We start from the raw sequence: 64,079 nt of genomic DNA on the forward strand, positions 1-64,079 counted from the left end.
TGGTGCTCCAGTTAGGGGGACCAGGATGGACATAGGACTATATATCTAGAGCTGGATTATAAGTCCCCAAGTTCAACCAACCCCCTCATTTTACAAATGAGAAAACTGAGGTCTGTTAAGGACAACTGATGTACGTAAGGTCTAAGGTCACACAGGTGCCTTGAGTTCATGCTTTATGAGGATTTACAGAAGGAAGTGCCTCATAATATTCAGGAAAGCTAATGACTTATACAGATTTTATGTACTGCAATTTCCTGAATTTATTATTTTGATTAATTTTTGGGTTGATTAAGGTTTTCTGACTAAATTACCATATCATATGCAAAAGTGATCATTTTATTTTTTCTTTGCCTAAGCAAAGCAATATATTCCCTCAATTTCTCTTTCTTTTCTAATTGCTATAGATAGTTTATAGATATCTTTTGCAAATAACAATAGATAGTAATATGTTAAACAGTAGTGGCGATAATGGTCACCTTTGCTTTATGCCTGACCTTGCTGGAAAAACTTCTAACTTCTAACTTCATTACATATAATGGTTGTTTTTGGTTTTAGATACATAACATTTATTATATTAAGAATAAGTCCAAGATACTATTAAGTTAGAAAAAAAGAGTAAGTCCTATGTATATTCCTGTATTTTCTAATGTTTTTAACGAGTAGGTATTAGATTTTGTCAAAAAACTTCTTGAAAGAAGGAATTGTGTTAGTTTCTAGCCAAGAAGAAATGGTTCATGTCAGGATAATTGAAAAGCTGGCATGTGGAAGAAGGAGTGCTTCTGCTTGGCTTTGGAGGGCAGAACTAGGATCAACAGGTGGGAGGTGCAAAAGGGCAAATTTTGTCTTGATGTCTGGAAAAATATCCTAATAATTCGAGCTGTCCCAAAGTGGGGTGGGCTGCCTTGGGTGGTACTAGACTCAAGGTTAGGATCCCTGAAAACCAACAAAATGTCATCATCCCTAGGAGTCCCTGAGGGGATCTGTTTTACTGCTGAACAAACTGAGGTATACAAGAAGTCTTTAGTACTGGAGTTCTCGATTCTAGACTGTGCTTTTCCCCAGTGGGATGCCCTCACATTATACGACGTCCACTCTCAGGAATTCAGAGAAGCCTCTACCTGAGGCTTCCTGAGCTGAGCCTGCTGCCTTGGAGCCTGGAGCACCTGCTGCTGCTGTTGCTGCTGCCGCTGGCTGGCCTCAGGTTCCTGGAAGCTGGGCATCTTCTGCAAGGCTTCCTTAAGCTGACGGAACTCTTCCATCTGGGACTAGAACAGGGTACAGAGTGGGGCTGATAGGGTTAATCAGCCCATGTCCTCACTACTCAAACAACCAGCCCTTCTTTCCCCTTACTGGAGAGCCAAAAGGTCAGAGATTTAGGAACCTTCAAGGGGAAGGGGGAGGGGGAGAATGGAACAAGTACCTGTTAAGCAACTACTATGTGCCAGGTCCTGGGCTTTACAAATATTATCTCATTTGGTCCTCACAATAACCTCGGGAGTAGGTGCCACTGTGATCCTCATTCTACAGCTGAGGAAACTGAGGTATGTAGAAGTTAAGTGACTTGTCTAGGGTCACACAGCTAGGAAGTGCCTGAAGCCAAATCTGAAGTCAGATCATCCTAACTGAGGCTCTCTACTGTTCCTCCAAGCTGCCTTAGAGGCTGGCAAGTCCAACTCCCTCATTTTACAGCTAAGGAAACCAAGGCAACCGAGGTTAAATGACTTGCCCAGGGATCACACAGGTAGAAGGTAACAGAAAGCGCCAGAATCTTAATCCAGGTGTTTGGCCTCCAATCCCAGACCTGTCCTCACTGGGTCACATTGCCTCCTCTGGCAGCTGGGATGGTGGGCACACCTGGCCTGCCTCTCACCTGGGCATTCCGCAGTTGCATGTGAATATCCTGGTGAGCTTTCCTCAGGAGCTTGCTCTCCTCTTGAAGTTTATACACTGTGTCTGTGAGTAGGAGAGTCAAGAGCTGAGTAGATTAGGGAAGGGAGCCCCTGCATCCATCTCTCTGCTGATTCCTGACAACCTGGCAGGCCCAAAGGAGATGAATCACAGACTCAAGACTCTCCAGAGGCTGTGGCTGCAGGCTGGCTCACTGGATGCTCTGGGAAAGACTGCTTTCCTGTATATATGTATCCTGTCCCCTTGCCTTACACCCTCCCTCATGGCTAGGACATGTTAGAACAGCAGTCTCCTGGAGACAGGGCAATCTCTGCCCTTTGTGCAGCAGCAGTTCCCTCATGGAGAAAGGCTTCCTTTCAGGCCAAGCGTTCTGTGTAAGCTGGACAATGTCACCTCCTCCTCATTCTCAGGGTTCCATAAGGGGGAAGGCCTTGCCTCCCCCTCAGACTGGGGCTTCCCAAAGCTGCAGCTTCCTGGGCCTCACCTTGCAGACTGGCCACCTCGCTGTCCTTCTCCCGCTGTAGCTGGGCATAGCGCTGCCCGTGGCTCTCCAGGGCCTTCCGATGCTCTAGCCTCAGCCCGCTGTGCTGCAGCTGCAGGTCCAGTAGTTGCTTCTTCACATCCTCATGCTGGTTCTGGGAATTGAAGGGGGTCCCCCAACCTTAGGCTCAGCACCAGATCCCCTCACTCCACTCACGACCTTTTCTTCTCCCCCAGAGCCAACTCCTTCAGGGTCCTCAAACACCAGAGAGATTCAGAGAGAGGACAGAGCACAAAAGCCTCCCCAAACCAAGGAACTGCTCCTTCCCCAGGACTTCAGTCAAGCCCCCACCTCCACCTCACCTCCACGGCTCTGCTAACCCATTGAAGAAAGTTCCACAGTGCCACGACCACACACCTCCCTGAGAGCAGTCCTGCTGGCCAGGATGAGGGCCCTTCTCAGAACTGGCCATTCAACCACCCTGGCCAATGCCCACCCCCAAGCCCTGGACCTGGCTTAGAACACTGGGGAGGGGGCAAGGCCAGGGTCCTGGAGAGCAGTGAGGAAAGGGAGTGATCCTGAGACTGGGAAAGGAATTGTTCCCACTCTAGCCCCTTCCCTTCTCCCCTGGTTTCCTTGCCTTGAGGATCCTGTGCTGGGAACTCAGGGCCCCATAGCGGTTCATCGAGTCTTGCTGTAGACCAGACCCCAGGTCCATGAGGAGAAAACAGACATTTCATTACACATAGTGGTAAGTAGGTGGGAACACCTCTCTACATCAGAGGCTTTTAACCTGGGAGTCCATGGACACCCAACAGGTCTGTGGCCAAATTTCAGAGGGTCCATGAACTTGGATGGGAAAAAAACTACATCTTCATTGCCAGCGTAATTGCTTTCCTTTGTAATTCTATATATTTTAGGATTTAAAAACATGATTCTGAGAAGGGGCTCACAGACTTCACTAGACCGCTTGAGGGGTCCAGGACACACAAAAATGGTCCAAATTGCCCGTATAGTCTATACCATGGACTCGGGGGTCTGGAGGGAGCATCAATTCACTTACTAAAGGTCCACAGACAGCTGACCAGTCCCAGGAACTCCCAGCATGCCTGCTTGTCACAATGGACCCAGTCCCATCCAAGTCTGATGGTCACCAGGACTTTCTGTATCTTCTCCAGAATTGTGGAAGCCACCATTCACATATAAACCATGATCATGCTAATCACAAATCATTCTCATCTGTTCATTAAGCCAGATCTTCTAAGGCCCACAAATTGGCCATGTTTGGTTGGCCTCAGAACAGAGATTAGTTTTAAGCATCTTAAAGATGACTGAGTCCAAATCTTCTCCACCCCTAATTCTGTGGAAGAGGTCCCCCCTCAGGACTAGGGGTAGAAGTGATTTATCCAAGGTCACACAAAAAGTTAATGGTAAAATCAAGAGTAGAACTCAGGAATTCTGATTCCCAGTCCAGAGCACTGCCCATCATCACAATGGGATTTATTTTCAAATACTGTAATCTAACAATTCTTCCTTTATGACCCCATCAATCCCAGGTTGTGAAGCCATCAGACATACTTTATATCCCCAGAAGATGCCACAACATACTTACTATGCTATGCTCTGACCCCAGAGATTCTCCACACTCCCCAGCTACAGCTCAGCAGTGGTGGGGGTCTTCTTATTCTTAGAGTATAGAATTCCGCCCCCCCCACTCAGCCCCACTGACCTTTTCCTTGTTGAGGGCCTCCTGTGCTTCCAGTTTGTACACTAGGAAATCTAGAGAGGAGAGGGCCTTGGCATGCACCCCATCTCACTGCCAAGACAGTCTCTTCCCACCCCAGCCTACTCTCTAGTTTCAAGAATTACCCTGGACAGAGTTACCATAACCCCTCCCCTGAGGGAGGTCTAGGCTCCCAGCTCCCAGCCTGGGAGTAGTCAGGAGTCCAGAAGCCATCCCTTGGAGGACACGGACAACACACCCATCCCATCCCATCCCATCCCCTCCCATCCCATCCCATCCCATCCCCTCCCATTTCATCCAATGATCATATTAGTCAGGGACCCAAGGAGACTGGAGGCAAGGCCAGGCTTGGCTCCTTACAGGATGGAGGGCATCTCTCCCTACTCTGGATGTTCAGAGTCCCTGGGGAGGGAACCCCAGTCTGGAGTCCCAGAGCCACTGTGGGTACCTTACCTTCCTTGGTCTTCTTGTGCTCCCCCCGTTCCTTCTGCAGGGACCGCTCCAGGCGGGACCGGTGCTCATATACCACTGTGGGAGAGAGGCCAGAAGGTTGGGGAGAGGATCTATTCCAACTCGCAGGGAAGAGATAAGGTCAACAGCCCAGGTGAAGGTAAATGACAGGAGAGAAATGTGTCCATCTTTTTAGATGGCCAAACTGAGGGCTTGTTCTGGCTTCCTGTTACCCATCAGATCACACTACTATGCACTTTTTCCTAGCTCACAATTTCCCAGGGGGACTTAGGGGGATGGAGGAGGTGAGGAATAAGCTAAACATTCTGAGGGAGGGAATAGACACACATACCAGAGACTTACAGGCTTCCTCCTCCTTTTCTGCCCCTTCCCACCCTTCCCACCCACTCCCCTTGGTTTCCCTCCCCATGCCAAGTCACAGGCCATAAACACATTCTGAAAACAGCTTCTGTTCTTGCTTGGAAACCTCTGAATCTGGAAAATTACAGCCCCCCCCACCAATAGGCCCGGCACTGCCTCCTAGGCTCATTGGCCAGCTTGTTCCTCTTCTCTCCAGACCCTGGCTCCCAACAGAGACAGAATGTAGCTTGTTTCTCATCATGGCTGGCCCTGTACCTACCCAGTCCCCAGCCAAGGGACTCCCTAGGGCCCCAAGAGGCAGAAACTGAATACTCCCCAAACTCCCACTGAAACTCTCAGGCCCCACCCCACTCCAACCTCCCTGAGTAGGCCCCAGGCCAAAGTTTCCTGGCCTTCAGCTGAAGGAGGAAAAGAGTTGGTCTGGAGATAGACACAGGTCTTGCCCTCTTTTCTGATGCTGCTGTCTGATTTCCGTGATGGAATCCAGTACTGGATTCCACATGGGGTCCCACGTTATGAATCTGAGCTTCTGAAGGGCAGGACATGGGAGCCGGGTCTCTCTGGTAAGCACCAGGGAAATAAGACAAGTCTGCAAATGAGGCCTCAGTCAGGAATGGAGTTGGCTGATGAAGCAGGCTGGCTCACATGGATTTTCTTCCCAAGAAAGATGGGACAGACAATTCTAGCCACTGAGGCAGCCCTCGGGAGCCAGAAGAAAGAGCTCAGTGTTTGGAGGCAGAGAACTTGCTGATTTTGAATCCCTTACTGCTTGGGTAGCCTCAGCCAAATCACTCAAGCCCTCTGGGTCTCAGTATCCTCATCGCTGCACTAGAGGAACCTCAAAGATTCCTTCTAGCTCTCAACTCTGGCTGGGACCCTGGCCAGGGGCTCCCTGCATTCTCAGAAGGCCCCATGAGTGAGGAATAAAGAGAGATCTCATCCCCAACCTGGGTCAAAGGGAGAGGTCAACAGGGAAGGCTTCCCAAGAGATAATCCCAAGGGAAACCCTGCAACTGGTGCTGGGAGAAGTGGATACAGGGCTAGAGGCCCTCCAGGAAGGACAGACAGGGCAGCTGGCCTCCCAAACAGCCTCCTTTTCAGAAGGAGGACACAATCTCTGTCATGAGTAAGTGGCTTCAGAGAATTTAGGCCAAGAAGGAGGATGTGCCCCCTCACACAGAGCTGTCTGTGGGAGCCCAGTCCTCTCCCTACAAGGACCGGGAGCCCCAGCCAAGAACCCCAGATGGCTCCGTCAGCCTGCTTGGGTCACCTGCTCTTTCCCAGATTCCCAAGGGCATGAGCAGAAAAACATTCTCCTTTGCAAGGCCTGGGGAAGAGGAAGGAACATGGGTTTTGGAATCAGGCAATCTGGGTAAAAATCCCAGCTGTGTTACTGACTGCACCTTGGGGGAATTCCTGACCTCTCTGGACCTCAGATCTCTCCTCTATAAAATGAGGCTGTTGGGCTCTATGATTCCTAAAGCTCGAAATCTTATCATTCTGCCCCCCATACACACACACACACACACACACACACACACACACACACGTACATACACTCTCTTTGTGGGGAAGTTCCTGTCCCAGCCTCCAGCCTTTCTGCTAGTCTATGCTCAGAGCCCCAGAAACAAGAAGCAACTCTATCAGGCAACCAGCCCCATTCTCCGCCCCCCCCCGAGTTCTGCTAATACATGCATACAGACATACATGTATCTCATGTGTGCTAATACATGTGGAAACATGACTATACTCATAACAAAGCACACACATGTTAATGTATAGACACAGGGCTGGATTTGGGCATTAGGCATGGTGACAATAATAGTCATTAAAGTAATGTTAATAATAGAAACGTAATGTATTTCTTGCTTGCTTTAAGTTTTGCAAAACACTTCACAAATATTCTTTTACTTGATCCACACGTCTGAACGACAAGCTAAAGTGCTATAATTATTCCCATGTTGCAGAGGAAGAAACCAAGGCCCAGAGCAGTCTGCCAAGGGTCACACAGCTAGTGAATTTCTGAGGTAACTCAGGTCTTCCTGATTTCCAGTTCAGCTCTGTTCCCTACAGGAACCTTGCCTCTCCAGCTGTGTGATGCTAGACAAGTCCTTTCCCCTTGGAACCTTGATTTCCCCATCTGTAAAATGGGGATATTTTCATACCTTCAGTGTACTCCCAGGCTTGTCGTAAAGGATCAAATGAGATCATGTTCTTAAAGCACTCTGTAAACCTTATGCATCATGGAAGCATCAGTTCTTTTCATGCTGACAAATGAACACAAGCCCCTCTTTCCTCTTCACATTTCAGTCCTCACCTCCCAGGTCATTAATTCTGGTAAGGAAAGAAGCAGGAAAACTGGATGGAGAACAGGGACAGGAGCAGTCAAAGATGGGAACTGGTTGGGACTCAGAGACCCCAAATAACTCCTCAGGAAGTCCTAACAGGCCAGGTCTGGCTACAAGGGCCAGCTGAGTGGAATTTAGCCTGTGCTAACTCAGGAGGGAGACATTTTCGAAGAGGGACTTTGACCTCCCTCTCTGGGACCTATGAAAAGGCCTTTGGAAAAATTCAATCTTTACGTCCATTGAACAAAGGGCAGAAAGGGTCTGGTGACAGTGGAAGGTCAAGGATCACACACACACACACACACACACACACACACAGACACACACACACACACACACACACAGACACACAGACACACACACACACACACACACACACACACACCCCTGGGGTTTGGGTTGATTTTTAAGATAGAGCAGAATTAGGAGTGAAGGGGGCTTGGCTGTCCCACAAGAGACAACAGGACTGAGAAGATAACCTAGCTCAAATCCCTCCTTTACAGATAAAGAACCCAAGCCTCAGAGGTCCAAGGACATAGCTGAGGAAGAGCCAGGGGTCCATCCAGACCATATGCTCTGATTCCTAATCCAAGTCTCTTCATTTCAACATGCTGTCTCCAACCTTTCTGACAGATAAGGAAACTGAGGCCCAGAGAAGAGAAAGGACTTGCCCAAGGTCTTCATATCTCAAGTACCTGGTGCAGTGACAGGTGCCTGTTGGGGCATTCAGGTCTCATCTGCAGGTCTAGCTTCCTCAGGAGTGGGGGTGGGATGACCTTACCTGCCTCCATTCATCCACCTCCTGACTACCAGATGCAGACCACCTACCCAATATCATCACCATGTGATAGAGAGCGAGTACTTACTAAATAAACTATATCTCAGATGAGTGCTCCCCTTCAAAGTAGTTCCCCAGGGCAGTGGTGCACTTATTCCAACCAGGCTGCTATGGCTGAAAACATTCCAGTTCACCTTGTTTTGAACTGTGCTCTATGCCAGCTGTGACTTCAAGGCTGGCTGGTCACAAAGGAAGCTGGAGCCAGGGCAGCCCAGTGGAAAGAACAAGACCGACACAGTCCTATCAAACAGCCAGCCCTAATGCCCCTCTCTTCTCTCTGCATGTGCAGCACTCTGGTTAAAGGGACAAGAAGCCCCAGTGAGTGGAATCTCTCTGAGGGCAGGGAATGTGTCTTTTCATTCGGTGCCTGACCCAGACCTGGGCACACAGGAGCAGCAGGGTTGACTGAAGGTCAGAGATCCCAAAACACTAACTTCAGAAAGAGCAGGAGGTTGAACAGACTCAAGTTAGGTGCCCTTGGGGATCTTCTCTATTCAGGGGTCTCAGTTTGGGGCTGGAAGAGGGAGGGTTGGTGGAGCCCTGACCAGGTGACCCTGCTCTGGGCATAGGGCCAGTAGAGAAGTTCTCTCGGATGAGTCTTTCTAGGACAAAGCTAGTGGCCTGGACCCGGAAGAATCAGCTGGGAGAGGTGGGGGAGGGCAGGAGGACTGTGGGGACACAAGGATGGAAGCCTTCCCTGGGTCCCTAGGGCCTGGCTCACTTTGTAATCTATTTCAAACACCTGGGTCACTTCCCACCTCAGTTTCTCCAGATCCTTCTTGGGCAAATTCCTTGTGGTTCCTCACTTAGAAGACTTCTATAGGATGAGTCTTTCAAGGTGAAAGTGAGTGGGATGGTGTTTACAAATCCCAACAGGCCCAGGGTGGAGAGCTGCAACACTAGTCCAGCTGGCAGTGAGCCCCTCACATGGCCTCCCTCCTCACCCCTTCCTGGTTCTCTCTGTCCTGAACTCGCTGGGCCCAAGCACAGAGACACCAATGGGTTTGGCAAGGACATTACCTTCCTATAACTCTCTGGTCCAAACTCTCCCAAACAGGCTCTGTGTTTCTGCCTCTGTACAATCAGCCACACAACTCAATGGCCAAAGAAGGGAGAGAAGGATGCTAAGAACCACTGATTCCTCCCTACATTCTCTCCCCACCCACCCACACCCATACCCACACCCACACCCACACACTAACTCTTAGACCTGAGGGCCCAAGGCCCCAGAGGAGACAGAAAGGAGAGTCTTGGAGGCGGAGGGACAGAGATAACTCTTAGGAATGGGGTCGGCACAGCTGAGTCAGAGATTAGCAAATCCTTCCCCCAGCCCATGGAGCCAGGCAGGAAAAGTTCCTTGGGACAACTATTCTCTGTTTTGTCCTTCCCCTGCAAATGCAGCCATGGGATCTGAAGCAAGACGGCTCTCTAGATCCTGCCTGACAAAACACTGAGGTTTCCAGATTCCACTCAGAAAACAAAGCTGGTGCAGGGGACACTGGAAGGCAGACTCCTCTCCTCCCCATTCACCAAATAAAGTCGTTCTGGTACTCCATCCCACACACATACATACATACATACATACCCAGTTTCTCCCTATAGCCTCCACCCTCCTGGTCCTCTACGTGTCCCTGGGCAGCTTCCACCCCCTAGTCTGCCTCCATGCAGCACTTGCTTGGCTCTCTGCAGCCCCCAGACCCCTCGTGGCTACTCCTTGCCCCAGAGGCTCGCACTGTTTATAGCCCCTATCCCCTCAAGTCCCTTCACTTCCTCCCAGTCTTCTAACTGCTTCCCTCTGCAGTCCCCAGTCCCCAGGTCCCCTAGCAGCCTACACCCCTTCCCAGTCCTCAAGGTCCCCCAGCAGCCCCGGCTGCATCCCAGTGCCCCCTCTCAGTCCCCAGACCTCCATAGTAACCCTAATCCTACTACTCATTCCTTCCCTCCCCCAGTCCTAGGTCACATGCAGCCCCTGTTTCCGTCTCAGTCCCTAGTCCCCCCCCCCCCCCCACGTAACCCCTAGCCCCGTCCCAGTGCCCAGGTCCCCCGCCAGCCTCCAGTCCCACCCCAGTGCCCAGGTCCCCCGCCAGCCTCCAGTCCCATCCCAGTCCCCGGGTCCCCCGGCAGCCCCCAGGCCCGTCCCAGTCCCCACCCCCTCACACGTAACCCCTAGCCCTGTCCCAGTGCCCAGGTCCCCCGGCAGCTCCCAGCCCCGTCCCAGTCCCCGGGTCCCCGTCCCCCCCAACCCCCTCCCCCAGCTCACCCTGCAGCTGCGCCGACAGTGCCTCCTGCTGGCCGCGGTAGGTGGCGGCCAGCGCCTGGGCGGCCCGCGCCTTCTGCTCCAGGTGGCCGTAGAGCAGGAGCCCGCCTAGCAGGCCGAGCGCGGCGGTCAGCAGGAAGCCCGTCTGCACCAGCCCCTTGTGGCGCCGCGAGCAGCCGGCCGAGCCCATGGCCCCCCGCGCCCCCAGCCTCCCGCCTAGCCGGGTCAGCTCTCAGCGCTCCCCGCGAGCCATGTCCGCGCAGCTCCGGCTCCGGCGGCCGCCCCGAGGGCTGGGGAGCACGCGGCCCCGCTCCAGCCAAACTTTGGCCGCCGCCGCTCCTAGCAGTGCTGGCCCGGTCTCGCCCCGCCGGACTCCGGGGTCCAGTCCCTCGGGGGTCCCGCCCCCTCCCGGCCGGCAGGGCCACCCCCCGGGAAACTGACACGGCGGCTGACCAATGCACCGGGGACCGCCCCGCCCTGGGCCGGGCGGGAGGACCGATGGGGCGGAGTTAGCCGAGGGTCCTAGGAGGAGCCTGGGAGAGGCTGCGCCCCGAGGGGCCTGGCCTGGGGATGGTGCCTCGGCCCCTCTCCCACCCCATTCTCCTACACCCTCGCGCTGTCACAGTCGGGCGCCCACCTTCCACTCCTAGAGTGAATGAGTAGCGGACGGGGTGGGGAGGTCAGGTTCCAGGGTCGGCCTGGCCTCAGGGTGCTCATCCAGCACCCTTTCCGGGGATCCCGGAGATTTCCTAGGTGGGCACGCGAGAAGCTCTGCGTGCTCCCCGTCTGGCTAGGCTGCTGTGCCCACCCAAGGTTACGGCTGGGTTCTCTGCCCACTCGGGTTTGGCTGCCCCTGGATTCCCACAAGCAAGCTTACTGGTTCATGGCTTTCATTCCTCCCCCTTAGGGAGTCAGGCCGGGGGTGGTTCTTTCCATTTGGTCAGAAAACGAGAAAACAGGCCCTAGGAGGCTATGGAGATATCCTTGGCTTCGGAGTTCAACCCTAGGTCGGCCAGTGACCCTCGGGCAAGTTCTGTGAGCCTCCGTTTCTTCATTGTAAAATGGGAGAGTTGACTTGGATGATTTCTGGCGTCATCCCAGAATTCTGTCTATGATCCTATGAAAATGACTGACAACCGTTGCCTTTGGAGCTGGAAGGAACCCGAAGCGTCATGGCAGGGTAGGGGGGAAAAGGGGAAACTGATCTGAGTCTTGTTCCACATGCTATCCTCTCATTCCCCATCTCTTCCTAGCACCCCTGAGTTGTTAGGGCTCTCTGATATTATGATAAAGAAAAAAATAGCTAGCATTTCTGTGAAATTTTAAGGTTTATCTCATTTGTTCCTCACAACAACCCTGAGAAGCAGATGCTGTTTTACAGATGGAAACTGAGGTAGCTGGCAGTGAAGGGATTTGCCCAGGATCACACAGCTACCAAGTGTCTGAAGCTGTATTTGAACTAAAGTCTTCCGTCCCTCCAAGTTCTGTGCTTTATCTCCTCACTTACCTAGTTCATTGGCTCCCTCATTCCAAGCTGGAAAGTCCTTTGGACATCCAGTCCCCTCATTTGCACTTGCATGGACAACCTTCAGATTTGATACATCAGAATTACATACACACATATGTATATATCTTTGTGAAAATACTGTTAATGGACTTCTGGCTTCTTCCTGAAACAAAAATTCCATTTTTTGTTTGTTTATTTTTACACCAATATTTATCTGTTTAAATGTTGCCTCCTCCCCAAAGACAGGCACTGTTTTCTCTGTTTTGTTCTCCGTGCCTGGCCCAATGCCTTGACCATAGCTGGAGCTTCATAAGTGCCTGCTTAATTGCACAGATGAGTCAAACAGAGGTCTAGCAAAGGAAGAGTGACCTCTCCAAGGTCAAACAAGGTGGTGGCAGAATCTAGACTCCATCCAAACATGTCTCTTACTTCCCATTCATAGGATCTCAGATTTAGAAGAGGAAGGGACATTTGAGGCTGTTTAGTCTAACCCTCTGATTTTACATATGTGGAAACTGAGGCCCAGAGACGTTAAGGACTTGCCCAAGGTCCCCCGGATAATCCCACAGGGGTGAGATTTGAACCCAGATCCTCTAAATCCAAAGCCAGTGCTCTTTCCCCTAAATCTCTGGCCAATTCGAGGCAGCTGCCCTGAATTCAGACTCCCTCTCCCTCTCTGAATCAACTGTTAAATGAGCAGCTGGGGGTGGGGGGAGGGGACAGACAGACTCCTGCTTCCTCGGGTCAGAAAGGTCTCTGTTTCTTCATCCTTCCACTCCAGAAGGAAGGAAGCTGCACCCCCCCCCCCCCCATCTCTTTGGGATCCTCAGAAGGGAGAGATCTTATATATCCTTTCCAGGGGTCAGCCAGATTACGCGCAGTTCAGGTCTCTGCCCAGTGGAAGACAGATGTGTTCACTCCAGAGCTCTGGAGAAAGCTCAAAACTTAAGCCCAATTTGATTTTTTCAAAGGGAAGAGGAGGGAGAATCCCCCTTTCCTCCCTCCCCTCCCCCTCCCCGCCCATGGTCACTCTGACCAGTCAAATTCCCTGCCCCTGCACTCCACCCCTCAACCCTCACCAAGGTCTGTTTTCAACTCCCTGGTGCCCCACTTGGTCTGTTTCCTTTTTCACCAGGCAAAGAGGACATCCGGTTCCCAGACCTGCTCCTGCCAACCCAGGAGCCCCAGGCTCTCCCCCCTCCTCTCCCCCTCTCTGGGTAGGAGGGAGGCTGCTTCCCCTCCCCCTCCCCCTGTACACCTTTAGCCCAAGGCCCCCTGCTCAGCAGTCTATTTCCAAGTGGCCCCCTCTTTCCCTGGCCTGGGAACAGCATGGAGCAACTCCATCCCTTCTGGGGTTTTCCTTTCCTGCCATGGATCAGTGCCAGAGACACAGGCTAGGAAGGATAAGGCAGCAGTGGCTGCTGTGGTGGGAAAGGCCCAGAGAACCTCTGAATTCCTAGACTTGTGTTTGTTTCGCTCCCTCAGAAGTGCTCTCTGGGTCTCTAGGCTCTCTCCTGGACTGGGAGCCAGGATTCCTGGCTCAGAACTGAACACAATGTGTGACCTGGGACAAGCCATCAACCAGCATGCATGAACTAAGGGCCTACTAGGTGCTGCTCGCCTCTGATAACTACAAAGTAGGCATAAACCTTGCTAGAAGTTGCTCTTTTCCAGGGCACTTTGTTGGACCCTTAGTGAAAGCCAAGTCACAGACATTAGGTCTCTGGAGGTGTTTAATGGAACACTTCCAGAGAATGGAGTGGAAGTCAGGGTTCAAACAGATGACCAAGGGGGTTTAATGACCAAGGGAACCCATCCCAGACATCCTATAACTTCAAAGGCCCTTAAACTCAACAAACACTTATTAGATGCCAAGCTCTACTCTCTCCACTGAGGGAGAGAGTAAATAATACAGGCCAACAGCATTTATTAAGCATGCAAGGCTCTGTGCTAGGTACAAAAAAAAAAAAGCAACCTCAATTTGGCTAAGAGATCCAAAATGCAAATGCACAAAAGGCTAAGGACATGCACACGAGTAGAAGAGAATTTGAGGAAGAGGAAGATAGAGTACTAATAACTGGGGGGAAATCGGGGTAGCACATGAACTGAACTTTGAAGGAAGGATGCCGAGACGGGGAGATGAGGAAGGAGGTCCTTCTAGGCATGAGGGAACAGCCTTGGAAAAGGCAAGAGTGGGAAGGCCAGGTCTGGGGAACATCACATGGGTTAGCGCACATCACTACAAAGAGTACTGCCAAAGAAGTCTACAAATATCAGGTGCAGCCGGACTAAGGAGTTTGCATTTTAACCCAGAGGTAATAGGGAGCCACAGCCACCTAAGGGTACTAAAGTTAAATGACGAAGTTTAGGAAGCTCATTCTGGTAGGTATGTCTAGGGTGGGCTAAAGGGAGGGGAAGGACTGACTCAGTTTAGACAAAACATACTGAAATTAAAATGAAATTAAACTCAATGAACATTAAACAACTGTTACATGCTAAGCACTTAGGGTTACAAAAAGAAGGGAAAAAAAGTCCCTGACCTCAAAGAGTTTACATTCTGCTGAAGGATGATAACATGGATGCAGATCATAGGATCGAAAATACAGAGCTGGAAGGGACCTTTCAGATAAGGAAACTGAGTCCAGAGAAATTAACTGCCAAGAATCACACAGTCAATCAAAAAGGATTTATTAAGCAGTAACTATATGCCAGGAAAGAGAAAACTAATTCCTGTCCTCAAGGAGCTTAAATTCTAACTGGGGAGACAACATGGATGTAAATGGCCATAGACAACTTCTCAAGTGGAAGAGAGGCTCAGGGGAAGGTGCTGGGGGGACTAGCAAAGTCCTTCTGCAAAAGGTGTGGTTTGAACTAAGCCTTGAAGAAAGTCAGAACAGAGATGAGAAGGGAGAGCATTCCAGGCATTCAGGACAGCCAGTGAAAAGGCACGAAGATGATACAAGAACAGAAAGCAGGCTAGGGTGGGTGGACCAGAGAGGGAAACAAAGGATAGGCAGGTCAAGTAAGGAAGTGGTATTCAGGACTTGAATCCAGGTCCTCAGACTCCAAATCTTGTGCTCTTTCCACTACAAGAGATTGAAATTCATATAGAGTTGAAATATCCTGAATAACTGGAGGGGTTGGGGTGGGGGATAAAGGAGAGAGAATAAGGGAAAATAAGACTGTCTATGTGGATTTGGGTGTCATCTGCAAAGATAAGATAATCAAGGCCAGGGGGGATCTTATGAGAGAGATCATCCAGAGAGGGAGCATAGAGAGAAGAGAATCCAGGACAGACAGACAGCCCTTGCTAGGAGGGGTGGTTGGAAGGGGAAGGAACCCACACTTCAAGTATGGGGGATGGATGATGATTCAGTCAAGGAGACTAAGGAGAAGTCAGCCAGGTAGGAGAGGCAGGAGACTGTTTTAAAGGGTCACAAAAGCCTGAGGAGGAATGCAAATCACATTCCCAGCTTCCCAGCCCAGAAAATCTTGGGTCCCTCCTCCCTCCCCAGTCCCTGCAGTTTAGATCAGCCTGCAGCCTTCTCCTCTTATCCTCAATCTTATCTCCTCTCCTTCCTTTCCTGTGCCCACCTTAAGAGGGGATTTCACCTTTGGGCTCACTCCCCAGCCCTCCTCTTTCCCTTTCTGACTCATTCTCAGGCCTGTGTCCAGAGCTTTTTATCTACTGTGTGGCATCCTCCCAGAAGGCATCCACGGGATAAAACTGGATATTCGCCCAAGCAATATCTCCAGTGCAAGAGCTGTCATCTCTCTGGGTAGCGCTATTCCATCGCAGATGAGACACCAGCAGAAATGGGTAGAGGCGCGTTATGCATCACAAACTAGAGGAGAAGCAGTGAGGAAATCTGTTGCCTCTTCCCTCTCTTCCTAAGGTCCTCTTCCCTGGCCTGTTCTCTCCTCCTCTGGAATGGCACATGCTCTCTTTTTCTGCTTCCTGCCCACCCCCAACCCCTTTCACTGTGAAGCCCCAGCTGTGGCCTGGAGATCAAAGGAAGGTGCTGGCAGAAACAGGGCTTGCCTGCTCAAGCCAGCCCTAACCTCCTAGCTGGGAGTTGAAAAAAAGGGAAAAAAAAATTTGGCCTTGATGAATGAATTAAAAAGGTATTTATTAAGTGAAGCTCCCATTCTAACTGGGAGAAACAACATATATAGGAGGATTCAGCAGCAGGGTGGATGGCAATGCTCAGGGCATGGAGGATAGGGCATATAATGAAGTCCAGTGATCTTCCATCTTATTGGAAGGACCATGGTTGATGACTCCTTGCTCATCTATGTAGTATGAGTGACCATGCTTGACCCAAAGGAGTGGCTGTAAGGGTCTGGCCCACAAACTGTTGTGAGGGGGTGGTAGGATGGGAAGGTTGTAGTGGGGTTGGGGCTCTGGGTTACTTCTCATGAGAATGGGGGTGGGTAGGGTCAGCAACTAGCTGGAGAAAGGTAAGGGACACTGGCAGGGAGGTTGTAGGAAAGGGCTTCCCACAATGCCTCTTCTAGTGAGGGTTTCCAGCGTTCAGTCAGGATGTAAGGGAAAAAAATGTCTTCACAACCAGAGCTACTGGTAATTGGGGAGGGCCACTAAAGGAGGTAGCACATTCCTGCTCATTGTAGGTCGCTAGCAAAAGAGACAAAGGGCAGCTAGGTGGCACAGAGTCCTGGGCCTGAAGTCAGGAAGACCTGAGTTCAAATGTGGTCTCAAACACTTACTAGTAGTGTGACCCTGGACAAGTCACTTAACCCGTTTGCCTCAGTTTCCTCATCTGCAAAATGAACTGGAGAGGGAAATGACAAACCACTCCAGTATCTTTGTCCTGAACAACAACAAGAAGCAAAGATCAGGAGACCATCTGTTGGGAATTTTGAAGTGGGGTTCTTTGTCAGGTATGGGTTGAGCCAGATGGCCACTGACATTCTGGGGTTAAGGTAGGGGTAAGAACTGACTCTCTTGGAGGGGGATTTGGAGGGCTGGAGAAGAGATGAATACTGGAGAGCATCTTACCCTGGGCTCCCTTCCAATAGGAAGGGAGGCAGCCCATGGAGCCCATGGATATGTGGCCAGGCCTGCAATCTACCTGAGCATCAAGCAGCAGGAAGGGACAGTGTCTAACCATACTGACGTTAGAGAGAACACTAAACTTGGGGGAAGAGTTTCAGTTCTGGCTCAGGGTTTAACCCCTGCTCTCATGTCTGTGACCTTCGCCAAATCTCTTAACCTAGGCCTCAGTTTCCTCATTTTTGAGAGCAGGGGTTGAACTAGATGCTGTCAAGGAAAGGTCCTTTGTAGCTCCAGGTCTATTATCCTATGAAGCAAAGTAGGAAATACTGCTTGTACCCTGGATGAGGATGAGGATTCACCTGGCTGATGCCAGCATACTACTGACCTCAGCTTGACTAGCAGGGGCCTGACAAGCCAGGGCTTGGACATCTGCCCTGCCCTGCTCTGCCTCCTCTTTCACACACAGTCCAGGAGGAAAGACCCACCAAGGCCCCTTCCCCCACCTCAAGTAGCTAGCTGTAGGCAGAGGCACCCTGGCTGAAAGGGAGCACCTCCAACATGCCTCACTCCTCTCTAAGCAGCTGGATGCTAGGACTCCCCTGATCACTCCTGCCTTTACCTTTGGGAAGGCCCAGGGACTGGACACCTGCCCTGCCCCTGCCTTTTCTCCCACTTTCTACCTCTTCCTCAGGCACTGATCATAAAGTCAACATTTCTTTTGCTTGTCAGGTTTGTGACAATCTGCTGGCCTGTGATTTGGCCTCCATTTCCTGTCCACTGTCAGCTCCAGGCCTCCTTTGTCCCTAGCCCACCCTTCCCTCTGCCCTTCACGTCTGATGAGGGTCTCCCCATTACTTTGAATTTTCTGATGTGTGTACATGTTGTTCTTCTCTCCCCCCCAATAAAATGTAAGGTGTTTTAGGGCAAGGAGGAACTGCCAGGCATCTTGCTTTGTTGAATAGATTCAGCTAATCACTAAGTGTTTATTAATCCTCTGACAGCCCATTAGACTAGGAGCTCCTTGAGGGCAGGGACTGTCTTTTGTATCCCCAGAACTTAGCGCAGTGCCTGGCACAGAGTAGGTGTTTAATAAACACTTACTGACCTGCTGATTTATATCAGACATTATGTTAGGCAGTGGAGACAAACAGGCAAAGGAAGAAAGGATCCTGGGGACTGCCTAACAACAGGTTCCTCTCTCTGAGCCCGGGGGACACAGCAGGCACTAATGGGTCTATGGGGCCAGAGGAGCCCGCACAAGAGAGAAGGCTCTGGGGTGGGCCTCGGGCCCCAAAGAGCAGTAACACCAGGTACCACATGCAGCCACCACTGCCAATGAAAGTTACTCTTTCATTCGAAAACAACATTCGTTCCATGCGTTGGGTATGGGTGGGAATCAGTCTTTGGAAGGGGAGGGAGCCCCGTGATCCAGTGCCACAGTGGGTAAAGTGGCATTCCCTCAAGGGCAGTGGGGCATGTGCCAGGCTGGCTTTGAGAAGTCCCTCATTCTGCCTGGCACAGAAGCCACAATGCCCTCCTGCCCTTTGCTGCTGCACTGCTCTCCCTCTCCTGATTCCTCACCTCCTTAAAAGCTCAGCTAAAGGGCCACTCTTCCATGAAGCTCTCCCTGATCCCTGCAGCTGCTGGGCCCACCTGCCTCCAAATTGCTTCAAACTCACTGAGTATGTATTTTGTATCTACTCTTATATGCACTAGTTGTTTGCCTCCGTGCTAGAACGTCAATTTCTCGACAACAGGGTCCATTACATTTTTCCTCTGTCTCTGCACCATCTAACCTAGTGCCTAGCATACAGGAGGGGCTTAATAAAAGCTTGTTCCTTGACTGATTGATGCCTCCCATGAACTAGGATTATCTCAGTCCCCACTTAGGTGTATACTGGAGTCAGGTCAAACTGGGTGGATTACTAAATTTTCAGTGTAGGCACTTATACCTCAGAAATCACAAATTCTAAGAATCAGGGTTTGATTTGTTAATTGTTTAGACTTAAGGCAGTGATGGAGAAAACATTAATAATTCAGGTTAACCTTAAAAGCATGTCATCCCTACCAGTTGTTAAACATTTACCAGCACATCTCTGCCCCCACCCTGTAAGTTATACTGCATACCACATCTCCTAGTGCTTTAAAACAAACTGATATTAGGCGGCATCCTAGAACCTTCTCTCTCTCTCTCTCTCTCTCTCTCTCTCTCTCTCTCTCTCTCTCTCTCTCTCTCTCTCTCTCTCACACACACACACACATACACACACTTTTCTAGGCACTTAATCCATGTCTGACCATTCTCCGAACAACAATCACTGAGGGGTATGGAGAGGGCCCCCAACTTTCCAGCAGGCGGCGCACTCCAAAGAGAAGGAAGGAGCCATCTAGAGGAACCTAAGTGATTGGTTCCGGAAGCTGAAACATTGTACCCATGCCTGGTCCTGTGTGCACCACAGGGGTCTTTGAGGTAACAGTTATGTCCTACCCAGTAACATTGTAGATATTTGGCCAGAAATAACTCTGGGACTAATGCAAATGTAGAGGCGCCCTTGGAAGCTGTCTGCTACTCCCAATCTTACACTATGATGCTGGCCAGGACGGGGCACTCGAGCAGTCCCTGCTTCCGACAAGGCTGAGTTAGGGAAGGGATCACCTGAACTTGGGGGTTCTGAGCTGTAGGAGGGCTGAAGCTTATTGGGTGTTGGCATGAGGGGGAGGGACCATGAGGGGGACAATAGACCAAAGCTCTTGGGCTGGTCAGAATCAGAACTGGTTGAAGCATCACCAGTCTGGGGAACAGGGAAGAAGCATGGGGGAAAGGAGAGAAGGAGGGAGGGTGGGAGAAAAGGAAGGAGGGAAGGAAGGAAATAGAAGGGAGGTCAAGAAGGAAAAAAGGAGGGAGGGAGGAAGGGAAGGATGGAAAGAGGAAAGGAGGGAGGAAAGAAAGAGGGAGGGAGGAGAAAGAATGAATGAAGGAAAGAAAGAAAACATGGTGCCACCATGTTGGTCTGAAAGTCTGAAAAACTCTCCTTAAAGCTTCATAATAAAATATGTAACCTGAGTCCCCAAGTCCACTGGTGTGAGTTTCTCCTAACTGGTGGAGATGAGCGTCCTGCCCTGTGTGAGGGGTGGAAGGAATAGAGGAGGCTGGGAGCCCTTCCATTCTCTTTCAGCTTCAAAGCTTCTTCAAACTGTAGGCAGGGGCAGAGTCTATTCAGACTTTGGGCGCTCCTGGCTCCTGGCCAGGAGAAGGAAGATGCCGACCTCACTCTGGGTTGCTGGGCGGATGCAGACATAAGAGGGGTGAGCAGGTTCCATCATGTCTCTATCCCCAGCTTGCTACACTAAAGGCTATGGGGAACTTCCCCTTGGCTGAGCTCTGATACTCCCATCTCTTGGTTGAGCTGTGTAACCTTGTTCCCAATGGGAAAGCTCCTTCCCTACATATTATCTCACCCATATCCTCATAAGTAAACTTTCTCTGACTTCCATTTTGCTACTGATTTGGATAAATGGGTTTTTTGGCTAAGTGCTATGTATGTTCATTACAGAACTGGTATTTGGTGGGAAAGGGGTCAAGCCTTGGGGACAAAGCTTGGGGTCCTACCTCCCCCCAATAATCAACAGTGACAACAAAGCTTGAACCTGAAAAACTTATCCCCTGGTCAACATATAGGGGAGCAGACAGATATAACTGTAGTACTCCTCTCTCTGAGGAGAGCAGAGTGGCCAATCTTCTGGCTCCAATCCTTTGCTTCCACTCCTGGCAGGAACTGAAGTCTCCCTTGGAAAAACATTGGAGGAAAAGAGGCTGGAGATGTCTCTTCTGCTCCCCCTGAGCCACACACACACACACCCATGCTACATGGAAGGGACAGCCCTCAAAACACATGGACCCTGAATCTGAGTCACTGCCTGATCCTGGGCCTCAGCTACCTCATCTGTAAAATGAAGAGGGCTGGGTTCCATGACTGGGTCAGATCTATGATCCTATACTTCTCTGGCCCATGCTTCCTCACCAGGATGTAACTGGAGAGTCTCATCGACACCTCCTGATACTGTAGTTCTCAATGGTCCCTTGGCTCCTGAGGCTACTGCTCTGCCCTTAGCCCACAAAATACTGGAGTCGGAAAACAAATGCGACTGAGAAACAGCTCCCAGAGATTCAAGTCTTGCTCTTGGGAGCCTCTAACATAGCAGAGACCAGGGGAAGACAGTGTGTCTCCTATCGCAGTGCTTGGGAAAGGTGCCAGTGTTTCTGGTTCTGGCCCTTCGCTTTTTCGGAGGACAGCAGGGAAGCCACTAGCATTTCCTAATCTGCTCTCTCTCTTCCACTCCCACTGCCCCCTTGAGACTTTCCCTGCAACACCCCTTTCTAGGAAAGAGCCGAAGGGCAGTCTGGGGTTTGTTGGACTGGTCTGCAGTTCCTCCACTGACTCCACCAGGGATGGCCTCAGCCAGGTCTGGCTAGAGGGATGGCCACGCAAGGCCCAGTCTCTGACCACAGTGGGTATGTCTTGACCACTAGTTTGATTCAATTCAGGAAACTTCTATCAAACACCCATCATGTGTAAGGAACCAAAAATGAAGCTGTCACTGCTCAATGAGCTTGTTTCACTAGCACGATACAATATGGGCATAGAGAAGGAACTATAAGGTATTCCTTTAGAGGAGGAGAGCCCTAATAACTGGAGGGATCTGGGTGGGCTACTACGAAACATCTCTTTCAAAAGCAATAAATGGTAATTGATACTTTTTGTTTTTGCATTGATGAAATTTCCCCCTTCCTCTTCCCGTGCCCCCCCCCCCCCCAATACAGCCATTTCATGTAACAAAGACTTTTTTCTCCAACATCTCTTAAAGAAAGGCCATGGAGTACCCAGATGAACAGATCTGGCAATAACTAAATAAATGAATCGATAAATTAATAAACAAAAGATATTGCTAAAGCCTTGTTTTAAAAAACCACCCAGACTACCTAGACCTTTCACAAAACTGTGAGCACCTTGAGAGCAGAGGCTGCTTTGAAAGTCTTTCTTTGTATGGTATAAGCTGTCAAATTCTTGAGAGGAAATAGAGCTCTTTTAACCACTAGGCTGTGGATTGCTTCCTTGCCTTATCTCTAAGCATGGAGGGTCAAGGATGAGCAGGATGGAATGAGGTCTTTCCCTTCTGTGAAACTGGCTCAAATGGCCACAGCACATAAAACATGGGGCATCTTTTTAGGACGTTGGAGTAAAGAGCTGACACTTCTCTAATATTTTCCTTCTGAAACTCGCCAAACCCCTGTGAAGGAGGGTGCTGCTAGCCAGCTGAGGAGGCCTCCAGATTGTTAAAGGTGAGATCTGAATCCAGGCCTGCCTGATTCCAAGCCCAGCATTCTTTCCCCCATGCCACCCAATTGACTTAATCTGGTAAAGTCTTTAGACCCCTTCTCAGAATGATGTTTTTAAATATATAAAATAAAATACATAGTACTACAAAAGAAATCAATTATATCAAAATACAGTTATTAAAATATGTCTTCAAAAAATCCATAGGTCCCAGGTTAAGAACGCCGACCTTGAAGGTTATCTAGTTCAATTTTTTCATTTTGCAGATAAGGAAACTAAGGCCCAGGAAGGTGAAATGACTTGCCCAAAGTTATACAGGCAGTAAACAGCAGAGCCAGAATTCTGGCCCTATCCTCCTGGTCCAGCCCTCCTTTCTGTAGCCTGAATAAACAATATCTCTGGAATATCATGGTATAATGATTTTTGAAATACATGGGATCACAGTTTGGATTACTAAAACACGGATTCACTCCCAAACCTCCTGGAATCTATGTTTGCTTTTTGTCATCCCATATTTCCTGTCTGCATCATTGTGAATTTAGAGAATGACAGGAAGTCTTATATGAACTGATACAAAGCAAAGGCAGCAGAACCAGGAAACAACAGACACAATCATGACAACAATGTAAATGGAAAGAAAAATCACAAAATCATTAAAACTGTATGCTGTCAAAGGGTACTGACCAAGATTAGTCCCAACAATGGCATATAAGAAGGAACCTCTCAGATTGCAGGGGAATCCAGCAGCTGAGAGTACATGCCCCATCCCCACTGGAAACAGAGATCTACCTTGACATAGAGCTCAAAAGTCAAGGAAATGGCTGGGGAAATGAGCAAAAACCAGAAAAAGAATCAGCCTATGGAATCTTACTTTGGTGACAAGGAAGACAAAAACGTGCAAACAAAAGACAATGAAGTCAAAAAAGCCTCCAAGAAAAATAAGAATTGTTCTCAGGTCATAGAAGAGCTCAAAAAGGATTTTGAAAATCAAGTAAGAGAAGGAGAGCAAAAATTTGGAAGAAAAATGAGAACGATGCAAGAAAATTATGAAAAATGAGTCAACTGCTTGCTAAAGGAGACTCAAAAAAATGCTGAAGAAAATGACACTGTAGAAAATAGACTAACCCAAATGACAAAAGAGATCCAAAAAAAACCAAGGGGGATAAGAATGCCCTAACAAGCAGAATTGACCAGATGGAAAAGGAGGTCCAAAAGCTCACTGAAGAAAATAATTCCTTAAAGATTAGAGTGGAACAGATGGAAGCTAACAACTTTATGAAAAAATCAAGATATTATAAAACAAAACCAAGGAAATGAAAGAAAAAAGCAGACAATGTGAAATATCTCAATAGAAAAACAACTGACTGGAAAATAGATACAGGAGAGACAATTTAAAAATCATGGGACTACCTGAAAGCCATGATCAAAAGAAGAGCCTAGACATCATCTTTCATGAAATTATCAAGGAAAACTGCCCTGATATTCTAGAACTAGAAGGTAAAATAAATATTGAAAGAATCCACTGGTCACCTCCTGAAAGAGGTCTGAAAAGAAAAACTCCTGGGAATATTGTAGCCAAATTCCAGAGCTCCCAGGTCAAAGAGAAAATATTGCAGGCAGCCAGAAACAATTTGAGTATTGTGGAAATACAATCAGGATGACACAAGATCTAGCAGCTTCTACATTAAGGGATCCCAAGGCTTGGAATATGATATTCCAGAAGTCAAAGGAGCTAGGATTAAAACCAAGAATCACCTACCCAGCAAAACTGAGTATAATACTTCAGGGGTAAAAATGGTCATTCAATGAAATAGAGGACTTTCTAGCATTCTTGACAAAAAGGCCAGAGCTGAATAGAAAATGTGATTTTTCAAACACAAGAATCAAGAGAATCATGAAAAGGTAAACAGGAAAGAGAAATCATAAGGGACTTACTAAAGTTGAACTGTTTATATTCCTACATAGAGAGATAAAATTTATAACTCTTGAGACTTTTCTTAGTAGTAGAGTAGTTAGAGCTGATATACATATAGATAGAGTGCACAGGGTGTGTTGAATAGGAAGGGATGGTATCTAAAAAAATAAAATTAAGAAGTGAGAGAGCAATATGTTGGGAGGAGAAAGGGGAAAATAGAATGGGGAAAATTATCTTACATAAAAGAGGCAAGAAAAAACTTTTTCAAGAGAAGAGAAGAGAGGGGAGGTGAGAGGGAAAAAGTGAACCTTACTCTCATCAGATTTGGCTTAAGGAGGGAATAACATGCACACTAAATTTGGTATGAAACTCTATCTTACCCTACAAGAAAGTAGGGGAGAAGAAGATAAACGAGAGGGTGGGGGGATGATAGAAAGGAGGGCAAATGGAAGGAGGGGTTAATTAGAAGTAAATACTTTTAAGGAGGGATAAGGTCAAAAGAGAGAATAGAATAAATGGAGGGAAATGTAGTTAGTCTTTCACACCATGACTTTTATGGAAGTCTTTTGCATAACTACACATGTATAGCCTATATCAAATTGCTTGCCTTCTCAGTGGGGATGGGTGGGTAGGAGGAAGGGAGAGAAGTTGGAACTCAATGCTTTAAAAACGAATGTTAAAAATTGTTTCTACATGCAACTGGGAAATAAGATATACAGGCAATGGGATATAGCAATCTATCTTGTCCTCTAAAAAAATAGAGGGGATGAGGATAAGAGAAGGGAGGGGTGTGACAGAAGGGAGGGAAGACTGGGGGAAGGGGTAATCAGAATGCATGGTGTCTTGGGGTGCGGGGAGGGGAGAGATGGGGAGAAAATTTGAAACTCAAAATCTTGGGGAAATGAATGTTGAAAACTAAAAATAAATAAATTATAATTTTAAAAAAGTAAAAAAAAAATCCATCCTTCATCAATAGAGCCACCTTTGGAGGATCAAGGGATATGTAGGACCTTTTCTTGGGACACATGAGCCAATAATAAGTGATAGCAAAGAGAAGACAGGGCTGCTTAGTCCTTACTTGTTTCTGTATTTCTGTGAAAAAGAATGACCTTTACCTTGGAACGGATGACACAAAAGTGAATAACAGGGAATTGCTGGGTAAGGAGATAGGCAGGGAGCACCAGCTAGCTATCCTTGGTGAGTTCCAGGCCTCTGCCCCCAATGAACTACATTCTTGGCCCAGAAAGATCTGGCATCAGTGAGGGCTGAACCATTGTCAATAATCTCCAGAAAAATTATGAAAAAATAGGAGAGGAGGAGGGCAAATGCTGTCCTGCTTTTCAAAGAAGAAAAGTGAACCAAGGTTGCCAACTATGGACTGGTGAACTCAACTTCAATGCCGAGAAAACTCAAGTCATTAAAACCAGGTCATTAAAGAGAGTTGGAGAACACCTGGAAAGATGAGCAAGCAGCAGCAGGGCCTCCTCCAGAAGCAGTCATATCAATAGGGATTTATAAGAAACTTGAAAAGCTTTGCCCAAACAAATCTTGAGCAATTTCGGAGGAAGCTGAGAAGACCTCTATGAATGAATTCCAAGTGAAGGGAGGAGCAGAACTGTGACGACAGCTTGGAAAGACTTCAGAACTCTGATGAATGAACTTTTAAACCACAAATCCAGAGGCTTTGAGAGCCCCTCCCCACCCCCCACTTCTGGCCACAGGGTGAGTTTGAAATCCAGAATGAGACAAACATTTTTTAACATGACTAACATGAGAATTGACTCTATTGGACTATGTGAGTTTGGTTTTACTGGTCAGTTGAGTAGGTAGGGGGCACAACAGAAGAGAGAGATAATTGCTTGTAAATAAACAAATAAATTTTTAAAAATAACAAGTCATCCCAGATTAACTCGCTTTCCTTTTCAGACAAGTCTACTAAGCTAATGGATGAGGGGAATGCTGTGGGTATAATTTGCCTAAATTTTACCAAAGCTTTAACTAAAGTATCTCATATTATTCTTATGGAGAAGATGGAGAGAAATGGAGTAGCCAATAAGACAATCAGATAGATTCAGGAGGGTTTGAGTGACTGGATTTGAAGAGTATATTTTAAGAGTTCAACGTCAATGCAGCCTGAAGCCAGTACAGTGCTGCAGGGCTCTGTGATTTACGTTTTGGTTAATGACTTGGATAAAGACAAAGATGGCACACTGACCAAATGTGCAGAGGACCCCAAGCTGGGAGGGGTGGGCTACATATTTGATTAAGAGCAAGGATCCAAGAGGATCTACATATACCAGAGAACTGGTTTGAATTTAACAAGATAAAATTCAGTCAGGATACATGTCAAGTCCTATACTTGGGCCCAAATACTCAACTTCACAAGCACAGGATGGGGGAGCGATGGTTAGTCAGTTGCTATTCTGAAAAAGATCTGGGTGTTTTAGTGGGCTGGAAGCTTGTTAGGAGGCAAGAGCCAAAAGATCGAATGAGCTTTGGTCTGCATTAAGAGGGACTGTGCACAGCCTTCTAGGAAGTGAAAAATGATAGCCTTGAATGTACTCTGCCCTTGTCAGACCTTCTTTCTAGTACTGTGTTCTCTTCTGGACACCACAACTGAAGAGGGAACGTGATGAGGTGAAGAATGGTCAGAGGAAGGCAGCCAGGCTGATGAAGGACCTGGGATCCTAAAATGTTAATGTTTAGCCTGGAGATGAAAGGGCTCCAGAGTCATAGCAGAGCTAGCTATCTGCAAGTCTCTGGAGGACAGGCTGTCATGTGGAGGAAAGACTGGAGATCACTTGACCTCAGAGGGCCAAAGAACCAGCAGCAATGGTGCGAAGTCGCAAAGAAGCAAATTTAGGCTCAGTATTAGGAAAAACCTCCTAACAATGAGAGCCGTTCCAAAACGGAATGGGCTATCTTTCTCAAAAGGTGGCTGCTGGGGATGCAAAAGTAGGGATTCCTTTCATCTGGTGCAAATTGGACTAGACTCTCCTATTCTGTGATATTAAGAGAACCAGACATGTATTTTTTTTTAAATATCACACTTATAAATATCATTTGTGCTGATTTCATATAGCCTCAGATTTTTGTCTGTCACCCATTGTTTTCACAGGAATCTTACCTTCAATCTTTTTTTTAACTAAACTCATATAACTTATCTAAAATGTATTAACTTAAAATTTCCTTTTGTGTTCTACCCATGGAACATCCATCCTCTGACAGAAAAGTCACCAGCTGAAGACTTGGCATTGCTTTTTTGTTGTAGATATTTCTTGATGGCAGTGCTCCTCATTCTCAGAACTGGTATTACCTTGGTTTTCTGAGAAAAAAGGTCCGTGTGTGAATCCAAGAAATGGATCTTGAATCAGATCTCAAATCTTTACAGCAGTGGCTTACTGAATGTGCATAGGACACACTTTTAAGTTGAATCTGCATTGTTAACATTTTCTCCATCACTTTTTGAAGTGTAGATAATAAAATAATAAATCAAGCCCTGATTTGTAGGCTTTGTGGACTTCCAAAGTATTAATGTTCACAGCAAAAATTTAACAACTGGGTCTCCAGTAGCTGGCTCCAGTACACCTCTTCTTTATTGGTTTTGAAAAAACCACCAACAATTTCTTGATAATTTTCCTCCTGGTAGAAAGTAGGTTTGTATATTGTATAAGCCTTGGGTTAATCCTTGATATTTTGTTAAACAAAAATAACAATCGGTTGAGTGATCTATTCTTTTCTCTCCAAATCCTGAGAATTACAATTGGCACAGGATAAGATTCGTGCATCCATCTAGTTAGTGGCCTAATACAAATCAGTACGGGTCCAAGCCTTACCCTGAGCACCTATCATACGCTCAAACTAGAATTCATCTGCTTGCTTCACCATGGCAGTAATGTTTCCTCTCTGAGACTTCAAAGGGAGCTCACCAAATACCTAGTGAAAACCACTCAGATGACAGGCACACTCAGGAGACACACTAAGACATGAGGTAAGATCCACCAGCATCTACAAAGCACCAAATACTTAACAAAACAATTAGTAACCATGGCGATGTTTGTCCGATGACATCCAGCACACAACAGATCTGAGAGTCTGGCCGTGTGACTGAACATATGTGAATGTGCCATGTGGCCTATGTGATCTCAGGTATGTCACCAAAGCTCAATGGGCCTCATCTCCCTCATCTATAAAATGAGGGGTGTGAACCAGATGGCCCCTAAGGTCCCTAACTCTTAACTGAGGATGCTTTCTCCCAGCCTACCTCCCACACAGCACATAAGCTGAGGCTTCACCCAGCACACAAGAATAAGCCAATTAGAGACTTCTTACATCTATGCCTCTTCCCTCCCCATCAACTGAAGCAAACTTTATTCATAATGCATAATTCATATAAAAATTAACAAGTCATTCAGTAGCAGTAGGTAATACAGAAATTGTTTGTATTTTTAAATTTAGCATCAAAATTGAATAGAAAACACTAAGAATCTCTGAAAGTCAGTGTGTGTGGAAGAATACAGCAAGACAACCAGAAGCGTGTGGGGAGAGTTCGCCAACATTTTTTGAGGCTATGAAGAGGCCTGTTCTCATGTGATAGAGAAACTGTCTTTGGGTTTCTGAGAGAGAACAGGATACAAGGAGAAGGAATGAGCCCCAGCCACAAGGATCTCACTTGGCTGGGAGGAAACTGAAAGCTTGGTGTATGTGTGTGTGGGGGGGGAGTTGGCCCACATGCCAGGGAAGGGTGGTCCTCGTACCTTCCTTGCTGTGGCTTTGCCACTACTCTCTGCCAGTTCCTGGGCTTTCCCAGGCCTAAGCAGGAGAGAGAGGTATGGAATGATTTGTTAAAGCCGTGACTGGAGGCCTGGGGAGACAAATGGTTAGAGCAAGAGATGTCTGAGTTCATGCTTCATGCCCAAAGGGCTATAAAAATCTACATACCCTTTGACCCAGCAATACCATTTCCACGGCTATATCCCACAGAGATCATAAACATGGGAAAAGGATCCACATGTACAAAAATATTGATAGCAGCTCTTTTTGTGGTGGCCAAAAACTGGAAATCAAGGGGCTGCCCATAAACTGGGGAATGACTGAACAAGTTGTGGTACATGAATATTGTACTATAAGAAATGATGAACAGGAGGACTTCAGAGAGGCCTGGAAAGATTTATATGAACTGATGCTGAGTTGTTGGGGGACAGCTCTGGACCGGGGTCCCCCGTGAGGACCGTGAGATGCCTGAGGGTCCGAACCTGCTTACGTGGCAGGCTAGCTGGTCTAGCAAGCCACGAGGTACTGGGATGGCCCTGGTAACAGGCTGGCTCCACCCACGGGGAGGCACTTGGGAGGAGCTCACCCGCCCATGGGAGGTACGGGGGAGGAGACAGGGGATAATAAAAGGGGATGACCATGAGAGCTGGGGAGAAGAAACGGAATAAAGCTTGCTGACTGCAACTCCTTTCGGGTGCTCTGCCTGTTTATTGCCCTCCCCCAACCGGGAGAGGGACCGGAGACATCCGAAGACCGGGGATAGGTAAGTAGAAGGCGAAGGCCTGGGAGTCGCCCCGGGCACTGAGTGAATTGAGCAGAACCAGGAGAACATTATACACAGTAAGAGCCACAGTGTGTGAGGATTGTATCTGATAAACTTAGCCCTTCACAGTAATGCAAGGACCTAAAACATTTCCAAAAGATTCATGATGCAAAATGTCACCCACATCTAGAAAAGGAACTATAGATTCAGAACACAGAATGAAGCCGATTATTTTCTCTTTTGTTACGTTTTGTTTTTTCTCATGGTTTCTCCCATTCATTTTGATTCCTCTATGTAACATGACTAACGTGAAAATGTATTTAATAATAATTAATGTATGTGTAGAACCCATAAGATTGCATGCCATCTTGGGGAGGAAGGGGAGAGGAAGGGGGAACAATTTAAAACTTATGGAAATGACTGTTGAAAAGTGAAAACAAATAAATAAATTATCTACATAAAAAAGAGATATCTGCGTCCCCTGCCAGGCTCTGCCAAAGGTTGTCCACACTGAACTCGTGTTTGATATCAATGATCTGGCTTTGGATCTGAAAAGAGACCTTCCGCGTTCTCTTGGCACTGCAAGCCTTATGAGGGATTGGCCAGGCTAGGGATCCTCGGCCTAGCATCTGTGGGGAGGCAGGGTCTAACCAGGCTTGTACCATGCAGTGGGCATGGAATGAATGAGCAAGAAAGCACCCAACTTTCAGGGTCCACAGGTGCCCGTCAGTGAAAGTGCATCTGTCTTCTCAGGAACAGAGGCCCTTCGTCATGGATGCCTGAGTTTTACAGATGCTGAGGGTTCCAGATATGGGAGGAACCTAGCAAAGAGAGCACCCATGGACCTTTCTGGATTGGAAAAAAATGAGCTGACCTCTGCAGCATGAAGCCTTGAAGTAGGCAAAATGGTAGCTGAGCCTTTCCATACACATGATCTTCCCCCACATTGGGAGCACCATTCCAGAGGACAGCCCCTTCATCCAGCAGCCTTCACTGCCCAACTGAGATCCTACTGCACTGAAGTGGAAACTCCAGTCTCTCTGATGCTATGAGGGAGATGATCAGTGACCAGTGGAAGGGACCAGACAAAGAGACTTAGGGTTGGAAAATCAAGGCAGATACCAAGGGGGCTTGTGGTAAAGTGAGACACTGGCCCAAGACGACGCTACCAAAACAGAGACACTGACATGATATAATTATCTTTTCCTTTTAATTTAATTGAATTGGCTGTGATCAAGCACTGGAGTTTGATTAAGCACTGGAGTTTGGTGGAGACACTGTCACCTCAGGAGTCATGGGGCCTGGGCTTAAATACTGTCTCTAACACCTGGGCAAGCCCTTTAACCTCTCCATGCCTCAATTTCCTCCTTTGTAAAATAAGGGGGCTGGACTAGATGACCCTTCCAGATCTAAATCCACCCAAATGGAGACTTAATAATGAAATTCAAAACAGTGAGTGGGTTAAAGAATGACTCATAGAAACAATAATTATGTGAAAGAAAATGATAAAATTGAGGGGATGCCCATCAACCGGGGAATAGCTGAACTAGCTGTGGTAGATGAATGTAATGGAACACTATTGTGCTATGAGCAATGATAAGCAGGCACATTTCAGAAAAACCTGGAAAGACTTAGATGAACTGATGCTGAGTGAAGCGAGCAGACCCAGAAGAACATTATTCACAGTAACAGCTACATTGTGTAGTGATTGACTTTGATAGACTTAGCTCTTCTCAGCAAGGCAAGGTTCGAAGACAACTCCAAAAGATTCATGATGGAAAATACCATCCACATCCACAGAAATATGGAGTCTGAATGCAGATGGAAGCATACTATTTGCTCTTTTTTTTTTCATTCTTATGGTTCCTCTCATTCATTCTAATTTTCTATACAACATGACTAATGTGAAAATATGTTTAATAAGAATATGGAGAACCTACATCAGATTACAAGCTGTCTTGAGAAGGGGGAAGAGGAGGGAGGTAGAGAAAATTTAAAACTTATGGAAGTGAATGTTGAAAACTACAAATAAATAAATTAATTTTTTAAAAAAGAAAATGATAATGATAAAACAGCATATCCAAATTCCTGAGATGCAGCTCCAGCAGCACTCAGAGGAAAAATCATATCTAGTAACATACAAGCCCCCATCCCCAACCCAGATCACTGCCTTGTCATGGTAGAGGGGCTTGTGTAGTTCAATGAAACCATGAGCTGCGCTGGGCAGGGTTACCTAAGACAGTGAGGTCACAGTCAAGAGTTCTGACAAAAGACGATTCACTGGAGAAGGAAATGGTAAAGCACTCCAGTATCTTTGCCAAGAAAACCCCATGGGCAGTATTAAGATGAAAAAAAGATGACACTGGAAGATGAGCCCCTCAGGTTGGAAAGTGTCCTACAAGCTACTGGGGAAGAGCAGAGGACAACGACAAGTAGCTCCAGAAAGAATGAAGTGACTGGGCCAAAGCCACAAGGAAGCTCAGCTGTAGATGCATTTGAGGACAAGAGGCAAATATGGTATAAGACCCTGGAAAGTCAGATCTACGAACCAAGGTAAGCTGGCTGTGGTCAAATAGGAGATGGAAAGACTAAATATTGACATCTGGGGTGTCACTGAACTTAAATGGACAGGAATGAATGAATATCATTCAGGAGTTCATTACATATATTACTACGGGCAAGAATTCCATAGAAGAAATAGACTAGCCCTTCACAGTCAACACAAGGGAGAAAAAAGCAGTACTGGGGTAAAATCTCAAAAATGAAGCAGGGCAGAGACTAATCGTGTTTTGCCAGGATAACTCACTGGTCATAATAAATACTCTTTCAACAACTCAAAAGGTGACTTTATACATGGACATCACCAGATGGTCACTACAGAAATCAGATTAATTGCATATTTTTTTTGCAGTCGAAGGTGGGGAAGCTCTACATAGTCAGTTAAAACAAAACCTGGAGCTGACTGTGGCTCAGATCAAGGACTTGTTATTGCAATATTCAGACTTAAATTGAAGAAAGGAGGGAAAATAATCAGACCATATAGGTATGACCTAAATAACATCCTTTATGAATATGAAGTGGAAGTGACAGACAGACTTAAGGATGAGATCTGGTAGCTAGGGTACTTGAAGAAATACGGACAGAGGTTTGCAATATTATACAAGAAACAATAACAAAAAACATTCCAAAGACAAAGAAGAGCAAGAAAGCAAAGTGTCTGTCTATTTACAAATAGCTGAGGAAAGGAAGAAAGTGAAAGATAAAAGAGGAAGAGAAAGAAGCACCCAACTGAATTACAGAGAATAACAAGGAGAGATAAGAAGATTTTATTAAGTGATTAATGCAAAGAGAACAAGAAAACAATAGGATGGAAAAGACAAGCAATCTCTTCAAGAAAATTAGAGCTATCAAGGGAACATTCCATGCAAAAATGGGCATGATAAAAGACAAAAATGGTAGGGACTTAACAGAAGCAGAAGAGATTAAGAGGTAGTAAGAATGTACAAAAGAACTAACAGGAAACATGTTAACATCACCAGCAACCACTTGGAGAATAAAGTCAAGTGGGCCTCAGGAAGCTCTGTTAACAATAAGGCTGGTGGAGGTGACAGAATTCCAGCTGGGCTATTTAAAATCCTAAAAGATGATACTGTTCAAGTGCTGCAATCAGTATGCCAGCAAAACTGGAAAACAAAACTGTGGTCACTGATCAGTTTATGTCCCAGTTCTAAAGAAGGGCAATGCCAAGGAATGTTCAAATTATCAAATAATGCAACAATGTTATGCTTAAGATTCTGCAAGCTAAGTTTCAGCAACAGGTGAATCTAGAATTACCAGAAGAGCAGGCTGATTTTCAAAGAGGCAGAAGAACTAGAGACCAAATTGCCAACATTTGCTGGATTATGGAGAAAGCAATGGAATTCCAAAAAAACTTCTATTTCCGCTTCATTGACTACACTAAAGCCTTTGACTGTGTGGATCACAATAAAATGTGGCAAATCCTCAGAGATCATGTTACTTTTCTCCTGAGGAACCTGTATGCAAATCAAGAAGTAATGATTAGAACAGAAGATGAAAAAACTAATTGGTTTAAAATTGAGAAAGTAGTACCACAAGGCTGTATATTGTCATCTTAGTGAATTTATGTGCTGAGTACATCATGGGAAATTCCAGGCTGGATGAATCAAAAGCTGGAATTAAGGTTGCCAAGAGAAATATCAACAATCTCAGGTATGAAAATGATGCCACTCTGATGGTAAAAAGTCAAGGAGAATTAAAAAGCCTTTTGATGAGGGTGAAAGAACAGAGTGTAAAAGCTGGCCTGAAGATTAACATTAAAAAAAAACAACACCCCTAAGTTCTTGGCAATTGGTTCTACTACATCCTGGCAAATAGAGAGGGGGGGATATGGAAGCAGTGTCAGATTTTATATCCTTGGGCTGAAAGATCACTGCAGATGGCAACTATAGCCATGAAATTAAAAGATGCCTGCTCCTTGAAGGAATGCTATGGCAAATCTGGACAACATACTAAAAAGCAGAGCTATCATCTTGCTGACAAGGGTCCATACGTTCAAAGTTATGGTTTTTCTAGTATTAATGTACAACTGTGAGAGTTGAACTATAAAGGAAAGCTGAGCATCGTAGAATCAACACTTTCAAATCATGGTACTGGAGAAGACATTTGAGGCAGCAAGGAGATCAAATCAGTCAATACTTAAAGAAATTAATTAAGGCTATTCACTGGCTATTCACAAATACTGAAGTTTAAATACTTTGGCCACATAATGAGAAGACGGGACTCACTGGAAAAGACCCTGATGCTGGGAAAGATTGAAGGCAGAAGAAAAAGGGGATGGCAGAGTTTGAGATGGATAAATAGCATAATAGAAGCAGTGAAGAAAGAACAAAGTCTGCTTGGGCTGACTTTGAGAGATCATAGAGGACGGGAGGGCCTGGCACGCTATGGTCCATGGGGTTATGAAGAGTCAGACATGACTGGACCACAACAACAAAGTAATCACAAAAAAGGAAATATTAAAAATTAGAAAAGAAATAAACTGGAACCCCCAAAGCTAGAGAAATTATTAATAAAATTAAAAGCTTTTTCCTTAAAAAGACTCATAAAATTGTTAAACCTTGTGCCAATGTGATTAAAAAGAGGACAGAAATAACAAATAAAACATCAAACATCAGGCGAAATCATAACAAAAGCAGAAAAAATAAAAAGAATTATCAGAACCAACTATACATAGTATCGACCTGAAAGTTTGGTTAAAGGAAGCAAACAGGTTAGGTGATGCGTAAATTCATATTGTTCATTCCCTTAAAGCTAGTTGAAGCTAGCAAACTTGTACGCACAAGGAGCCAGAATGTGAATTCTGACTAATGAAAGAATGACCAGCCTTAAGTATGTCTTAGAACAATCCCCACTCAGGGTCTCTATATCACTCAAATTTATCATCTCCACATATATTTAACCATATTATGAGAAAGGAATTTTCTTTTTTAAAAAAAATTAATTTGTTTTCAGTTTTCAACAATCACTTCCATAAGTCTTAAATTTTGAGAAAGGAATTTTCTTAATTGAATAGATGGTAAATACAATAAGGTAAGAGAGTTGACAAAGTGTCAATTGAAATTACGACAGGATATCCATGTTTTCTTTACCATTAACATACCATAGCACAGTATACGTCCATAAAATATTAAAATATGAGAAAAGTCCCATTATTTAAGATAGTGTCTCTGGTTAAGAGTCTCATTCTTAAGGTCATAAACAGAAGAAAGTGGTCTTCAGTCAGCTCCATGTGGCCTTGTTGACACAGGAAGAGGTATTCTCTGAGTTTACTCAGAGGACAAAGACGTTATTAGTTCCAGACTTCTCTTCTGGTTGATTGGTTCAGGATCTGGTCCTTAATGAGATTAATAAATAATTAAATAATGAAACCAAGAACACAAAAGATATATAAATTTACATCTATGGTCTTGACAGGCAGGGACCATTTCATTTTTCTTGTTGTATTCCAGTATCGAGGTTGCAAACTTATGAGCTTTGAGAAGTTAAAAGAGATCCCAGAGGTCCAGTAGCAGAGTGCCCTGAAGAGCCACCTATTTAACCCAGCAGTGGACTGACTGGGTTATACAAGCCAAGTGAAATTTATCAAATCCATTCATTAGGGAGTGGACTTGGTGGAAATGTTTTTCAGTCTCCTCTTTGAGTTTGAGTCTACTCTCCCCAAGTACAGAGGGAAGAGAGGAGAAAGTGCCCCCAGTTTCAGGGGTGTTAGATTTTGGTTCCTGCTATATCTTTGTAGTAAATGTCCCTCTCTAAAAACTACTTGATGCTAATGAGCTATCGATATGAAGACATCAAAGGGTTAAATTATATTGGGGCATTAACCCATCACAGTGACACTGAAGAAGATGCACCAGAATGGGGGTTTGAGCCAAGAGCATTAGAAGAAATACCTGAAGCCCTCAAGGATACCCCTAGAACCCTGGACGGGGGGAACCCAACTGGCCAAGGAAAGGGAGCTGGGATAAAAAATTCCAGAGACTAAAAGTGTTAAAAGTAGAAGAGAAAGGAAGAGAATAAACATGTTAGACAACTACTCCGTGCCAGGCATTATACTCAGTACTTTATAAATATTACCTCATTTCATCCTTAGAACAACCCCCAGGGGGTGCTGCTATTATGTGCACTTTACAGTGGAAGAAACAGAAGCACACAGAGGTTAAGTGACTTGCTCAGGGTCACACAGCTAGTAAGTGTCTGAGGGTGGATTTGAACTCAGGTGTTCCTGACTCCAGGACCAGCCCTTTATTCACTGTGCTACTTAGCTGCCAGTAGAACATAAGCTTCTTCAGGACAGGGGTTGTTTTTATTATTTATTATTATTTGCCTTCATATCCTTAGAACCCATCATCGAGCCAAGCATATGACTGGTGCATTATCATACTAGCATTTGTGTTTGAAAAGTTGCAAAGGGTTGTCCCTGCTATCTCATCATCCCCCAACAACCTGGGAAGGAGGTGCTGTTAGGATCCCTATGATACAGCTGAGCAAACTGAGACAGAGGTGAGGTGACTCGCCCAGGTTCACAAAGCTCACATGACAAACAATACTGAGTATGATAAATAAATGCTGGTTGGATGGGAATGCTGGATGCAGAACACAGCATCCTGTGACCTTTTATGTTTCTCTTAGAAATGAACACACACTTCCAGGTTGGATCCCATGTGTTTCCTACTAACTCAACCATAGAAAATACTCTTCTGTGCTATGGAGACAGAGCAACGGCAAACAAGTCTGACCCCCCTGGCACAGCAGCCCGTCTGCTCCGAAGGGCGGCCCACAGGAGTCGTTCTTTCTCACGCAGCCCAGCTGCAAGCATCTGCATTCTGGCTGTGGCTTCCCTGTTCAGCAGAGACCCTGCTCTCAGGGCATAATTTCAAGGTTTTGCTTTTCCATCAGAGCCAGCACAGGCTGCTGAGGGGACCCTCCCCAGCTTTGCATGTCACAGATATTCCCCCACCTCCACAGCACCCCACCTTTTAACTCAAACAATTCCCAGGAAACAGAGTGGGAGACTATTGGCAAGATGATCAATCTGTGATCTCATTGCTGCAAGAGATGTGGAAATGGATAAAGATCAGGGTCGGGGAATAGATTGTTTTTCTCCTTTGAGATGAAGAGAGGGGGTTGTGGGAGAGAATGACAATGAGATGGAGTACGGAAGTTTGTCCCAGTTCTGGCTGGCCTGGCTCTATTCTCCAGGCTTAAAAACAGCCAGTAAGATGATGAATGACCCCATCTAAACATGCAAGGAAGCACTGGCCCAGGATCAGAATTCAAATAATTCTGGGGTTTCTTAGGGAAAATTCAGTAAGGGGAAGGGCAGGGGTGGCTCAGCCTCCCCCAGCTTTCCAGACAGGCTTCCTGGGGACAGGATAGAGAGATGAAATGTAAAAATTATGACAGATCACAGGAAGCTATTTAAGAACTGGGTTAGGGGGCAGCAGAGACTGTCAAGTCCACCTCCCTCATTTTGTGAATTAGGAAGCTGAGACCCAGAGAGGTAACAAGAGACTTACCCAAGGTCACATAATAGATGGAAAAAGGAGAATTTGAATCCAGCATCCTTTCTCCCATGCTGCTTCAGCATATACATTAATTTCATGTCAGATATCTTATTTCATCCTTACAAAAGTCCCACTGAGTGGGTACTACGGGCATTATTAGCCTCGTTTGACAGATAAGGCTCAGGAAAGTGAAATGATATTTGCAAATACAGAAAGGGGCAGAGCCTGGATTAGAACCCGGGATTTCTGACTCCAAACCAGGTCCTTTTCCCACTGTAGTACTTTCACCAAAGGAAAAGAATCAGAACATATAAAACCAAACACAGCGAAACCTAGACAAGAGTCAGGGCAAGAGGGACTCACAGACACACCCAGGCCCACTCCCCGACCCAAGGGGGCTGGTACACTTACCCTCTCCCTCTGCACTAGGGGTGCTCGTAGCTCAGACCACACATGCACAGATCAGGTTCAGTCCTGGGGAGCCATAGCCCCAAATGAGAGGGTGCATTTACACCCCTACCCCAGAGCCATAGGGGAAGAAATAAAATCACTTAAGATCAAATTTGTTTCATGTTAAGGGTCTCCCCAAAAAGGGCAATTTAGAAAGGTATTCAATGAGTTTTATGGAGGAAAAACTATAAAGGACACATGAAGAAAGACATTAACTACATCCAGAGAAAAAACTGAGGAATAAATTACGCTTAATTTTACATATATATGTGTGTGTGTATGTATATGTATGTATGTATGTATGTATGTATGTATAGTGTCTAAAGGTAGCAATCCGGGGGGGCGTGAAAGAAAAGAAATTTACATGATAATTTTTTATATATTTAAATGGAATAGCAAATTGTGCAAAGATTTGCAGTTTCATGTGCAATCACCTTTTTATTGTACTATCTTATGGAAATGCTTGTTTTATTCCATAAATTAAGAATAAAATTTTTGAAGAGGTACTCAATGTCCAGCGTGCATCCAGTATAAGACCTGTTATTTATTTCCTCCACACACAAGAATGCTAAAGAACACAAAAAGGTCACAAGCCTTCATAGACCAAAAAACCAAAACAAATCTTTAAACAAGAATTAGGAACTTCTAACCACAGTTATGTTCTCCCTGGAGATTGTTATTCAAAACATCAAAACATGAAGCATTTTGTGGGAAGTGAGGGATGAATCAGCATTTTGCTGCCCAAACCAACCCCTCAGGGCGCTGTGTCTTGACAAGCCAGGTCAGGCAATGGGCTCAACCTCTCACTGTTAGTCAGCTCCAAAGAGGGCTGGGCAGAATTCTCCCAAAGGGTAGTCAGCACCCAAGGAGAACCTGGAGGACCCCAAATTTTAGAACCTACAAAGCAACCTTCAAAGCTGAAAACATTCAGCTCAGGATCACATACTCGGGCACTGATTCTCAGGGGAAAAAACAGAAAAGAAAAGGAATCCCCAACCCTAGGTACACCTGTGCTAGAAGTCATGTGACTGCTGCCCTGCCTCCTGGGAGAAACTTAGAGACCAAACATTGAGCAAAAGGGAAAAGTATACAGTGGGAGACTGTAGGGGGCCTCATTTCTGCTGTATCTTCCTTTTCATGGGATTCAATGCCCACCCAGGGTTCACTGCATCCCCCCAAAACACTAATCCTTTCAGGGTGGAGCTGTGCATGCCCCCAGAGGTTGCCAGGAAAGCTCTGCACACATACCATGGGATAGACCATGCAGGGGAATTTAGAAAGGTATTCAATGACAGTTTTATGGGGGGAGGGGGACTATAAAGGACATATGAAGAAAGACGCTAACTACATCCACAGAAATGAATGATAAATAGAAATATGTATAGAATAATTTTACATATATGTGTATATATGGAAATGCTTGTTTTTATTCCATAAATTAAAAATGAAATTTTAATTTTCATTCTCATGTACACTCCACAGGATGCGAGCCAACCCAGCTCCTGCTATTTAAGCAACAATTTACTGAGCACCAGTGCTCAGCACTGTACAACTATGCAAACTCCTGTTCTGGGTCCTTTGGGGCATCCAGGGTTCTCATCCTCCGATGGCTTAAAACTAATCTGGTGAGACAAGAAGTAAGTTCAGTGGAAAGAGTGATAGGTTTCGATCCTGGAACCTGGGTTTGAATCCTGGCTCAGTCATTTACCACCTTCACGACCTTGGACAAGACACAGCAACTCCCAGGACCTCAGTGGTCTCACCTGGAAAGTGCTTTGAAGGTCCCAATCTGGTCTGCATCTATATTCCCAAGATCCTGTGATGTCAGATTGCTCCCTCCCTTCAGCCTTACATCTTGTGATCAGAAAGCTGACAGGCACAGACTGAGCCAACAGCCAATGAATATTCTCTGATCTCAAGTGGACCCTCACTGAAGCAAGACAAGCATTCTGTTTCTCCCTAACCAGGTTGCTATCTCACTCCCCACAAGGACTGTCCCAAACCTTCTCATCTCTGCTCAAACTTCCCAAGGCACCCCCTCCCCAGGCCCTTTTAGCCTCAAATTTCACTGAAAAAAAAAATGGAAGTGTTTCTCCAAGAGTTCTCTCTTCTCCCTCCCTCCCCATCTCACATTATTCAGCCATCATCTTCCACTATCTCCTGCACTTCACTTTCAAATGAAGTCATAGCCCTTCCCTTTGCCAAAGCCAAGCATCTATCATGGAACTTTCTGGGTCATAATATCTGCGTAGGAGCCTTCCAACTGGAGGTGAGTCCTGAAGTGTGCAGCTGTGCTATGATACAAATATTTCCTTGTTATCAAGTCAGTCTGTTAACCACAAAGCATTTATAAAATACCTATTGTATGCCAAGCACAATGCCAGAGAGATACAAGATGAACACAAAGTGGTTTGGGGAAGGAGGATCCCACTAGCTGGAAGAGGAGGCCAAGGTGTCCGGTCTCTGTACCATAATCCATTGTGCCACTGTGAAGACATGAGCTGCCACGGAGAAGCATCTGAAAATCCCTCCCTTTTCCCCTCTCTTGTTTGCAACAAGGATATAGATGGCCCATTTTCTGAAAAGTTTTAGAGAGATGGTAAAGTTGGCACATCAGGTAGGCAGCTGCTGGTGTTTTCTCAGTCACATATCTTGTTTGTTTTCTTAGAACACTGTGATATCTCTTTGCTCTTTTGGGACGTGCTGATAATTGAGGTCAGAGTGCCTTTCACACCGTGCCACTTCTAGCACATATGGCTTTCTGTCTTTGCTCAGATCCAGCTGTTTCTCTCGACACCATCTACCCAAATGAGGTTTCTATTTTCCCACGGAGGGTTGTCCTTCCCAGCTTCTGTCCTGGGCCTTTTTCTCTTTTTTCTCTATGCTCTCTTGGTGAGCTTGTCAGTGCTCATGGATTCAATGATCATCTCTCTAGAGATGATGCTGAGGTCTCTATATGCCGCCACAGGGTCTCTCTTGAGGTCTCTTTTAACAGCAACCATGCCACACTCAGAATTGGGAAAGAGGATTCTCGGAGCCTGGGCTGCTTCAAATTTAGATTGTCTAAAGCAGATCTTAGAATCTTTTTCTCTCAACCATTCCCCTCCTCCCAACTTCACAATTTCTGTCAAGTACACTCCCACTTTTCCAGTCACTCCCATTCTCCACACTGGACTTCTCCTTCACTCTCCTTTACCCCACATGTCAGACTCTTACCTTCTTTCCGTGGAATCATGGCAATAACTTCATAATCCATACCTCAAGCCTCTCCCTCTCTCCAATTCATTTTGCACACAGGAGCCAAAGTGATATTTTTAAAGCACAGATCTGACTGCCTCATTTCTTTCCTCAATAAATTACAAGAGCTCCCTATTCAAGGCCAGCTAGGTGGTGCAGTGGATAGAGCACAGGGCCTGATATCAAGATCTGAGTTCAAATTCGACCTCAGACACTTAGGAGCTGGGTGTCCCTGGGCAAGTCACTTGACGCTGTCTATCTCAGTTTCCTCATCTGTAAAATGAGCTGGGCAAAGAAATGGCAAAGCATTTCTAAAATAAAATTAAATAAATAAATGAAACATTTATTTTAGAATATTTTTAAAGTATTAAAGATACTAGACTATCTTTACCAAGAAAACCCCAAAAGGGGTCACAACAACAGAGGAGTCTGAACCACAAATCATTACCTGTAGTCTTACCTCTAGGATCAAATATGAACTCCTTTGCTTGGCATTTAAAACTCTTTGCAACCTGGCTCCAATCTCCCTTTCCAGGATTCTTATATACTTTATTTCCCTTTAAACGCTCCATGTTCCAAACTGGTCGGTTACATACAACATTCTATCTTAGGTCTTCATGCCTGGAACGCTCTCCCGTCTCTCTCCTACCGCTTGGAACTCCTAGTTCAGCCCAGGTAAATTTCTACCCAAAGCCTTTCACGAGACCCTCAGTGCCAGCCCCTCTCCAAACAGAACTGCATATGTACATGCCCTTTCACTTATTTCTTTGTGTGCCAGGTGCCTAACACACAAGGCACACAGTAAGCGCTTAATGAATGTCCCATGATTAAGGAAGCTACTGTCTGCAGACTGTAATAGACTAGGCTCTGTGGGAAGGGGCATTCTGGCTCAAAGCCAATCCCCCAGCAGCCCCCGCACGCAGCAGCCTGGGAATACTTCCAACGCTATGCAAATGATATGCAAATAAGCAGGGGGACTTTCTGCAGGTGGATCAGATCCAGTCCCTGCAGGTGGGAGGGAGCCAACTTCCTATTCCTCTCCTGACTTTCCTCGGTCCGTTAATTCGTCTTACCTGTGCCCATCCCTCCCTGAATGTCGAGCCCAAGAGCTGCATCAGGGACCAGCACGAGGATCTCCAGGGAATTTAGAGCGCCTCGGTCACCATAGCAACGTCCCCGCCCCCTCCCGTAGTTGGGCCTAGGAAGCTCTAAGCACGCATGCGCCCGATCAAGACAGAGTCTGCGCAAAACGACCAGTCGATCGTAAACAGCCTCTTGGCCCCACCTCTCAATCAAGCGGTACTCCCACTTCCGGGGCGTTCCCCTGCGCCACCTTCCCTCCCACTTGTGTTCGCAGCCCTTCGCAACGGACGCCCTGCAGGAGCTGCGGAGGCTGCGTGCACAGCAATTCACATAGAAAGGCCGTCGCCGGTCTCAAATACCAGCCGCCAGCAGTAAAGATGGTCGTCGCGGAGTAGCGCGTCATGATGACGTCACTGGGCGGGGTCCGACATCCTGGGAGTTGATTGGCCAAAGACCTCGGGGGCGGGGCTTTGCGAGGAAGGCGGTCCTGTCGAACCCCTACGATATTAGACTCCACCCATGAGGCGGGGCTCGGGGAGTAAGAGAAGCCACCTCCCTGCGTCAGTTTCCCCAGTTCCTCCCCACCCACACTCACCCCTTTATCTTGAGAGTCAGCTTGACCTAGGTTCAAATCTTCCTTCAAACACGGTGACCCTAAGCAAGTCACTTCATCTGTCTGTGCCTCAGTTTCCTCCCGTGTAAAATGAGGGGCTTGAGCTCCCTGGCCTCTAAAAGGGCTTCTTCCAGCTCCGGATCCATGATGCGGAGATGTGAAATAATCCAATTCAGGCTTATCTCCCCTCCTCCCAAGAGCTGGTGGGCCCATAAAATGCCCAAAGGTCACCAGCGCCCATCAGCTGTCCAAGCAGATACTACATATGCCGTGCTTCAAGTTCTGGGCAAGCATCAGCTGTTTGTGGCTGGCATCTACCTGATGGCATCAGTGTTTAGATGAGATCCATAATATTACCCAAATTTATAACCTGGGGACTTAGCATACAGTAGGAGCTTAATCAATGCTTATTGACTTGACTCAAAAGAGTTGACACCATCACCTACCCAGAAAAAAGCAAGTGTATGAACATAATCTATTGTCCAAACTGTAATTGTCCAGCTTGAGGGACAGCCCATAGAACTGACCTATCTACATACACAAGTATGGATGACCTGGACCTAGAAATGAAGAGGAGGAGAGTGGGCTGGAACATTATGGAAAAGCATTTATTAATCCCTTACTATGTGCACAATGCCAAGCTCTGATGTAAACCCCTGTTTCTAGCATCTATCTCAGAGACCTTAGAGACTGCCACTGAAGCTTTAAGAGCCAGAACAGAGCTAAAAAGAGAATGTCACAAAAAGTAGTTTGTGATGGCAGTTTAAAAAAGTCAGTGGGAAAGTTACTTGATATGAAGAAATTCCCCCTCAGCTGTCAGGCAGAGGTGTGTATGTGTGTTTTATCTGTGATGCTTGAGGCTCTATAAAGAGTCTGTGGAGGACACAGAGAGAGAGAAGGTGCCATGGAACTAGGTCCTCATCAGAATAGTTGTGAGGGACTCACTGTTAGAAAGAAACTAAACAAATTGAATTTTCTGAAAAGGCTTTGAGGCAAGTATAGGATATTTTGGAAATTCTTTCCCCATGATCATTAAAGTGAATTCAAAAAGAAATGACTAATCCTGAGGAGAAACATGAAGCTTGAAATTTGAATTGTTGTCTAGAGTGAGTAGAATGATTTGAGACTGAGTTTATAGACAAATGAAGAGGAGTCACCTTCCGTTATATTGAGGGTTTGAGGTTATGTATTGGCCATGACCAAAATGTTGGGCAATTATATGTCTTTGTGTCTCTTAAATAAATTGTATCTCTTCAGCAATTTTAATATTTAATTGTTGATGAATAATTACTGCTGGGAAAGTTTTCTCCATTTCATTAAATAATTAATATTTAATGACCTGAAGTGGTGGCTCAAGATTGCAAGTTTATTAATGAGAAATACGTTATCCAACCATAGCCTAGGTTGACAGAGGGTAAAAGTAAGTCCATAGCAATGAATGATTCAATTGGTAGGATGACCTTTGGGGTATGGTGCCCAAGACCTGACAGAAATGATTATTTCTCTCTTGTATTAATAACCAGCTATTGAATTAGGACTAAAGTTTTTTTCACTTCCTATTTTCTCATTCTCTACTAGGTCAAATCAGCATCTGAAGAATAGATCATGAGACTGGATTTAAGATTCCCCTCAATCTTCTTCAGACCCCACTCAACTGAGAAAGTTGAGATCTGGTCAAAAAGTAGAGATATTAGTCTAGGACTCACAGCTTCCCAAAGTGGGTGCTGGAATGAGCCAGGGGGGCAGTAATAGCCTCTGGTACAATTGTGGGAAATGTTGAATAAAAATAACGGGGCGGTGGAAGCATAAGGAAAGAAGAGAGGAAAATTTTGAAAAACCTTTCATATATGTTTCATTTGTTGTGTAACAGTTAAAGTCGAAGTGAATACATTACTTTCTAAATAAACACACAAAATGCAAGTTATAACCAATCATGGTCAAGTCTGCTGACAAGTCTTAACAAGCAAGTGTTGGCAGGTTGTCCCACAATGTCAGGAAGTACAGCATGTATCAGTAGGAATATGTGTGTAATGACTTGTTTACCATACAATGCTATACAGTTACATGACACAATATTGAATCATCAAAATTTCAATTCAAGAAAAAACCCCACAAATTTACGATAAATTATTAAATTTAAGATGTGACATTTAAAAAATATATTTTATATTTTTTGAAATGAAACAAATTTCAAACAAAAAAAACCTTTAAGGGGTTAAAGAAAGTAGATTTCCAGGGGGTGCTGAATAATTTTTTTTTAAAGAGAGAAATAAGCAAAATAAGTTTGGGAACCTCTAGTCTAGGTGTATTTAGGCCCATTCTGTTCTACTGGGTGGGGGGGGGGGTGCGCGTAGGCAGTAGCTCCTTTGTTTAGATTGTCCAAGATTGGAGGTGGTCTGGGAATAAGCATGACATATTCAAAGTAAAGTCTCCAGCCCCTCATTAGAATAGGTCCACCTCTCACTATAATACTCATTCTCATCAATTTTTAGCCAATCAGAGTTGATTGCCATCTGTCAGGAACATCCACTTTTCCAAGGACTTATAGGCATTGAGGCCTCCTGGAGGGGTCTTTGGTTCATGAGAGACAGTCACACGACCAATTCTTTTTATTAATTATTCACTAGGCATAATTAATAAAATGATTAATTACCCAGAAATTATGTCTCTCAAACTTTTTATATGTTACAAAACCCATTTAACCTTACTGTGTGTATGGCATCATGTGGCTGTATGATCTCATATGGGGAATAAAAACACAAGGGAGAGAGCCTCTGTTCCTTAGAGGGCTTATATTCTAATTGAAGAGATAACAGACAGAAAATTTCAGCTTTGAGGCAAATGGAAAGGCCTGTAGAGTGGTACAGGAGGGCTGATGGCAAGGCTAAGCACTTCTAAATTCTCTTTTTCCTCACCCATTTTCCAGGTTAATTAGATAGTAGACACCTTATATTTTCTTGTGTTTTCTCAGTATTTTTACTTTGTTTGAGTATTTCTTGTTCTCGCTTAGCCTCTTTGACTTCTGTTTGTTACAGTCTAATTTTCAGTGAGTCCTCTACCTGTAAAAGTTTTCCAACTTTTAGTCTAAGCTATACTCCTTCCAATTCTTTCCTCCAAAGCTATTTCGCTTATTATTCCATTTTTTTGTCTTTTGCTCCATTTCTCACAGTCACTCTTGGAGTTCTTATGGCAAAGTAATTTTTTTTGAGCATCTACTTTACTTGTTTCTTTTTAAAACAAGTTTTTGTTGCTATCTTTTGGTTTTATATCATTCAATTTTTTCCCCCTGTATCCCATCTCCCTTTAGAGAGAGCCATCCCCAAGAGCAAAGAATTTTTTTGAAAAAGGGGAAAAAAGGAATCTTTTTGGCAAAACTAATCAATACGCTAGGGGAGGAAGGGGGAAGGGATCAGGATGTAACAATGTATGCAATGTTCCACAGCTGTGGGCACCTCACATCTTTTCTTAAAAATATATTTATTTATTTTTAGTTTTTAACATTCACTTACATAAGATTTTCAGTTTTGAATTTTCTCCCCCACTCTCTCCTCCCCTTTCCCCAAGATGATGTGTAATCTAATATAGGCTCTACTTATACATTCATATTAAGCATATTTTCACATTAGTCATGATGTAAAGAAGAGTTAGAACTAATGGGAGGATCCACAAGAAAGAAGAAAGAAAACAACAAAAGAAAAGGAGAGCAAATCGTCTGCTTCCATCTGCATTCAAACTCCAAAGTTCTTCCTCTGGATATGTTTAGCACTTTCCATCATGAGTATTTTGGAGTTGTCTTAGAACCTTGCATTGCTGAGAAGGGGTAAGTCTGTTAAGGTCAGACATTGCGCACTGTGGCTGTTACTATGTACAATGTTCTCTTGGTTCTGCTCATTTCACTCAGCATCAGTTCATACAAGTCTTTCCAGGTTTTTCTGAACTCAGCCTGCTAATCATTTCTTATAGCACAATAGTATTCCATTACATTCATATATCACAACTTGTTCAGCCATTCCCCAATTGATGGGCATCCACTCAATTTCCGCTTCTTTGCCACCACAAAAAGAGCTGCCATAAATATTTTTGTACAAGTGGGTCCTTTTCCCATTTTTATGATTTCTGTAGGATACAGGCTTAGAAGTGGTATTGCTGGATCAAAGAATATGCACAATGTCATAGTCCTTTGGGCATAGTTTCAAATTACTCTCCAGAATGGTGGGATCAATTCACAACTCCACCAACAATGCATCAGTGTTCCAGTTTTGGATAGCATTTATCGTTTTCCTGTTTCGTCATGTTAGCCAATCCAATAGGTGTGATGTGGTATCACAGAGTTGTTTTGATTTGCATTTCTCTAATCAATAGTGATTTAGAGCATTTTTTCATATGACTATAGAGAGCCTTCATTTCTTCATCTGAAAACTATCTGTTCATATCTTTTGATCATTTATCAATTAGGAAATGACTGGTATTCTTATAAATTCAAATCACTTCTCTATATATTTTAGAGATGAGGCCTTTATCATAGACACTGGCTGTAAAAATTGTTTCCTAGCTTTCTGCTTCCCTTCTAATCTTGGTTGTGTTGGCTTTGTCTTAAGAGGAGTTGGAGAAGGTGTCCTCTCAGATCCCTGCTTTAGAGCCAAGCTTATTCTTTGTGATCTTAGTTTTTAGTTACTATTCTTTCCATTTACATTATTGTCATTGTGTGTGGTTTTTTCTTGCCTCTGTTTACTTCTCTCTGCATCAGTTCCTAGAAGTCTTCCCAAGTTTCTTTGCATTCTTTTTATTCATCACTTTTTATAGCCCAGTAATAGCTATTTCATCCATGTGCCACAATTTGTTCAGTCATTCCCTAATCTGTGGACCTGCTTGTATTTTTAAGGAGTTACCCTCTTTTTCTGACTAGGCTTACTTCTGTTACAGCTCTTGATCTATAGTATTTCTTCATTGTATTCTATTTCTTCTTTTGTTTACTCATGTCTCCAGCCTCAATTCCTTCCTAGTTGAGGACTTTGGGCTAGGGCCAAGTTTCTCCATCTCCTGTACTCTTTGGACGGGGCAGTCAAGCTGGGTTTGGTGCTGAACTCAATTTCTGGGCCTTCTGCTTCTGGTTTTGACCTACCTTAATTTATCTGTGCTTAGAACACTGACAAATTTCAGGAGTCCCTGGATCATTCTAGATTGGAGAGCATCAGTCTTCAGCCCTGCCTTCCCCTGCCCCCAATGTCCTCAGAACACTGCAGGCTCCCCTGGAACATCTTGGACATGAAGCTGCAGATTTCTCATTCCTCCTCTGGGTGGATTTCTATTGTAGTCAGATCTCTGCCAGCTTCTAGCTCTTCTGGACCTTCCCCCTGAGAGCAGATTGGATGCGTGGGGTGAAAAAGGCTTCAAGTCTCCCTGGAGGGATTCTCCCTTGAGTGCCTTTAGGTTTCTGTTTTCTGTTTTCTTTCTTGTTTGTCTTTTTGCACAGTCCTGGGTTGGATGAAGGCATTTACTGTTACTTTACTTTGAATGTCTCCCTCTCTAGTGCCCTTTTTATACCTTTACTGGGGAAGTAACTCCTATGGAGAAAGAACCAGCCATCTCACCAACTACTACCTATAAGGCAGACAAATCAGCCTAACTGAAGCAGGCACCCTGAAGGAGAGATAGGAGGCAGCGTGTCCCAGGCAAGTCAGACCATCATCACCACCCCTTTGACAACCATCTTCCTTCAGCCTCTGGCAGAGACAGCCCAGGATACTAAGGCAAGAGCCCTGAGAATGGCGATGCTTCCAGCCTAGAACTTTTAGCAGCTATTCTGGGAAGATGCATGCCTATGGAGATGGCCCCTGCTCCTGCAGTTGCGATAACCACAGCTACTGAAGACCCAGAAAGGAAAGCCCTTAGTGCTGTTGAATGCTTCCACATCAGAAACTGCTATGATTTTATCAGTGGAAGTGGCATTAAACAATGCTGCCGCCTAAGGATCAAGGGATTCTCCCATCTAACTTGAACCTGAAACCTTCCACATATGACCTCTCCTGGAGTGCAGGGACTCTTACCTTTCTATTAGTATCCCTAGTGCTTATCACATGACTGCATAATAAACACTTCATAAATGCTTTATTTGTTCTTTCATTACATGTGAATTCCTTGGTGACCTTTCTTACCTAGAAGCCTGCTAAGTCTGATTTCAAGAGGGTAGCTCTGGAGATTCTGCCCAGCTCCCTCTTCTCTCCTCTTTCCCTTGGTGATTTCAACCCTTCTCATGGTAAAATTACCATCTTTATGCAGATGACTGCCACATCTCCATCTCCTACCTCATCTGACTCCTGAATGCCAGTCCTGCATCGCCAGTGGTCTTTTTCACATCTCCACCTGGGTATCTCACAAATAGATGGTGATTTAGGGCTAGACATCAGGAGAGAGATTAGGACTCTTGACTACACCTCAAACTCAGCATGTTCCAATACTGAACTGATTGTCTTTCCCTCAACCTTGTCTCTCCTCTTGATTTCCAGGTTGCTCTTGATGACATCCTCATCCAGTTAGTCATTCAGGCTCCTCCCTTAACATCAATTTCATCTCTTCTTCTCCTTCACCCCTGACATCCAATCAGTCACCAAGTCCTGCCTAAAATGGCTAACATTTCCATCATGGTTTAAGCAAAACCCATTGCCCACAGCTCTACGAGGTAATAAGTAAAAGTGTTTATCTCTTTCTTATTTGGTAGATGAGAAAACTGAGGCACAGAGAGTTTAAGTGACTTGCTCAAAGTCACACTGCTAATAAAGAAAAGGAAAAAAATCAACCTTAAGTCTCCTGAATCTATATTCTTTCCACTGCATCGCTCTCATCACACATTCCCTTAGAAATTTCCTACCTAGCTCATGTTCTCATTGCCTCTCAACTGGACCATTGTCATTGCCTTCTAATTAGTCTCCCAGTCTTCCCACATACACCCTAATCCATGTGCAGGGAGGCTCTCCTCTCCAGTTGGTCAAAAAGTATCATCAAAGTGATCAAGCTTTATTAAGGACAGATATGCATATACAATAAAGATAAGAATGCTAGTTAGAAGACTGATTAATATTTTCTTAACTTCCTTTCTGTTATGGCTCCAATTAATTTGCAGCTAAATCTAAGGGAATCTTGGGAGTAACTAAGAGCCTCTAACCTTAAGCTAGTACATTATAATAGAAGACACTGGTTTCCACCCAGATATAGGGGTCAAAAAGGACTGACCCAATTTTACCTAATGGGTTCTCTGTTATTTGGTCTGTCACATTGCCCATATTAAGGAAAGATTAGGGCTGTTGCCCATATCTCAAACAGCATATTTTAATACTAAAATCATCATCTTCCCCTTTAAACATGCTTTTAAATGTTTCCTGTATACCTTAGCAGACTGAATCTGGGGTGGCTTGCCTGGCTCTGAAGAGATAAGATCGGAAGATTACAGCACTTTTAGATGGCCAGAACATACAAGCAAGAACTATTGTGGACCCTTTAATTATTCCTGATCCCTCTGAACGCTCACTTTCTCCACTGATGTGGCGTATATTTGTGGGAAACACTGACCTGAAGAATAACCATGGTATTTCAAATCTTCTTCGTATCATTTATAACCCTTTATTATTTTCCCACAGGCAGATGTCATTGACTCTGCTTCTCTCTGCCTCTTCCTACGATTCAATCCAAATAAATTCAATAAGCATTTATCAAATACTTACTGTGTGTAAGGCTCTGTGCTTAGAGCTGGGAATAAAAAAAATATCTGTGATACATGTCAGCCTTGCCCTCGAGTGCAAAGGGGAGGTTCAGGTAAGGTGCTATGAGAATTGATGAGAACTGATAACTTTCACCTACAGGGAGGGACTTATCGAAGGTTTTCTGGAGGAGGAAGCATCAGAATTGAGACTTCAACAGTCAGAATTTTGCAGGTGTATGGGGTCTATTCTTGGGATGAAGGATGATGTGAGCAGAGGGAGCTAAGAAAGGGCAGGACCAGACAAAGGGAAGGGGAGTTGTCCAGACTTGCTGGAGTTCTGTATAACTGAAAGAATATTATTACCTTAGGCTGAAAAAGTATATTATAAAGGGTCTCAAATGCCAGGATTAGAAACTTGTAATTTGTTCAAGTCGCAGAAGGTTTTTGAGAAAAAAACAGCAACTTGACTAGTGCAGGCTGTGAAGACGAGAGTTTGAAGGATTTTGAAGCAAGAGAAAGACTGGAAGCAGGGCAATTACTATGGAGGTTACAGTAGAAGGATGAGGGAAAATAGGGCTGAATCCAAGAGATTTTGTACAGATAGAAATGCCAAGTATTATTCAATATGGGAATGAGGGTGGTACTGAACAAATAGCATTGGATTTGGAGGTGAAAGGACCCAAATTTGAATCCTGACTATGTCTTTTGGGCAAATGATGGAGCCTCTCTAGACTTTTTATGTAAAATTAGAATGGGCCTTAACAAACTCTAAAGACCCTTCTAGCTCTCAGTCTATGATTCTGTAATGATCTCAGCACTTAGTGAGTTTCCTGGTGCATAATAGGTACTTCATTAGTGTTAGTTGACTGACTGACTGACTAATCAGAGATAATTTCCAGCTTGAGTGTTTGGAGGTCACAGTGGTGCCTTCGAGAAAAATTAGGGTAAGGAGCAGCTTTTGTAAAAGAAGTTCAGTTTTGGAAATGCCAAGTGCCTTGGATGGAGGTGGGATTGTTCTGTGCCCTTCCTAGGTCACTGAGTCTGCTTCCATGGGAACAAAGAGGCAGTGAGTTCATAAGAATTTATTAAATGCTTACTATGTGCCAGATGCCATGCCTGCTAAGCACCTACAATACACAAAAGGCAAAATTGTTGTTCTTGCCTTAATGAGCAAGTGGTCCCATGTCGTAAATAACAAAGTACAGACAAATAACAAGGTGAATACCGAGGTAAATTCAAGATATATATGAAATAGATGGAAGGTAATCTCAGAAGGGAAGGCACTAGCAGCTGGGGTTCCAGAAAAGGCTTCTTACAGAAGGTAGGGGTAAGACAACAGAGCTGTCTTTTTTATATTTCAATAATCTATTTGTTTTCAGTTTTCAACAATTACTTCCTTAAGTTTTAAATTTTCTTCTCCTCCTTCCCCCTTCCCTCCCTGAGATGGCATGCAATCTTATATGTGCTCTACACATACATTCTTATTAAACACATTTTCACATTAGTTATGACAATAGAGCTCTCTTAAAGGAAGCCATAGACCAGGACAAGTTCCAGATGACTACAGAGTGAGAGCTGAGCATGAACTTTCTCAGTGACAGCCATAAGATCCATTAGAGGACCATGGAAGAAGATGGTTTAGGATAGAAATAAGAGGCGTTGAGATATGGACTATTTGTGCCCAACCTGTGATAGAACATTCTGAGCTCATATTGGCCTGATCAGCCACAGTTGGATATACTGTACCTTGACGCGAACATAGTAATATCATTTTGGTCTTCTTCAAGAACACAGGACAACCAATCAAGGAAGAAGATACCTGTCAGCTATGGATAAGAGATGAGTTATTGCCCAAGGAAGGAATAGAAAGAATCACAGACAATTTTGTTTACATAAAATTGAAAAGCTTTTCCCACAAATAAAATCAGTTCAGTTAGAATTAGGAGGGAAACAGCTAAATTATTTGGCAGTAAATTAATCTGATAAAGGTGTATTATCTAAGCTGTGTAAGGAATTGATTAAAACATATAAGGATAAGAAATATCTTCTAGTAGATAGTCAAGGATATGAACAGGCAGTTCTCAAAAGAAGAAAGGGAATGTATCAACAATCATATAAAAAATCCTCCGAAGCAGAGAAATTCAATTTCAAATATCTTTGAGTTTGACCTCACACCTGTAAGATTGGCAAAGATGACAAAAATTGGAAATGGTGATGGTTGTACTGTACACCACTGGTAGAAAGGCAAGTTGACATAACCATTCTTCAAAGTAACTGTACTCAAAGCAACACTGAACTGTGCAAATGCTTCAACTCTGCAAAACCACTTGTAGGTTTATGTCCCAAGCAGATCAACCAAAGAATAAAAAGATCTACATGCACAAAAATATTTACAATAGTATGTTCTCTTGTAGCAAATGAACTGAAAACAAAATGAGTGTCTATCACTTGGGGAGCAGCTAAATAAAATTTGGTATATGAATGTGATAGGATATCATTATGCCATGAGAAATGATGAAATAGAGAGATTCAGGGAAACCTAGGATGACTTATATGAACAGATGCAGACTGAAGTGAGAAGAGCCAGGAAACCATTTATTTAATGACTACAACACTGTAGAGAAAAGCAACTGTGAAAGACATGAGAACTATTATTGATGCAAAAATTCAACATGACTCCAGAGGACTGAAGATAAGTAATTATGCTTCCCAACTCTTGCCAGAAAAGTGGTGGCCTATAGGTGCAGAAGGAGACATACATTTTCAGATACAGCCTATGTGTGGATCTGTTTTGCTTTAGTATGTTCTAGAAGAAGCTTTTGTTTTACAGTACATGGGAGTAAGGGGGAGGTCACGGGAGAGGGGAGGGAGTAGTAATAGTGAAACAAGTATTATCTCATTTGATCCTCATGACAACCTTAGAAGGTGGGTGCTATTATTATCCCTATTTTACAGATGAGGAAACTGAGGCAAATAGAGGTTAAGTGACTTGCCCAAGGTCACAACACTAAGCCAGATTTGAACTCAAGTCTCACTGACTCCAGACCTAGTACCCTTTCTACCTAAACTAGGCCTATACTACCTAACTTTCTTGAAGTTACCCAATGAGAACCCTAAGGATAGAGGTAGTCAGCTATCCTTTGGGGATGCAACCTACTAGTGTCAGCATGAATTGGAGAAGTAACCCTATATATGAAAAGGAATCAGAGAAGAGTTTTCACCCACCTAAAGGTGAGAAGCTGACTTTCACTCTACCCCACATCCCTAAACTCTGGGTGGAGAGTCTTATGTGGTCTAAGGGTCTCTGCTGAGAGGAACTCAGTTTTCCTTATAAGAAGGAAAACTTGATTTTCTTTTCCTTTCTTTCTTTCCTTCCTTCTTTCATTCATTGCTCTTGGATTGGAAAAGGCTATAAGGCAGGCAGTAACCCATGAGAATTTTGTAAAATTATATCTGTTTGCAAAGTTGTATCAAGAATCATCTTTGTGAGCTCAAATCTGACCTCAAATACTAGTTATGTGACCCTGAGCAAGTCACTTAACTCCATTTGCCTCAGTTTCCTCACCTGTAAAATGAGCTGGAGAAGGAAATGGTGAACCATTCCAGTGTCTCTGCCAAGAAAACTCCAAATGAGGTCACAGAGAGTCAGATGTGACTGAAAAACAATTTAGCAAACAACAACGTGTGTTTGGAAGTATAGAAAAATGCTTAAAACTCATACTTACATAGCACCACAAGGTTTGCAAATGCACTTTACATGGATTATCTTGAGCCTCACATCAATCCTGTGAAGCGAGTCTTATTATAATAATCATTCACAGATGAGGACACCAAGGCAAATGGGGTTAAGTATCTTAACCAGGGTTACACAGCTAGTTAGGATGTCTGAGGGAGACTCTAAGTTCAGCACTTTATCCATGATGCTACCTTTGCAGACTATGTCCCCTAGATGGTCCTGAAGCTTTGTAGTACAAGTCACTGGGAGAGGCTCTGGAAACAGACAATGCTCGAACCTCTCCAAGTCACTAGAGAGCTACCCAGGATCTGGGTTTATGGGTTTTGCCAAAAGCACTCCATCTGTTTTACTAAGGACCGCACATGTGTAACTGGGGGAGAGTAGGAGTTTACATCCCCATCCCAATTACGTGAACGCAGAAGGCCCGTAATGCTCCACTGGTGTTTAATGCTAGTGCCTTGTTTCTTTTGGTTATTCCTATTTATTCTCCACATATCTTGTTTGTACATTGTTTTTTTCATGTTGTCTCCCCCATTAGACTGTGAACTCTTTGAGAACAAGTTCTGTATTTTTGCCTTTCTTTGAAGCCTTAGGACTTAGTCCAATATATGGCACGTAGTAAGCACTTAATTAAGTGAAGTTCTTGGGTTTTTGGATGAAAACAGATGACCCAACACAGCAAATAATTTGTGATTGGTTGAAAGAATCAGATACCTCTGGGTCAACATGTAATTCGGGAAGTCAGTTTGAAAGTACACAGTTCAGCATCAAAGCAGATGAGTTTTTGGAGTTTGTAGGTTCAGAAGGACCTTGAGGCAGCATCAGGATGGTAGAGAGCCATCAGGGGAAGGAAGGGAATGAACCCATTAACCGAATCATCAGGAAGACTAGACCACTAGGAGAAGATAAGACGTCTAACCTGGAACTGAGAGGTAACCAAAGACAAATTAAATACACTAAGGGCAAGCAACTTCAGGACTCTACAACAGAAATAAGTCCAGAAGAGAAATATACCTAAGGGGAACTTCATGAGGAAAAGACTCTAGGAAGTGGGGCGAAAGGATTTCCAGTCACTAGAAGCTATGAGTTATCCTCTTTGGCACTCATGAATGTTGGGACTGGAAGCTCAATTCCGTGTGGACAGTCTCGGGCAGGTAAAAGTGGGACTTCTAAATCTTAGAGTCTTACGAGGCCCTCCATGAACAGCGGGGGTTCGAGAAGGTCAGACCGAGCTAGCTCGGCTAGCTCGGGTATTTCCGCCTCTCCCCCGGAGATACCTGATGGGTGGAGTCTCCCTGCCCTCGAGGTCGTCCCGGATTGGAGCACACCTAGTTACCTAACAGCACGGTATTGAGATGCAAACTGTGTGGCTGAAGATTAAGTAGGATTGAGGAAGCCTAAAAGCTCTCTTAGCACGTGTGGAGCCAAGAGGACAGTAAGGCTCCTCTTCTTTTCTTTTCTCTCTCCCCTCCCCCTCTCTCCCCGCTTGTACTTCTACTTCCAATCCCTTAAGCTTAGCCTCCTTAGGAAATCTCCCCCTCTTCCTCCTAAGAAAGAAGATCCCCCTGCACTTGTAACCGATTCCCTGGAATAAAGCTCAACCCCTGTTCGACTCTGGAACGTCCTTTCTCTCATACGTGCATCCGGCGTGGCCAGCCGAAGACCTCGGGAGGTGAGGTAGGAAAGACTCGGGTAGCCCAATACAGGCCTCTAGGCTTGGCACATGAATTCTCCATGTGTCCCTCACTACTACTGTACTCCCACTTTTCTTTTCTTATGGAATTGTGTGGGAAAGTATGCTCCAGACATCTCAGGGCCAATTATTCTTTCTATATTGTCTCAGTAAATACTTTTTTTCCTAAAATCTAATTGAGGTTACTAGCTGACAATTGTTAGAGAACACACTAGATGGGGGCTTGTGAATAACAGCATTAAGAAAGCCTCCAGTAGCCACTCAGAGTTATCCATGGATAGAACTGTTGTTGGGAGAGTAAGAAATAGTAAGCTGCTCTCTGGGGACCTGACCTACCAGTACTAGCAAGAAATAAAGAAGTAGTGCAGAGGGGATACTATATAACAACAAGAGCAAAATTTAATATTTCAAAAAAGACACACAGCTCAAAATCACTGCTCATCAATGTTTCAGGGAATTTGAGATACAGCCTCAGGATTATCTGGGTAAGTGCATGTGCTCACTGTTATGTGCATAAAGTTACCCTTCGCCTCTGGGAAGGTGGCTATTGATTGTTCTTCATTCTCAGAGAGGACCATGACATCAAGGAGGTGATGCCATGACATGCAAATGAATTGGATTTAAGTGGGGGAGTGCTGTGCAAAGTCACTAGCCTCACTTTCTCCTCCAGAACCATTGGAGTCCAGTGGCAAGATACAGATCAGGATGACTAGAGATGGCCTGGGATACAGTGGGGGACCTTGACATTTTTCAGCTAAGGTTTTAACAATGTCTTGGTTTGACTGAGGCAGTGCCTATTCAGTGATTAAGGCTAGGTAAGAAATGAGGTAAAGAATGGCCTTTCACTTAGTTAAAAAAAATCAGTCTGGGAGGGGAAGACCCTCAGAGTTTCTGGCCAAAACAGAAGAAATGCTATTTGCATTCACTCTGAGCCAACCAGGGCCTGAACAATATTGAGGCTTCGTCTGGGACCTATTTTTGGCCAATAAGTAAGAGCCAGAGTGATCTGGATTTAAGGTATGTCCTTAAGAGAGAAATCTAGCCCATAAATCCCAAGATAACCATGTGAGGTTTCAGTGATCAAAATTTATATCCCTTTGAGCAGAGTCCCCATCAAGTAAGGGTATGATGAATGTTCATAGTTGAACTGAACACATATGCGGGTGATAGGGGTCATCCCATGCAGAATGCTTAATTGCCATTCCTGATTCTGGCTTTCCATGTGGAGTTTGGGTCTTGTTTCTGGCCATATGTGACTGAGCTAAAAAACTCACCCCCAGAGAAGAGGGATTTCCTATGTTGGCTGAGGAGTTGGAAGAGTTCATGACTCAGTAGCTGTTTAAAAGGCAGTGACCCCATACTCAAGGATCTTATCATTTTTTGAAGAGAAATAATTTCTCTGAATTATTTCAGGACCACTGAACTGTTTTTGGACAGGGGTGAGGTGATGGCACTTCTCTTATTTTATTGCTTTATGAACACTATCCTATTAAGAAATTCCTTTCCCATGTTATGGTTGACACACATGGAGACTATAACTTTGGCTGACATAGGAATCCTGAATCAGGAGGGGAAGGGGACCTGCTTTAAGGATATAAAGTCCACTTCAACTATCCTTTCTTTGAGCTCATTTCTCATGAACTCCGATGTATGGACCCAAACATGATGCCACTTTGAGAGAAATAAACAAGCACATGAAGTCTAATTTTGTTGGTTATTCTTAGAATGAACTCTGTAAGGTTGACAGTGCCCATCCAGAAAGGGGGACAGCTGGGGAGAAAGAAGATAGCCACTAACAAACAAGTTAGTTTGCCAAGCCTGGTAGTTTTACCAACAGACATCTACCAGGAATTCTTTGCACAGTGCAGAGCCAAGGTGAAATATAAAATGCGAAATTAGCAATTCTGTAAACTCTTTGTGTTCTGATAAGGTTTTTGCAGCCATAAGTTTGAACCCTGCTCTGAGCTTTTTTTTTTGTCAAATATACACTTCCGTGTGGTTTGCGTTTAGTATTCTTTTTGTCTCTAGGAAATAAGTATCTATTCAATACCTGTATAATGAATATCTTTCTACTTCCCTCCTTTAGGGATCCTGAGCCATAGCTATAAATAATTCCCTCCCCTCCCCTAGTGCTGGGAGCCAGGGGTTTAATGGGCCAAATGGTATGAGAAAAGAGAGACCAAACTTCTCCTTAGAGGACTTAGAGAACTCTGAAGACTGGGGTCAAACCCTGCCTCTGATGCACTAGCTGTATCACCTTGGGCAAGTCTTTTTTAACTTCTCTGTGTCCCAGAAAACTCTTCTGTAAGTTCCAGAAGAGCTGGTGAAGTGCATTTGGCTTGTTGGTGGGAGTTTCTGAAACAAGAAACTTCCCACATCAATGAAATCACATATCAATCCATCAGTCAAACATTGACTCAGCTCCAGATTGAATGAACTGTGATCTTAGGCAGTATGAAGCATGCTTCAGTTCTGACATGTTCTCTTTTATGCTGGCCCAAGTGGGAAATGATTGTGCAGAGGAGAAAATCAGCATTGGGTTTCCAAATTTGGATTATTTTCTTATAACTGAAGATTCTCTAAATCAAACGGAAGGGTTGAAGAGTATAACATTCCCGAGTCTGGTAAAGGATTGTACTCTGAAAGAGGGAACGGTGCCTTGGAAAACTTATAGGTTTGTAAATTTCAAGTTCCTCATTCCTGCATAATCTAGCTTGAGTGCTAGATAAATCGTCCCCAAATAAATAAGGGATAATAGGAGCGCATCTATCTACTCTTGTTTAGTTTAACTTCCAAATGAAGTTAATGAAGAAATAAAGAATTGACAGATATGATTGCTGAGGCAACACTGAGGTAGGAGTGTTAGGGCTGGAGTCAGGAAGACCCAAATTCAAACCTTACCTCAGATACTTATTAATTGTATGATCCTAAGCAAGTCAACCTTTCCCTGTCTTGGTTTCCTCAACTATAAAATAGGGATGATAACAGCCTCGTCTAGGTTTTTGGGAGGATAAAATTAGATATGTAAAGTGACTAGCACAATGCCTGGCACATAGTAGTAGGTGCTTATCTCATAATTAAGATTTACATTGGTCCCTGGCAAAATTCCAAAGTTATCAAGTGGGTGGTCAGGGAACACTTAGAAAAGAGATCAGTGATCCCAAAGAACCATCATGGCTTCATTTAAAAAAGAGAGGGTAGCAGCATTTCCATTGTTGGTGGAGTTGTGAACTATCCAACCCTTCTAGAGAGAAATTTGGAACTATGCCCAAAGGGCTATAAAACTGTTCATACCTTTTGATCCAGCAATACTATATCTAGGGCTGTATTCCAAAGAGATAATAAAAGTGGGAAAAGGACCCAAATGTACAAAAGCATTTATAGCAGCTTTTTTTGTAGCGGTAAAGAATTGGAAATTGAAGGGATGTCCATCAATTGGGGAACGGCTGAACAAGTTGTGGTATGTGATTGTGATGGAATATTATTGTGCTATAAGAAATGATGAACAAGCAGAGTTCAGAAAAACCTGGAAAGACTTACATGAACTGATGCTGAGTGAAGTGATCAAAGCCAGGAGAACATTGTACATAGTAACAACCACAGTGTGCAAGGACTGACTTTGATAGACTTAACCCTTCTTAGCAATGCAAGGTTCTAAGACAACTCCAAAAGACTAATGATGGAAAACGCTAAACATATCCAGAGGAAGAACTTTGGAGTCTGAACGCAGATCAAAGTAGGCTATTTGCTATCTCTTTTTTGTTGTTTCTTCTTTCTTGAGGTTTCTACCATTGGTTCTAATTCTTCATTACAACATGACTAATGTGAAAATATGCTTAATATAAATGTGTATGTAGAGCCTATATCAGATTGCATACCACCTTGGGGAGGAAGGGGGAGAAAATTTGAAACTCAAAATCTTATAAAAGTGAATTTTGAAAACTAAAAATAAATCAATAAACTTTTTTTAAAAAGAGTTGCAGCATTTCCTCCTTTTCTTGGCAGGGTTTACTAGGCCGGTAAGGGAAATGCTAGAGTTATAGTTTTATCTGGATTCAACAAAGAGCTTGACAGAGTCACTCAGACTTCTCCTCGTAACAATTGTTAACATTCACATAGCACTTTAAGGTTTGAAAAGTGCTTTACAAATATCTCATTTTATCCTCAAAACAATCTTGGCAGGTAGGTGCTACTATTGTCCCGATTTGGGTGACTGGGGAAACTGAGGCAAAAAGCTGTTAAGTGAGAGTCACACAATTAGGTGTCACAGTGGGTAGAGTGCTAGGTCTGGAGTCAGGAAGACCTTAGTTGAAATCTATCCATAGGTACATATTAGCTGTGTGATCTCGGGCAAGTCACTTACCCTTCCTACAGATTCCTCATCTGTAAAATGGAATAATAGCCTACCTTTCAGGGTTGTTGAGAAGACCAAATGAGAATCATAAGATGATGAGAATCATAAGGTGCTTACCACAGAGGAGGCAATATACAAATAGCAGCTAGTAGTAGTAATAGTAGTAGTAGTAGTAGTAGTAGTAGTAACAGCCACAGCAGCAGTAGCTAGGTGGCACCATAGGGTCAGGCTTAGAGTCAGGAAGACCCATCTTCCTGAGTTCAAATCTGGCCTCAGATACTTACTAGCTGTGTGACCCTGGGCAAATCACTTCACCTTTGCTTGCCTCAGTTTCCTCACCTGTAAAATGAACTGGAGAAAGAAATGGCAAACCACTCCAAATAGGGTCACAGAGAGTCAGAAATGACTGAAAAATAGTCGTAGAAGTTGTAGTAAGAATTTGAAACCCGGTATGAACTCAGGAACAGTTAGGGATTTGCAAATGGTCAAGTTTGCACTTAAAGACCTAAAGAGTACTCATTAATGTAATTCCCCAATTGATAAATGGTCAAAAGATATGAACAGGGAATTTTCAGAGGAAGAAATTAAAGCTATTGATAATCATATGAAAAAATGCTCTAAATCACTATTGATTAGAGAGATGCAAATTAAAAACAACTCTGAGGTACCATATCACACCTATCAGATTGGTTAACATGACAAAACAGGAAGATGATAAATATTGGAGAACATGTGGGAGAGTTGGAACACTAATTCATTGTTGGTGGAGCAGTGAGCTGATCCAACCATTCTGGAGAACACTTTGGAACTATGCCCAAAGGGCCACAAAAATGTGCATACCCTTTGACCCAGCAATATCGCTTCTGGGACTCTATCCCAAAGAGATCATTAAGATGGGAAAAGGTCTCACATATACAAAAATATTTATAGCAGCTCTCTTGGTGGTGGCCAAAAACTGGAAATCAAGGGATACCCATCAATTGGGGAATGGCTGAACAAGTTGTGGTATATGAATGTAATGGAATACTATTGTGCTATAAGACATGATGAACAGGAAGACTTCAGAGAAGCCTGGAAGGACTTATATTAACTGATGCTGAGTGAAAGGAGCAGAACCAAGAGAACTTTGTACACAGCAACAACCACAGTGTGTGAGGAATTTTTCTGGTAGACTTAGTACTTTGAAATACATGGACTTAAAAAAATTTCCAATGGACTTGAGGCAAAATGCCTTCCACATCCAGAGAAAGAACTATGAAATTGGATCGCGGATAGAAACAGACCATTTTCTTTTATATTATGTTTTGTTTTGTTTTATGGTTTCTCCTATTAATTTTAATTCTTCCATGCAACATGCATTTAATGGGAATGTACCTGTGGAACCTATATAAGATTGTATGCTGTCTCAGGGAAGGAGTAGGGAGGGAGGGGGAAATGATGGAGAGAGAGTGGAAAAAAAGTCCAAGATATAGGGAAGTGATCGTCAAACACTGAAAACAAATAAAATAATTCAATTAAAAAAAGCTTCCTCTCAGTCCTCACAATTAATAATCTTTTCTCACAATTAATAATCTTTTCTCTCTTTGGACTAGACCCATAACTGAATTGAAATGGAAGTGAGCTAGCTCCAGAATTGAGTCCCAAGATGGAATCAGTATGGTTCACTCAATTCCCACAATTAACTATTGCTGTCCTAATCTCCTCAATTCCCTCATAAACTTTGTCTATTGCTATAGACCAAATAGGGGGAAAATGTTATCTAGAAGCCAGTTTCTTGGTGATGAACCTTTTCAAACTTAGCTAGACTATCTTTGGGGGACATTCATGTATGCATGTGCACCTAGGCCTATACACAAAATTTTCCAGAATGCTAAGACTTCCAAGAACTTGTTTTATGCTAGCACAATTTTTTTTTTTAAATACCAGGTTCCCCTGATATTCCACAATGAATTATCATCGCAGTTGTATATTATTTAGGGATTTTATTACGCAGATGGCAAAACAGAGATAAAAGACAGAAGGTTAACTTCATGAAGGCAGGAACTTTGTCATATTTTTGTCTATTTCTTTTTTAGATTAAAAGTAGCATTCAAATGCAAATATTATCATGGATTGGTTGTTACAATAACAAACAATAATTTAAAACATCAAATGTCACAAAATCAGTTTCCTACGAGAATTTTTAAATAGTTCATTATGGTCTTTATTATTAATCATATTTGGAGGAACATTATTAATGATTGATAATGTTATTACTCAATGTATTATTTTCTTTCTATTAATGGTTGATGCATGTTTTGCTTATTTTCATGTTATAGGATTTTATAAAATATTTTAAAGGGGAAAAAAAAAAGAATACTCATTCATGGAAGTAGGTCAAGTTGGAGGGAGGTCTCTAGTGGAGTGCCCCAGGGATCTGCGCTTGACTCTGTCCTGTTCAGCATTTTTTAATCAATGATTAAGATGAGTACAGATGAAATGTTTGTGAAATCTGTAGATAACATAAAGAGGGTGTAATGAACATGTCAGATGACAGAGTCAGTATCCAAAAGGATCCTAGCAAGCCAGAACATTGGACCAAATTACAGAAAATTAAATTTAGAATCCACATGATTTCAGTCTTGCTTTTCCAAATTAAATGCCTTAAATAAAAAGGAAACAAACAGCAGGTTCTGATCCCTTCTCTGCACTTTTCTGTCAGTTGCATGACTGCAAAAATTGGGTCTACTATAGAATATCATTTTGCCTTCTACATATTTTCATCATGAACATGTATTCAGATTTTTCACATATGGATTTTATAGAGATGAGAAAGAAGGCATGTGAGTCAGAACTTATTGTTTTCTCAATAATTGTTGGAGGGAGAGGGAAATAAGCTGGTTTGTAACTTCCTAATCATTTGTTTTCTTCCTTTCTTTCATATATCTTGAGAAGTGATCCTTCAATGCCCCTCTAAATTGTGATGTCTCCAGGCTGGACCTCCAAGTAGTCTTGATCTATAGTAGTACAGCCGTCTTGATTTTTTTTAGTGTCCTTTCTATGGTGGCATAGTAGATGGAATACTGGACCTGGAGTCAGGAAGACTCCTCTTTGTGAGTTCAAATCTAGCCTCAGAGACTAACTAGCTGTGTGACCCTGGACAAGTCACTTCACTCTGTTTGCCTCAGTTTACTCATCTGTAAAAATAAGCTGGAGAAGGAAATGACAACCCACACAGTATCTTTGCCAAGAAAATGGTGTCACAAAGAGTTGGTTAGGATTGAAAACGACTAACCAACAATTTACTTTTTCAAGTAGCACTGTGGAAGACTGTGACTTTACAATCCAAAGCATTAATGGAGAAAGTAACTTCTTACAGAAATAGCAGATTTTTAATTTTTTTTTCTCTAATTGTTCTTCTAGTCAGTTAGGAGTC

General features: G+C 44.2%; 1 protein-coding gene and 1 long non-coding RNA gene across 2 annotated transcripts in view; both read right to left on the reverse strand.

The window, feature by feature from the left end:
• Nucleotides 1-10,863, reverse strand: part of LOC140504031 (uncharacterized) — a 19,128-nt gene extending 8,265 nt beyond the window's left edge. The window contains 7 exon segments of the mRNA XM_072608520.1: nt 1,119-1,265; nt 1,871-1,953; nt 2,393-2,543; nt 3,030-3,083; nt 4,119-4,168; nt 4,587-4,661; nt 10,411-10,863. Coding sequence (XP_072464621.1) covers nt 1,119-1,265; nt 1,871-1,953; nt 2,393-2,543; nt 3,030-3,083; nt 4,119-4,168; nt 4,587-4,661; nt 10,411-10,597 — 747 coding nt within the window. The 5' untranslated portion in view covers nt 10,598-10,863.
• A 24,417-nt stretch (nt 10,864-35,280) lies between these two features.
• On the reverse strand, nt 35,281-42,953 carry LOC140504032 (uncharacterized). The gene is made up of 2 exons (XR_011966943.1): nt 42,563-42,953; nt 35,281-35,632 (listed from the first exon to the last, which is right to left on the reverse strand). It is a non-coding gene; the product is annotated as an uncharacterized lncRNA (long non-coding RNA).
• Between the last annotated feature and the right edge of the window lie 21,126 nt (nt 42,954-64,079).

Source organism: Notamacropus eugenii, chromosome 5, assembly GCF_028372415.1.
Source record: "Notamacropus eugenii isolate mMacEug1 chromosome 5, mMacEug1.pri_v2, whole genome shotgun sequence".
Taxonomy (NCBI): Eukaryota; Metazoa; Chordata; class Mammalia; order Diprotodontia; family Macropodidae; genus Notamacropus; species Notamacropus eugenii.